Raw genomic sequence first — 69,883 nt, forward strand, 5'->3', positions numbered from 1 at the left:
GGATGTGAAGTGTGGACCACCAGGAGGATTTTATTGCCTAGCAGAAAATGACTCCAGTATGAATTGTGGAGAGAAGGAAGACGGCTCTTAGCACATGGACATCAATCAACCCAAAAAAAGAGCTGAAAAAACACATCCAGTCGCTCTGCCTGCTGCCACTAGAGGGCGCCATGAACTGCGTTTCCCTAGGAAACCTGCAAACCTAAAATACAATCCTGTGTCCCAGGCACATATTTACAACTCAGTTTTTCTCAACTCAATATAATACAGGCTTGTGTTAAAATCCCTTAGTTTCATAATGTAGTGCTGATTAAAACAAATACATCTGTAACCCTAGATCAAAGCATACCTTGCCTTGTTAGTGATTTTTAGTCAATTGCAATGGGTAATTTATTTTCAGTTTCTCTCTCAGACTCAGCTTCTGCACTTCAATGTATAGTTGACCCTATTCAACGGGAACAAAACACGTGTTTGTTCCAGCTACTGCCCTGGAGGTGTCTGTATGTGTTGGGTGTTTTATGTTTCATTCCTCATAGTCGGTGGTGGTAAAAATGAGACCTGTCGGTTGAGTGGGGGATAGGGACAGTGGTGTCACCCACACACCCGGCGCGGAGATGACCTCTGCCCTTGGTGAAGGTGCCCTTTTGGAAGCTAACCTGGCTCCCCCACGGGGTTCGGAACAGACTCCCACGTCTGCTTTCCCCACTCCCGGGACACAGGACATGAAACTCTGCAGTGGCCAGACCCACCAGCTGAGCAGGAGGGCGAGGCCCTGCAGCCAGGGGGTTCACGAGGGAGAGAATCACGGTGAGGGGGAGAGTGGGCGTCTGGTGATGACCCCCACCACCAGATCCAGTGCTGGAGGTGGGGGCAGAGAAGTGGGGAGGGCGCTGTCACAGCAAGCGGGCAGTGTGGGAGCACAACGTGAGGGCGGTCCTGCCTGACGCCGCGGGAGAAGTGGCCCACAAAGCACGTGCCACTCCCATCGGAGTAAGTTCACAGGGCGGGAAGTGCCAGTTCCTTCTGACGAGGCGCCGACTGGTGTGGCTGCAGGGCCGCTTGGGTTCTCAGACTCTCAGGCCTATTTCAGTGTCCCCGGGAGTTTGTGGGGGAGGCATGGGCAAGGGCAGGCGGCGCTGGCTTCCGGGTGCTCTGAGCTCAGGCAGGTGCACACGGTGGACACGGGGACCAGGCACCCCCGTGGCACGAGCACCCGCTTCAGTACTGTGACTTCTGAGCCACGCAGGGTGTCCATGCCTCAGCGGCTCTGTCCTCGCTGTCTGTTGTACATAACAAGGAGCCTGCAGCTGACCCGCAGTTCTGTAGGTGGCATGGGCTCAGCCAAGAGGGGCTCCTCGGGGTGGCTTATCCGGGCCCAGGATGGCTCCTCCTGGCGTGCTCTGGCCAGTGCCTCCTCCTCCTCTAGCGAGAGGCCTGGGCCGGGAGGCGGCCCCAGTAGCTGCCTGCCCGTGGAGGGACACACGGGAATCATGCGGCCTCTCTTCCTGCATGTCCTGTTGGTCAAGCAGAAGCTCCTTCACCGCCCCAGAGGAACCAGCCCTGCCACACCTGGATCTCCAACTTCCAGCCCCAGAATTTCAAGAGAGTAAATTTCTGTGTTTAAGTTGCCCAGCCTGTGGTAAATCCCAATTACGGTGACCTGGGGGCCGTGCTTCCCGCCCCCACTTGGATGTCTGTCCTAGCACACATCCACCTGGCCATCCTCACCCCGGATGACACACCAGGACAGGGGACACATTTTCTGTGGGCACACAGTATGTGACAGCTGCTTACTCAGTTCTGCCAGGGTGCCTCTAGAGGGGCAGCAGGAGGTGAGGCCCAGGGGGCAGGGGCCGCGATGAGCCTGCAGGACCCCGCAGCTCCTGGGCCCTCAACCTGACGTTCTCACCACCCCCAGCACGCTCCTGGGTACTTGGTCTGCCCTCCCGAGCCCCCCAGGAGCACCGCTTCCTGTCTGAGCTCCACTCCCTGGAGCTTTGGGACATTGTCTGGTGTGTGCTCTGCTCACACTTTACTGAAACACGTCCAGATGCCACCGGGCTCATCCTGTTACCTGCGTTGGAGTTCATGGGTTCCCAAAACAGAAATCAAGAGGAAACCCCAGAAAATTTTCCAGACAGATTTTATTAGGCTTCTGCTCAAACACAGGCAGCACAGCGGAAGAGGAGGTCCTTCGAACTGGCTGGGAAGGGGAGAGGGGGAAGCTCTGTGTGGCACCCTTTATAAGCTGGGGACAAGGAGGGCTTGCCCAGAAGTGGGCTTTTTGAAAGTAGCAGGCTTTCTTTACCTGCCACGTTGCCTGGTAACCACGTTTGCGCATGTGCCTTGGGGCAAGATGGCAGACAGATCATTATGGCCCCCCCAGGAAGGTCAGATAGCCCGTCAAACCTTGATCCACTATGCATGCCTGGGGACAGTGGTTTCCACATCTGTGTGGAAGTAACCAGTTAGGAGGGAGGTAATCAGCTATTGCTGCATTTTGGCATAAAGCGTGATGGGGTGGTGGCATTTTTGTGGTCAGCTTCCCGTCCCCCGCATTCCTCCTGGCCATCCAGCATTCCTTCTGCCCATGCTGGGCCCAACTCTCAATCCCTTCTCTCTGCTGTTCCCCCGTGGCTTCCAAAGTGTTCACCTGCTATTTCCAAGGCTCCTTTGGGATTCCTATAACAGGGCACTGATAAATTGCTGTAGACACCAATTCTACCCTTGGCATCTCTTCACTTTCCTTGTACACTTTTTATTTCTTGAGTCTTCCCTGTGGACTCCTGACGGTTCCCTCCACCTGATTTTCCACTTTACTAATCCATCCTATACGTACCATCCACCTGTGATGTCATCGTTTGTAATAAGAAATATGGATATTTGGTCTTCCTCTAGTTTCTGACACAGAACTCCTAAAACCTTTGCAGTTTCCTAAGTGTGAGAGTGACAAAGGTGTCTTTGTGATGTTGACACTGACTTTTGGAAAGCACCTGAGGATGGGACTGGTTGCAGAGGGAACCACCCAGAGGGCTGAACTTTCAGTCCCACCCCCTGACCTTCAGGGGGGGCGAGGGGCTGGACCTTGGGTTCAATCACCAGTGGGCAATGATTTAATCACTGGTGCCCAAGGAATGAAGCGCCATAGAAACCCAAAGGGGCGGAGTAGGGAGAGCTTCCAGGCGGGTGCGCCCTCGGAGATGCAGGAAGCGTGGTGTGCTCACATGAGAGGTCTGGGCCCTTTCCACGTGCCCCTTGCGTCTCTTCCACCTGGCTGTTCCTGAGTTGTATCCTTTATAATAAACCAGTGATCCAGAGAGTTTCCTGAGTCTAACTGGTTAAACCAGTTTAACTGGCTTCCTATGAGCAGAACCCAAGGAGGGGGTCATGGGAACCTCCCATCTACAGGCTACTGGTCAGAAGTATGGCGAGAACCATGGCCTGAGACCCGCATCTGAAACGCCAGGGCAGCAGTGTGCTGGGACTGCACCCTGAGCCCGTGCGGTCTGATGCTCTCTCCAGGGGGTGGGGTTTGAGTTGAGTTGAACTGTACGGCAGGCCTTCTGCTTGCTTTCCTAACTAGTATGTTCTCCTTAGAGCTACTATGCTTTTCATACGCAGTGCTTCCACCTGGTTCTTTTTATGGTTTCTTGTTTTTATTTCACACTGGCATCTGCTTAGCTATACTGGGGGTGCCAAAAAAATGTATACACATGACTTGTATTCATCTTTTGTCATCAGTATTACAATTTTAATTTGAGTATTACAATTTTAATACAGCTTTGTCCTTTCTTAAAATGTCTGTACATTTTTTTTGGCACCCTCTGTATTTAACACGATTATTACTTAGATATATTTAACACGACTATTGTGAACTCTTGGCCAATCCACTTTAACATTAACTCAATTATAATATTGTCCATTTCAAAGTACTGAATAGCCCGTACCTCTGTGTGAATTTTAAAAAGGCAAACCCTTCCTTAAATAGCCTTGCTTATGTTAATATATTATTTATTTCTCAATAACTACCGTAACACATAAAGTCATTTGTATAAAGTATACAAACTCAATGATTAAACATGAAATAATAGATTATTTTAATTTTTAGTCAGAATAATTAGAAACTAACTAGGATATATAATACTCTGTATAAAAATATGTCTTGTTTCATCGAGACAAAAGTCTTTAAATGCATTTCATTACTCACCCGCCTTAATATTTCCTGCAGGAAGAAAAGAGGGCCCAGGCCCGCCATTCTCTAATAGCAGGGTCTGATGATGTATGTTATCGACTGAGGCAGTGAATTCCCCCAGGACCAGGGGGAAACCCAGTTCTCCAGCACTTCCAGGTAGGTTCCACCGGTCACTTCCCATCGCAGGCCCTAGAGTTTCTCTCCTCACACTGTAATAACCTCTGACACGCTCAGTGGACCTTTTCTTGCTGACCTTCCCTGCCAGCGTGCATACGCTCCAGGGGGAGAGTGGGTTTGCCCCTTTGCGGGGGGGGGGGACTGGGGGCACAAGGGCAGATGGTGAGTACGCAGGAAATCAGTGTGGGTCGAACGAGTGAATCCTCAGTCTGACGTGGGATTTCAGAGGCAGGCACTTGAAATCATCCAAAATTTCATTCTTTCCCTTTCTGTTGGCAATAACATCTAGATTCTGTTTTTACTCCATATATCTGTCCTCTCTGAAAGTCACTGCTCAGACAGCTCTCCAAAACGCAACCCAGAATTAAAAGGGAATTAGACAGAAAATATCTCTGTGAATGATTAAAGAAAGACGCCTCAGAGTTCACGTACAAGGTCAGTCGTTTACCCACCTGAGAATGGCTGGGCTGTTCACACAGTGACAGCTCACCAGTATTTAAGGCCCGATTCTAACATTCACTGCAGATTAGAAAAAGGAAGTGAAGGGATAAGAGGAGAGATATTGATTACACAAGCAGCGATAACTGACCGGCTAATATAGAAGAGGAAGAAAGTTAAAATATAAAAGGACATTTCCTGAAACAGTGACATGGCAGCCTGGGGCCACTGGGCGAGGCTCAGTCAGCCAAGGCCTCTTCTTACTCGGGGAGACTCACAGTGTGACGCAGTAAGTGTAGGGAAATCAGCCTGATTAATAACAAAAACTGTTTTCATATGGTTAGCATCTCCTCGGGTCGGCAGAAAGAAGTGCCATGTGTTTCACAGACTCCATCTATAATGGAGAACACGCTTAAAGGTTGACGTGCAGTGACTGACTATCCCCGGAGGTGCTTGCTCCCTGGGAATTCTTCATTTTCCAGAATGCACCATGGTAATCTTCTAAAGGTGGGAGGCGAGAGGTGGGTTCCATCTGGTTTGCTTTGTGAGTTCAGTGAAACCTCAGACGTTGCCCCCGCGTAATGTCATTCTTTGTTTGGTGAGAAGACAATAAACAGTCTCCCCATCCTTTCTGCCCCTGCCCCCCACCTGATGCCAAAAGCTTGGCTCCATGTCCCGAAGGTGGTGCTTAAGTTTCCCTTTGAAGTCTTTCCACTTGGATGCCAGCAGCTGTAGTATCTGATGGCGTTGATAAGGTCACGCTTTCTAAGCTGGAAGCGGCACCCTGTGCTTCTGGCAGGGCGGGTGGAAGGCTGCGGTGTGGCCCTTGTCAGGGCCGTGGACACGGCCCCCCCAGCTCGGCTCCTCTCAGCCAAGGGCCCAGGGCAGCAGCTGGCGAGGAAACCTCTCCCGGCTCGTCTCCCAGGTCCATTCCTGGAAAATAGTGCCGAGAAGTGGATTCGGCCAAAGAGAAGCCAGGGCACCCCGTTTCAGCCCAGAGTGTTGCGAACTCTTACTTCAGGCCTAAAAATAGAGGCAAAATCAAACCAGCCTGGGAAGCAGTTCTTCCCCTCTACCCCACACACACACTGCTCTGCTTCACCTTCACCTTGTCCTGGTGAGAGCACCCTGGTCACGAGAAACAAAGAATTAAAGAAAGGGGTGCTTTAGGTGTATGTTTTGGATTGAATCTTTCTCCCCTACAAAGGTCTGTTGACACCGGAAGCCCCAGGACCTCAGAACATGGGCTTGTTTAGAAATAAGTTTGTTGCAGATGTGACTAGTTTAAATGAGGTCACACAGGAGTAGGGTGGCCCCAAATCCAAGATGACTGGTGTCCTTATTCACAGAGCACAAGAGAGACAGCCCAAAGAGACAGCCACGTGACGAGAGAAGCAGAGTTTGGAGCGGGCGTCTGGAAGCCGAGGACCGCCAAGGCGTGTGGCCCCCTGGAAGCTGGGCGAAGCGGGAAGGACGGTCCCCGGAGCCTCCAGAGGGAGCATACACTTCTGGCCTCCAGGACTGTGAGCGAACAAACTCCTGCTGTTGTAAGCCGCCCAGGCGCTGGTCCTTTGTCACGGCATCACAGCAAAGCCAGTGTGCACCCAGCTGCGGTCTGTGCCTTTCGAGGGAAGAAGTAATGCCTCCAGCACTTAGGCCAAGAGCTCGGAACAGTCCTTTAAAGAAGGAGCCGTGTCATAGGGCAATGCTAGAACTGCAGCTGCAGCCGCCTCCCCCCCTCCACTAAGGCTGCTCCCTCACCACACCTTCCTGTTGTCACTTTCGAGCACAGAAATCCAGAAAACGTGCTAAGCGCGTTCTTATTTGCTTCGGTTTGCAACTGTTCCTGCCGAAGCTCTGAGCTGGGTGGTCACTGAATCCAGCATTTTCCCCTGATGCCTGCTGGTCCCACGTGAAAACATTGCCAGTCTGTCCAGATCTGGCCCCCACCAACACACACCCAGTGACCTCCAAGGCAGTGCATATATTAGCGTCCTGTGGCCACCATAACACAGGACCACAGCCTGGGGGACTTCAAATCCATTTCCTCGCAGTTCTAGCCACCACATGGCCAAGACCAGGTGTTGCAGGGCCGCTCCCAGGTGTTGCAGGGCGGCTCTGAGGGAGGGTCTTTCCTGAGTCTTTCCTGGAGCTTTGGTGGATCCAGCAACCTTGGCGTCCCCTTGGCTTGTAGACCCGTCACCCCAGTCTCTGCCTCCGTCTTCACAGTCTGTCCTGTGAAAACACCAGTCGTATGGATTAGGGCCCACCCTGCCCCAGCATGACATGTCTGCCTCCCTCACCAGTGGAATCCTGGCCTGGGTGCTGCCTCTGTGCCCCCTGTGGTTTTCCAGAGCACCCCGAGTCTTCTGTGTTCGTACCCCAACAAATGCTTCTTCCCACTTCAGGCACATGCGCATGACCTTCTGAGAGATTGCCACCTCCAAAACTACGTTGACAGAAAGAAGCTCAAATATGGGACTGAGCCACTGTGGAGAGCTAGCTGGAGTGACTCAGTGAGGCCAGGTCCTCAAGCAAAAGGATGGATGTCTCAGGCGCAGGGCAGGCTCCCGCAGGGCGGGAAATCCAGGACAAGGCGTAGAGCATGCCTCCAGCAGAAATACAGTATGCTCTCGTGTCAACTTGTAACAGGATTGAAAACATTATTAGGAGATATTTTACACCTTCATACAAAGTCTTCAAAATCTGACGTGTATTTTGTACTCACAGTACATGTCACTTTGGACTAGTCCCAGTTCAAGTGGTCAGTAGTGACATGTGGCCAGTAGTTGTCACATTGGGCCTGCCAAACAAAGACAACCCAGTGTAGCTGCCGAGTGGGTGCGGTGTCCACAAATCGTTCGGTTCTCCTTCCACTTGTCCCGAAATCCTTCAGGGTGCTTGGACGCAGCCTTTTGAAAATGAAAGGGGAGCTTTCTTCCAGGACGCCTGAGAGGTGGGGGCAGGTGGGGTGTGCAGCCAGCCCCGTGCCCATCCTTCATCGGGGTCTCCCTCCTGTGGGGTCAGCCGCAGCCCCTCCTGGTACTCACACCCCTTCCGCCGAGCCTTCCCCTCCTCTGTCTGGCCTGGAACATGCCCCCCCCCCCCAGAGAGCAGCCCCTGGGCAAGACCTGGGGACACACCGCCCTCAGGTGCCCTGTCATCTTTCCTGAAGGCTTCCTTTAAGTCTCCCAAATACTCTCTTCTAACTCCTCCCTTTTTGATACTTATTTATATGGACACATATCCTTGGCAACCCAAAGCACAGCACGACATTTTATAAACAATTGCTTTTTTAAAAACAATTTCAGAACTTCAGAAAAACTGAGCAGAAAGTAGAGTTCGTACGTGCTCTTCCCCTTCCCGAGATCCCGTCGTCGGTGCCGGACATCAGCCACGCTTGAACCAATAGACGCTTTGTTACTAACTGCTGTCCGTGGCTAACACTGGGGTTCTGCCTTGGCAGGGTACCCACCAGTGCAGGACCATCCAGAGGAGTTTCACAGCCCTAAACGTCCTCTGCTCCCCCGTTCACCCGTCCTCCCCCCACAGCCCCTGGCAACCACTGACTGTCTCACTGTCCCCATAGTTCTGCCTTTTCCAGACGACACGTACTTGGAATCACATGTACACCCTTTTCAGACTGGCTTCTCTCACTCAGTGATACGCACACAAGTTTATCCTGTGTCTTTTCATGGCCTCATGTCTATTCAGTGCTGAATAATATCCCGCTGTCTGGATGGACACTGTGTTTATCCATCACCCTCTGGAGGACATATTGGCTGCTCCCAGGTTTGGGCAATGATGACCAAAGCTGCTATAAACCTCTACATGCACGTTTTTGTGTGGATGTAAGTTTTCACCTTCCTTAGGTAAATTCTAAGGAACGTGATTGCTTAGGATCTAAGCAATGATCTAAGGAACGTGATCTAAGGATTGAAAGGTAAGAGCAATACCTAGTTTCCTAGCAAACTGCCAAGCTCTCCTTCAGAGTGGCCGCGCCATTTTTCATTCCCAAGCAATGCGGGAGTTCCTGCTGCTCCATTTAAAAACCAAACAACGGGCCGGCCCGGTGGCTCAGGCGGTTGGAGCTCCGTGCTCCTAGTTCTGAGGGCTGCCGGTTCGATTCCCACATGGGCTATTGGGCTCAACCACAAGGCTGCCGGTTCAACTCCTGCAAGGGATGGTGGGCTGCACCCCCTGCAACTAGAAACGGCAACTGGATCTGGAGCTGAGCTACGCCCTCCACAACTAAGACTGAAAGGACAACAACTTGACTTGGAGAAAAGTCCTGGAAGTACACACTGTTCCCCAATAAAGTCCTGTTCCCCTTCCCCAATAAAATCTTTAAAAAAAAATAAAAATAAAAAAAATAAAAAAAATAAAAACCAAACAACAACCAAGTTCCCAGTTTTTGACGACTGTTCCTTTAGAGGAAGAATCACTTGGCGGGGCTGTGGGCCAAGCAGGGTCTGAAGAGAAAGCCGACGTCCAGAGGGGCCGTGCAGAGGTTTTCACAGGACACGAGGGGCAGCGACAGAGCCTAAGTAGCCAGAACACCTAAGATGGAGCCGCGCGTCAGCGTGTCCCTGGTTTCCTGGAACTAGAGCTTCGTTCTGCAGCAAGGTCAAGCTTTTCTTTCTCTTTCTTCATTATTATCAAATAACTGTTCACTACATAAAAGGACACGAAAACAAAAAACCTGAAATCTTAGTACTTTGGGTGTATTTTAATGTATTTCCATGCAAACATTTTTGTCTATAAAAACATAATTTTAAAAAATGATTTTCCTGCCCTCCTCTGCCTCCTCTTCCAGGCTGGAAATTGTATGTATTTTTCTAGGGAGAGAGAATCATTAAGTTCTCATCTAAAAACGTTAAGAACCATTTGCTGTATTATCATGTAGATGTCACATAAGAAATTGCCTGGTGTCATATAAATGTCATACCAGAGACTGACAAAGAACTACCTCTCCAGGTTGGTGACACTTTAAAGCAGCAGTGGATCCGGGCAGTGCCAACTTCTGCCCGAGCACCTTGTAGAAAAATGAGGATTGGCGGAGCTGTGCGTCTTGTAAGGCAGACCACGTCTATTCACTGTGGCCCGTTATTGTGACTCTGACTTTTAATTTACCTTCTTTAATTATGCAAAACAGTTGTTGCTGTGTGTCATAACTGCTCACGTGTGCTAACATCAATGGTTGGCTTTCATGCCACCTTTCTCAGAATAGCCTCACATGTACCTGCTGCAACCAGGCATCTGTGACAGTTCAGAATGAACCCTTAGAGAACGTGACCCAGAAAAGCCAACACAGCCAACTTCAGGTGCCTGCCCAGCACTAGGAAGATGGATTCCATTCAGGCCATCTCTGCTGAGGACAGGATGAGGGAAGTGGCTAGACCATGGTGTGGGGACAGAGCCCCAGAGAGCAGTTTCCAGGCTCTCGGCCTCACGTGGAAAGGTGCTGGCTTGGGTAGTAAATGGCCATCAACTGTGATTGGATGGCCATCAGCTGTGGCTAGTTGGCCGTCAGCTGTAACCAGTGAGCCATTGGCCACTGATATAACTGCTGTGGGTACACTAGCAGATAATGGGGGCTAGCAAGAAGGTGGTGGGTGGGCTGGCAAGCGCTGATTGCAGTTAGCATGGCGGAGTGTGGGTTGCAGATTGCAGAGAAATGGACAGCAGGTTGCAGACAGTGTGGCTCCTTCTTCCTGTGTCTCCAGCCCAGCTGCCAGCAAGACTATAGTGGTATGATTCCCCTACCTATGGCTCTGTGGGTGTTCCTTTTTGGCCTCACCATGTCCTGCATTCTTGTGTGGGGAGCGGGGGCTGAGATCCCGCCTGCTGCCCTGCATGACACATGGAGTCCTGGAAAGCGGGGTGACCTGTAACAGCAGATTTAGATGACAAGTTGGGAATTCCAGACTGTGCAGCTGGTAAATAGGGAACTTGGCAATCCTTTCCCACAAGCTTATAAAGAAACAAACACAGAAGCTAAAGAACATGCAGACAGGACAATGCACACTGTCCAAACATCATGCCACCTGGGACCCCAAGCCCTTCCTGAGGTTTCTGGAACATTCTGGTGTGTGGTATCCTGTCCCCAGCACCCAGGCCTTTACCGTCTATTTTGTCCTTCTTGTGAAAGCTTACAGAGGGCTGGGCCATCTTCATTTGAGTGGGTCATTGCTCTGTTACTGCTAGCGCTGAACAGGAAGAGGAAAGGAGAGTAAGTCAAGACCCTCAGAAGCTCCTTTCTGTAAGCCAAGGTGTCCCGTACTTTCATGTGTTACGTGCTTAGTTCATACTGTTGTTTATTGTTTTGTTGCGTGGAAAACAGCAGAAAGGCTAAATCTTGCATTGCCCTTACCATGTCAGGCACCACATGTTTTACAAATATTAACTTAGTTAATCCTCAGACACACCTGTAAGAAATAGTATTAACCCTATCTTATAGATGGAGAAACTAAGGCAGAGAGAGATTACGTAGCCCAAGATCACATAAAACAAAAGTGGCACAGTGGGTGTGTGACCCCAGAACCTACATGCTTCACCATAAAACTTCCTGTTCATTTACTTTGAACTGATCCCATGAGGTGATGGGTAGGACTGTGCTGTTCTGAGGGGTAAAAAGTTAAACCAATGTAACGGTATTGTTATCACAGCTGCTGATAAATTCCCATGTTCTCCACGTTTCTGTCTGCCGACTGGTGAGACCGGTCTCTGCGTAGAACAGTGAGAGCAGGCGGCAGGCCCTGGAGGAGGCTCTCCGGGCTTTGGAACGGGCAAGTCTGTGTCCTGCTTGTTCAGCCATCACCTTACCAGGATTTTGATCCTCTCTGACCCTCAGTGTCCTCCTCGGTCAAATGGAAGCTTGGTCCTGCCTTGCTGAATTCAATATAATATTGAATGATTAGTAGATGGTTGCCGTTCTTTAAAAATCATTTGTGCCCAACTAGGAGACTTTCATGGTTGAATGGGGGGAGAAACATAAAAAATGACACTGCAAATGAATCTGTGGTACAATTGAGGTTTGAACGAAGTCAAGAGAGGACCCAGCGGGAGACGTGCCTAACTGGCGCTGGGCATGGGTTTACCCAAGTTGTTAGCAGTGTGGCCCTGATACAAGAATTCAGTCACTGAGCCAATAAGCAAGGTGCCAGCGACTCTTCTTAGTGTTGGGTTTCAGCGGTAAACAAAACAGATGGAATCATCTGCCTGGAGGGGTTTACACTCTAATTAGGGCTAAAAAGTAAATGTCCTATACGACATAACGCACACTAGAGAGGAAAACAGCTGGGATTGGATGGACGTCAGGGCAAGTGGGGTAAGAAGCAGAAGTTTGAAAAAGGATAGAGGTGGCCTCACTACAACGTGGTGCCAGAGGTGCCGGAGGCAGCAGCGCAGGCGTTGGGGCCACTGAACAGGCTGCCAGGCGCGTTTGCAGTGAAACCTCCTCTGCGGTGTCCCCGTCTGGCCTGGGTAGCCACGCGGCAGCACCACAGTTTGGGACATCCGTTCTTCCCTCACTGCTAAAGGTTTCTCTCCAGGTCACCAAGTTAGAGCTCTTCCCTGGTCGCAGAGAGGGTGAATCCAGTCTAAGCTTCAGGACTGCTCTCTCCCAGCCCCTCCCAAGGCCCTGGACCCACTCTTGTCTTGTGAGCACTTCCCAGCCCTTCCAGGGGCCCTCAGGCTGCAGAAGCTCGTCTCCCACTGACCCTGCACCGTCAGTGCACAGACGCTCGGGGCTCACCCAGTGCTCCCACCACGCGGCCCGCTGAGTGGGTTCCTCTCCTGCAGGACATCAGGGCCCCTCCCCCCCAGGCAGACCTCCCCACGAGTGGCCTTTGTGCACCCAGCGCCTGAAGGCCAGTGGGCGCTGGGGGCGCTGGCGGAGGCAGCACAGGCTTCCAGCTGCGGTCCAGGCGGAGCGGTCAGCGAGAAGCTCCAGTGGGGCTCAGCTCGCCCGCCGTGCGCGCCTGGCCTGTGATGGAGCCCGGAGAGCGTCCGCTGGGAGCTTCTCAACCCTCGGAGTCTGGGACGCCACCAAGAGGGCCCAAGCTGGGGCGACACGGGGGCAGTGCGACCCCCTGGACGGGCGATCCGGGGGCAGTGCAACCCGGGAGGGGGCAACCCCTGGACCGACGACCCTGGGGCAGTGCGGCCACCGCACGGGCGCCCTCAGGAGGGTGCGACACTGGACAGTGAGGGCCCTGGGCCTGGGGGACGCTGCCAGCCCCGCGGCCGCCCGCCCTGTCAGTCTTGCGGGGTGGGGCGGGGCTGGGGGAGGGGAGGCGGCGCCGGCCAATCCGGAGCCCCGGCGCCCCCCCGCCCCGCCCCCCCCCCGCCCCCGGGATCGCGCTCCACTGCGCCTCGGGGCGGGTCCCCCCCAGACCGCGTGTCCGCCGTGGACCTGGGACCCCCACCGGGAGCCGGAGCCGGACCCCAGCTGAGAGCCGGCAGGTGAGCGCGTGGACCCCGCAGGCAGGGTCGCCTCGTCCCTGCGAGCCCCGCCGACAGGAGTCCGGGGACGCGGGCCCTGGCGGGCGGGCTGTCCTGTCTGTCGCTGCCGTCACTTTTCTGCTTTTGCACCCTTAGGTCCCGAGGGGGAAGGTTAGGGCCTCCCACGGGCCGCCCAGCCGAACCTGGCGGCTCCTGCCAGCCCTTCTGCTCCCTGCCTCCTACCATCCTTCCCCCACCTGCGCCCTGTCCCCTCCTCTCACCGCGCTCGCTCTGCGGTCCCCTCCCTGCTCAGCCGCACCCCTGTGGCTCCTGTGCTCCAGGCAGGGGCAGGGGCACCCGGTGCTCTGCATTCTGGGTTCCCTCCCCTACCCCACCCTCCATGGAAGTGTGGCCTCAAATGTGGGTTTTCTGAGCTTGTTTCAAGAGGGCTAGACTCTCACAGTTGTTTCAAACAGACCCGGAGGAACCTGCAGGAGGGGCTTCTTCCCTGTTCTAGGAGGTTCCTTGTTTCCTGCACTTTGGGGGCGGCTTGAAGCCTGGAGAGGAGACACCAGGCTGGGGAGGGGCTGGCCACCTGCAGGGTAGCAGTTCCCAGGACTGCATGCCTGCCCATGGGCCACTTTGGGTGGTTTTGGATGGGTGTGCGGGGCAGTGTTTGTGGGAGACGTGGACATAAGTTGATAAATGACATCTTAGCATTTTAATCTAGTTGAGGATATTTCCTTCATTCCTGAGGCCAGCCAAAGATCCCAAAGATCGTGTTTTCCTCCTTTCCGAAAGTAAGGCTGGAACGGAAGGTGAGAAGAATGTAGGGGGGTGCTCAGGAGGGTCCTCGAGTGTTGGCGTGAGAAGGTGTCATTTGTGGTCAGTGCGTGTGTGTGGGCACCTGGCCCTTTCCAGAGCTGCAGTGGGAAGGGTGACGCTAGCTCAGGGAAGGGAGGCCCGGAAACACACCTGTCCCCCTTTTCTGTGGGGCTTCAGCCCCCCGTCCCATTAAGTATTAATAACATGGTGACAGGAGACAAAAAGTAAACTGGGTCCGGCACCCACCCACCAAGTTTGGGGAGGGGAGAGCAGGTCCAGCCAGCTTTTCTAGAACAAGTAGCCAGACGGGGGCCTGAGGACACTGGCCCTGCCCCTGAGGTTGCTCTCCCTCTGTGCGGGCAGGTATGGACTGCCAGCTGCGTGTTTGACAGGACGAGGCTGTAAGTCCCACCTCCCACTCCCACACTGAACAGAGGTGTGTTCATTTCTCTTGGACTTTCCAGGGATTTTCTAGTGACCAGGGTCATGGTGACATGAGGACACAAGAGGCCCCAGCCACTTGCCGAGCTGGGTTTGGTTAAGCGAGGTGCAGGCCTTTTGGGTCCCAGGTGAGCATTTTTGTAGGGCCCATTCTGGACATAGGCTGGAGGCCAGTGGGCAGGTGTGAGGTCCGGTCTGTGACCGGTACCCAAAGGCGGGGCTTTGGGCCGGAAGGTGCTGTGTCTGGGCGCTTAGGGCCTTGTGCAGCTACACAGAGAAAAGCTTTTCCAGAGAAAGCAGCCGTCAGCGTGGCTGAATGTCCAGGATTCTGGTCTCGCACCTGCTCAACCCCTACAGTGAATGAGAGCCGTGAACTTGAACCTCAGGAAATCCTAGGCCCCTCCAGGTCAGAGCAGGGCCTGCTCACCTGTCACCCTCACCCGGCCCAGGTGAGCAATGACTGTCAGGTACCATGTCCTCAGCCATGCCCTCCGCCCCCTGAAAGGGCCCTCCCTGCAGAGGGTCTGTGCTCCGTCTTCTAGAAGCACAGTGAGTTCTGAGGGGCTTTAAGCAGCCAGCCCTGGGTACTTGAGCCATCTTGCTCCTGCAGCAAGTTCAACTCCATGGGTAAGGTCTAGAGAATGTGTGCAGCTTTTCAGCACATTCTCTTGCCTGTTTGTTTAATCCCCACAGAGGTCAGTCCAGAGGTCTTGGTGTTGTTTTCAGGCAAGTGGGTAGGCCCTGACTCGTCGGGCCAGCCGGACTCAGAAGTGCAGATTTGGCCTGCCTGCACAAATGCTCTTTGTTGAAGGTGAGCAGTTATTTATATCTATGAGGTGTCGTGTTTGTTGTGAAGTCTCGGCATTAGATGGTGGTTTCCCACCCGAATGGCTCCGTGGCTTGTCTGAAGTACCCTCCTGAGGAGGCCTGGCCCCTCAGCACTTGACAGGAATGCTGCATCCTGTTTTCAGAGGACTGGAATTTCAAGGGCGGCTCAGGTCTTTGCACTTCAGGGCGGGACCTTGGGCCTGGGACCGGCTCAGATGACATCTGTTGTCCCAGTGTAGTTGTCACTCACAAAAGTGTTCTGGTCACCAGATCTTACCTCTTCTCCTATCCTGTTGACCATGTGACCCTAGGCACCCAGGGTGGGGGGTGAGGAACAGCAAGTGGGCCACACGTCTGCCAGGGCCCATCCCGGTTCCCTGGGTTCAGCTCCTCCCCACCCTGAAGCCCTGGCTGGAGGCTGGTGAGAGCTGGCCAGGCTGGGTCAGCTGCAAATTGTTCTCCCAGGCAGCTGTGGGAGCCGGGGGACAGTGACTGTCAGTTATGAGTCAGGCTCGTGCCAGGACCTGGAGTCAGCACTCTGTAGTTCTCACAGCACCCGCCTGCGGCTTTGTGACCAGCCTCTCAGTGTCCTGCTGATGGCACCTCACAGGCTTCTCCTCTGGGAGCCCTTGGAGGGACACTGGTGATGGTGGCCGCAGCCAACAGCCCCTCATGGAACAGCGCTGAGGTCCGTGAACTCGGGGCACACCAGCTGCGCCCCACACTTCCCAGGAGGCCCGTCAGGTTAGCTTGCAGCCCCTCCCACTTGGGCATCTGCTCCACTCCTGGAGGTCTTGCCAGGTGTCTGTGTGACTAGCTAGTTAACTCGATAAACCAGTCCCTGAGAAGAGGTGCTCCCCATGCCCCCAGGTCCCACGGGGCCCCTTGGGCGTCCCTTAGCTCCCTCCGGCCTCAGGCCCAGGTTGGTCCACGCTGACACCTGCTGCCACAGGCAAGCGTCCCCTCATCCAGATGCACCTTTGAGGTTGAGAGACCTTGCTGTCCCCTCTCCTTTGGTCTCTTCCAGAAAGAGAGGATGTGTATGTCTGCGGGCACCCAGGTGGCCGTCTGTGTCCCACCGTGACCGGCTCTGTGGTCGCTTGAACAATTGACATTTCACGAATGGCATGTGTTGGTTTAAAATTCACCTGCTCCTGTTGGTCTGAAGTTCATTTGTATTTCCAGTGGACTTGACTCTCTACCATTAACATTGTGGAGGTGCTGGGACGCACGGGCTTGCTCAGGGCTCTTCCCTTTGGCCGCTGAGGGTGACCAGGCACTGCATGCAGCAGCTCCAAGCATGGAGCTGCTCGGCCTGCAGCTGCTTCCGGAAAGGTGCTGGCTCTGGGGGCCCTGGCAGGAGAGCCGTCTGTCCTCGCCGAGTGGGGCTCGCACTCTCTCAGCAGAGACCTGTGGGGTGCGGGTTGGGTGCCAGTCTGCATGCCAGGTATCCTGGTTGAGGCCACTTGCTTTGTCCAAGCTCAACAGGAAGGAGGTGGAAATGGGTCCAAGCTGAGGCCAGTCTGACCCCAAGCTCAGCTTTTCCTCCCGACCGTGCTTTCCAAGTTGTGGGTTCCTGACTTTTAGAAGCCCAGCTTAGGTTTTTATTTCTCTGACTCAGTGAGCAGTTAATAAGTCAACTCCCCAATCACAGTGCCCAGTGGAGAGCTGACTTTTCAGCTGTCAACCAAGGGACAGTTGGGCAGGAGACGTCCCCTCTGGGCATCAGCACAGAGGGAGCTGCTGTGGGCGCCTGGTCCTGCTGGGCTGTCAGCGCTTTGTCTTGTGGCGGCGGGAACACCGCATTGTTTTGGCTGCTCTGGCCCAGCACCCGCTTCTATACAGTTCTGAGCCCCGGTTTGTAAACTCATAAGGTTAAGTCCAGAAGAGCCAGTCCCGGTCTCCTTCCACGGGACCCGTCTTTGGTTAGTTCTCTCTGGAACTGCAGGCTCACACCGCCTTCCCCACATGGGGTTGGAGAGTGTCAGCCCTATGCACGCCTCGTGGACGGCTGCACCCAGGACGTCTCTGGCCTACATTTGCGAGGCCCCTGCGAGCTCAGGACCTGCCCTGGCATCTGGGCTGGGACATCCCTGGTCTCATTAGAGATGGGCACTGCAGCTTTGTGGGCAGGGTAGAAGTGTGGGCTCGGTGTTTGGGTTCTGGTCTCATGGGTCAGTTCTGTTCTTGTGCAGTTCTCTTCTCTGTTTTGGACCTTGGTTTCCTCCAACTATAAAATGGAAGTACTATGAGCCTTTTGTCTTACGGGATTGTGCATCTGAAAGCATTTGGAACAGTTTAAAGCCTAAATATATAACATAAAGGTGAAATAGAAAATGTATTTAAATAAAATATAAATACAAATGTAAGGCCTTAACCAGGCTCCCTGGAAGTTAAACCTCAGCTGGCAAGAGGGCAGGAGGATGGAACAGGCATAGACCAGGCTTTGCTGAGCAGGGGGGCGTTTCACGGGCCGTCAACCTGGAGAAGTTACCCAACTCGCCCAAGATCACCTGCTGGTGAGTGGCCGGTGGGGACACAGGTCAGCTGTAAAGTGCAGGCATCTCCCTAGACTCTCCCACACTGAGCACCAAGCCCTGAGGGTCACCATTCAAAACCACAGCATAGCGCCACGCCACACAGCACGATGGCACACGCCTGTGACAAAAGGAGGCTATCCCTTAGAGTCCAGCTGCACCAGGGCACAGCGGCCTCACCCAAGAAGCGGAAGGTCGACATAATTCCGAAGGGCAGCTCTCCGGGGGCTGTTCAGAGAAGGTCCAGCTTAGTGCCGTCCACTCGGAACAAATTCGCAGTTAACAGAGTCTCCAGGAGCTTCCAAACGCTTTGGGCACCTCTCCATCCTACGGTTTCTTGCTGCAAAGACTGAAGAACCTCTCTAGAGTCTTTATAAGAAGACTGTGAGCCTGTCTTGGTTTACGTTTCTAGGATACTGCTATGACCTTGAGTAAGTAAAAACCTTGAGGTTGGTCCAGGAAATCTGAGCCACCCTGTAAAAATTAAACAAATGTATAAACTTGGAAGGATCCTTGTCATGCTGTAGAGTGACATTTCCATATGGGGTTGGCCGTGGCCAAGTGTAATGCCAAACATGTCGGTTCACTACCGTGCCAGTGCTTGTGTGCAGGCTGGGGGAAGGGTGAGGCCCACGTGATAACCCCGAGCTAGAGTTCTGCAGGGGGCAGCCCACGTGATGGTCATGACCTTGAGTTCTGAAGGGTGGGGAGAGGGTGTGTGTTCTAAAGAGGGTAAACCCGTGTGATAGACTTGACCTTGAGTTCTGAGGAGGCAGAGCACGCGTGATGACCATGGCCCTGAGTTCTAACAGCTCCGTGTCACAGGCACCATTTTCCCTGACTGGACGTTGGATGCTCTGTAGGAGTCAGGGCTGCCTCCATCCATCTCTTGTTTGGCCAGGTCTGCCTCGTGGGACAGCTGCTGTGGAGGTCACACTGGTGGTGGGCTCCTCATTGGGCCAGGCGTCCATCCATTCAGTGCGTCTTTACTGAGAACTTACTATGGCAAAGCGCCTGTCAGAGCCGTGGGCACCAGGAGGAACGAGCTGGCTGTGGAGTGTGTAGGAGTGTCACTCAGTGAGCCAGACAGGTAGTGAGCAGCACATCGGGGCCCCATGGAGTCAGAGGAAAGGGAGACGCGAGATGAGCCTGCGTGTGGCTGGAGCGAGAGCTGTGGGCCGCTGGTCACAGAGGTGACAGTGGAGCTGAGACAAGGGTGAAAGGCCGGCCACCCTAAGGTGTGCTAAGAGCAGCCTGGGGTGAGCCGGGAAGTGCTCGGTGACACGGGGCGGGCAGGCCAGTTCCCGTCCCGCAGGGCAGCAGCCTGCCGGGCGGGGGCGGTGGGAGGCCCGGGAACATGGCTCTCAGACCGGCCATTCCAGACAGTTCCTTCTGACAGCACACCTGCTCCAGAGTGAGGGAGATGCGGGGCTGGGCCTGGGCCGCCAGTGCTGGGGCGAGGCTGGCGGGCAGAGACTTGGGGGTGGCTTCTAATTGCCCTTCGCACTGCAGTGAGTAGAGTGGGCTGTGACCCCGCTCAGCTCGTTGGCCCTGTGGGTGCCTGTGGGCTCGCATTGCACGCAGGGCTGGTGCTGGAGGTGTGGTCCCTGGACCAGGACAGCAGCCCGGTGCTCGGAAGTGCCACTTCCCGCCACTTGTGTTGCCATGAGCCCTTCAGGTGACCTAGGCGTGTGGTGGCAGGGCCACTGGAGAGGGGAGGTGTGGCCCTGCTGCTCCCACCAATTGCAGATCCCGGGTGCAGAGAAGTCCCACAGAGGTGGGCGGGGGTGCATGGGGAGCTGGGGTTCGAGTGGAGTCCTCAGAGGACAGAGAAGGATGTGGACAGAGGAGAGAGTGGAGAGGACACTCCAGGTTGGAGAGCGACTGAGCCATTTCTGGGGTGCTCTGAGCAGAGTCTGCGGCACGGGACTCCAGCAGGGCCCTGGGCTTCCAGCCTGGCCCCTGAGGTGGGGGCTCTGCAGCCCCACAGTGCTGAGGGGCCATGCTGAAAGGCATCTGCATGACAATAACCTTTTAGTCACCAAGGGTTGTGTCAGTGACTCAGAAGATTGGGGACATCCCTTGCCTTTTCCCAACAAGTCCTTGAGAAATTAACAGGGCACCTAGAAGTTAACAGTGCACTTTCGTGATGACAGCACTGGCAGTTGGCAGGTCACGTTTGCCTAGGGGAGCCCAAGGCAGAGTAGGACTGGGCCCAGACACACCTGAGACAGGCTGCAGCTCCTTCCCAGGCCTGCGGGAGTTGGCTCAGGCCAGGTAAGGAAGGGCTCCTTGACAACCTGGGATCCAACAAACAGAAGTGAAATTGGTAGAAATGCCAGGTGGCAGCCTGGAGACCCAGATTCCTGGGTCAGCTCTGAGCCTCAGTTTGCAAATCCATAAAATGGACATAACAGCCCACCTAAGAGGATGGCTGAGAATATTCCAGGCACGTAATGGATATTTTTTTAACTCAACACATATTTGTTGAACGCATACAATGGGCCCAGAACAGTTCTCGTCAGTGGGGATACAGCTGTAAGACTTTGTGGCGCTTCCTTCCAGGGGAGAGAGACAGACAGTAGACAAGTCAATGTGTCAACTTATGCTCGGTGCTGAGGAGGACAGTGAGCCTGGGGATCACGGAGGGCTGACTTCTGGAAGCAGTGAGGGGACAAGCCAGGCAGACATGCTGGAAAGAGCTTCCATGCAGAAGAGCAGCAGGTGCAAAGGTCCAGGGGCAGGAAGATTGGGCCAGAGAGCCGACAGCTGTCAGAGGGGCTGGAAGCCCCCCGTCACCTTCAGAACTGCGCTTCTCCTTTGCAGGACGTGAGAGTGTGTGCAGACATTGAGCAGGAGTGAGACCATCTGCCTGGTTTAGCAAGATGGCGGGGGCTGAAGTATTGTGTGAGGGGTGTGAGGGGAGCCTTTGCAATAGTCTAGGTTGAAGACGACAGAGGTGTGGAAGTGGGAACGTGCAGGTAGGTGCTGGCATGTTTTGAAGGTAAAACCATCAGGATTTGCTCCGTCTGGAATTGGGGCAGGAGAGAAAAAGAAACAAGGGGACTCCCAAGGGAGTTAGCTATAGCTGGGATTTGGGGTGCAGCGCTGTCCCCAGCCCCTTGCCCTCTGCTCCGTTCCAGTATCCAGAGGCACAGCCTGTATCCAGAGGCACAGTCACAGCTAGCTGCTTCCTCCGGGCCGGGGCCTATAATGTAATAGTGGTCAACCCAGTTACCATTGGCATAGGCGACTGTCACTCACAGAGGAGGCCTGCAGGGAGAGAATCCTAAGAATCTGCTCTCTGTGCTGAAAGGGGAAATTGGAGCCAGGAGCAGCCACCAAGGGCTGGGGGACCCGGCACTCCCCCAGCTGTAATTAACTGGCTCACTCCTTTCCTTTCCTTCTAACTCCCTCCCCCAGTCCAGGCAGTAAAGAAGCCAATCATCGTGGGGAGCAATGTCAGGGCTGACATGGTTTGATCGCAGGGGTCCTCTGCTGTCCCACTGAAGGGAGCTGGTGACAGTGACGGGAGGGGGCAGTGCGGCAGCAGCCCAGTTCACCTGTGAGCACCTTCGGCCTTCAGGCCCCGCCCAGCTTCTCTGCCTCAGTGTTGGTGTCTCTGCAGTGGGACTGGGGATGTCCTTCCCTGGCTTGTCGTGGGTGACGGGCTATCTGTGGGACTGGGGGCCAGCTTCCCACGGGCCCACACCAACCTCCATCCACCGCTGACACCTCTGTGCTTCTGGGCCATGGAGCACCCCAGCTCTGGGCCCCCCAAGTCTGTGCTCTGGGGTCCACATTTTAAACCTCCGTGTGGGAGGGCGCAGGTATGAGGGGTGGGGTCTTAGGAGGGGCCCGGGAGGTGGGGGTGTTCTTGTACCTCACACTCCTCCCTACCAGGCCTGAGACTCAGGGTGCAGCTCTGAGTGGTGGGAACAGGACCACCTTCCACCCCACCCAGGGCTGCCCTGTCCTCTCTGCCACCAACTAAGCAGCTCGACGTCTATTCAGACTCCTTCTTCCTAAAATGGGTCATTGTGCCCATAAGAATCCACTCCATAAAGAGCCAGGGAAGTGGGTGGGAAATGGTCCATGGCTGTTGCTAGTTGTGCGGGAGAGGACACGGGGACAGACTGTCATGGAGACTATGTGCACACACACACACCTGCTGGGAGGGAATACCACTCTGGCAGTGGTCGCGTTTCGTGCCATCTATTGAATGACTTTTTGTGTTTTTCCACTATTTCATGAGTTGTTATGTACGTGTATTTTAATAGCTTTACTGAGGTGTGATTTACGGGCTGTAAAATACATTCATCTTAAGTCAACGATTGAATGCACTTGGGTAAATTTACGGATTGCGCAGACCCCATCTGGTCAGGGAACGTTCACATGGCCCTGAAAGGGACCCCCATGCCCGCCGCGTGCGGTCATCGCCAGCCCAGTTAGCCACAGCCTACCTGTCTCTGGGCGTTGCCTTTTCTGCTCATTTCTGGACTCACACAGGTGTGTGCATTGGGTTGGCTTCTCCCTGCCGGGGGATGGCTCAGATCCTCGTCCACGGACAGTGCTTTCCCTGCCCAGTGGTTTTTCCTGCATTGTTTTGTGAAACCTGGACTTTATGGATTTAAGTTTCAGAAGCTTTTTCTAGAACATTCTTAGCAAGCCCATCTCGTGGTCAAGACCAAGTATTCAGAAGAATGAGAGGGGCAGAGAAGAAACCTCGGGGTGCAGTGTAAGGAGGCCAGGTCAGGATGGGGTTAGGGGAGACCCCTGTCCTGTCCCCGCGTCTTTCCAGATCTGACGTCACACTTACCACTTGGCAGACTTGAATAAGCCTGTTCAGAAGACAGTCGGTGTTTAGAATGGCATTTATTTGGGGGAGCTGGCCACATTTCTGTGTTTTCCCAAAGGAGGGAAGCTCTTATCTTCTTGAAAAGCCCGAGGACAGAGGTGCTTGACGGGTGGGAAGGTGTGGTGGGTGGAGGTGATCCTGCTGACAAGGAGCCTTTGCAGCCTTTCCAGGAAATGACTGCACTGCCACCGACACCTTGGGACAGTGTGGTCCCTTCTCTGGCCCTGGGACTTCCCCAGATTGGGGAGCCTGTGAGACGCTGAGAAGGAAGGACCCTGGAGCAGGGAGTTCCCTATCTTTATGGGAGTCTCTTCACTGCACTTACCAATAAACACGGGACTTTCCTCCCCTCTTTTTCTCACTAGAGGTGTTTGGAGCTCGTTTGCTAACTGTCACCTAAAGCACAGCCAGCACCTGCACAAGCAAGCAGGGACAGGAGAAGACCGAGGCCAGTTCCTGCCTCTGGGTCACTAACTGCTCTGCCCCTCCTGTGTCCCTGCCCCACCTCGGGCCCTGCCCGCTGTGGCTCCACGGACTGGGTGTGTCTTGGTGTGAGTGTGCCCGGGCACCCTGCCCCCTCACGTGATGGCCATGTGCTCAGACACGCGTGCGAATGAGCATTTGCTGCCGTCCTTGAATAACAGAGCGTTGGTGACCTTTAGTCAGTGGGTCGCAGGCCATCGAGCCAACAGACTGAGCACAGGGAACGCCCGAGCTCAGACGGCACGAGGTCCAGACTCTGTTGGCTGCTTTTTTAAGACTTGCTAACTGGCCGGCTGAAATGACAGACATGTGTCTGCAGAGGAAGAGCTTTGCCTTCACCCTGGAGAGAAGGGGCCCGGCTGCAGCCTCTGATGCCCCTGGAGACAAGCCCCAACTCTGGGCGGAGCTGGGGCAGGCCTTGCAGGGCAGGCAGGCGGAGCCCACGGGGCCAGATGCTAGGGGCAGCGGGAGCCCTGCTGTGTGCAGGCTGGAGCAGGCACACCTGCACCTGCCACGAGGTTTCACTCCTGGACCCCACGGTCATAGAAGAATTGGCGTCAGTTTCTGAAGGGGTCTTTGGGGACTGTGAGGGCAGCTTTCTGGGTTCTGAGGCCCCTGCCACCCGCCGCCCGCTTCTCTGGGAACCTGGCAGTGTCCTCGCTCTCTGCATCCCGCGCTTCCCAGAGCCCTTTCTCTTGGTCCCGGGGACGGAGGAGGAGGCAGTGCCAGGCAGGGAGAGCGGTGCCAGCCTGACATTGTTTATTTGCATTCCACTCAACCCGACACATCCCAGCTATTTACAGCCCTGGACCTTGTCCTGTCACTGCTGGCTGGGACCCGGCCCCACTGCTCGTTTGTCCCTTCCCAGCCAGGAGCTCAGCAAGGAGTCTCCTCCTCTGGAAGCCCATGCAGCTGGGTGAGTGTGGGGGCCATGCACCCCACCTGTGGCTGGACAGTGGGGGCCGCCCTGGTGCTACTTGGCCCATCCCTCCAGGTGGCACGCAGGCTGTGGCTGCTCCGCCCTTCCCTGGCCATGCCACCGACTGGTTGTCTCCTACAGGCGGTGATGGCGGGGGCCCCTTCCTGAGGCTGGACCGGGAACTGCGACATGTCCGTGGAGCTCAGGGACGTCCTGGTGCTGCTGCCCACGCGGGAACAGCTGCGGCTGGTTGTGGGGGTGAGTGTGCAGGAGAGTGGGGGCGGGGCGAGTGTGGGGCAAGCGTGGCCGACTGGGGTACGTGTGGGGTAGGGTGACCGTGGGAGTGACCGTGACGGTGAGTGGGGGCAGAGAGCAGGCAGCAGGACAGCAGGGTTGTGGAGTGAGCATGGGGACATCGGGGCTATGCGCCCTGCTCTTGCCTCTCTGACAGGATCTGTCACTTATGACCCCACTGCCGCCTGACACAGTGTTTCCCTCTCGCTGTCTGGCTCATGGCTGTGGCTGAGCCCACGCGAGTGTCCAGTGTCCCAGGGCTGAGCATTGACCAGTCCCTTCTGTGTCCAGCGTCCTGACCTGAGCGCTGCCCCGTCCCCTCACAGTGTCCAGTGTCCCGGGGCTGAGCATTGACCAGTCCCTTCAGTGTCCAGCGTCCTCCTGGGCTCATTTTGCTCCCAGGACCCATCCCTTTTGGAGCTGCTCCCTGTGTTCTGGGCGGGGGCGGGCCTGCGGGTGGCTGTGTCCCCACTGGGAACAGACGCTAAGGTGGGGCTGGAGAATCAGCCCCTTGGAGGCGACCGTGAGGCCTCCTGCCTGGGGACACAGAGCCACAGCCATGTTCTCCCAAGAATGTGACACCATTGGGAAGGAAGGAGCTGCGTGTGTGTAGCATGTTTTTTCCACAAACACCGAGGCTTTGATGTTCAAGACAAGTGCAGGCTGACATGGCCCTTGGTCCTTCTTCCCTTGCATTCCTCACTGCCCACATGCGGCTCCTGGCGTGGCTGACTCCCCTGCCCCCAGCTCCCACGCCCCCTGCACCTGAGTCTCCAGGGAGGTGACATCCATAGGGGCCCCCAGACACAGCTCCCAGCGCCCACTCGGGGAGAGGAGTCACCAGGCTCTTGCCCTCCGAGGGCAGCCACGAGTGCTGTGCCCAAGATGGCCGGGCAGTGGGCACCTGGACAGTGTCTGGTGAGAGGCCTGTTCGACCACCTGCAGGATCACATCTCTCAGCTTATCCTTTTATGTAACTGATCAGCTGGTTGACTCAGCCAGCACTCACAGGATGACACGTGAGCAACGGTGTAAGGACTGGCGTTCTCTACCAGGTGCGTAGCTCTCCCACAAACCTCCACCAGGGAACCCACTGCTCAGACATCTGTGGTAGATAACTGAGACTCTGCTGCTGGCCCCCACAGACCCACGTGGGAGGGCCAGCGGACGCCCACAGGCGGGGCCTGCCCTCACCCAGCTCACCTCCTCCCGGCCCTCCCCACGCTACCGGTTATCCCGGGGACAGGACGGCTCCCAAGCAGTCATTTTCAGGGGACTGGCTCTCCCCCCCTCCATGGTGAAGCAGTACCCCAAGGACTAAGTATCTAAGTAAGAAGAAAGGGCTTTTCACGGGAATTATGGGCTGGGGGCAGGGTAGGACTTCCAGAGGGAGCAGTTGTTTGGGGCCTGGGGACTGCAGACAGCCCTTAACTGCCCATCACCTGTTGGGGTCACGGGGACTGGTCTGAGAGCAAACACCAGTGGGGACATGCCAGGCCAGGCAGGGCCCACCTAGGCTGTATGCTGCTACCCTGGCGTCCCTCCCTCACATGTCCCCAAAAGAACCAGTCAGTTCCAGCTGGGATTTTTCTTTTTTTCCTTTTTTGATGGGTATGGTGGTCCTTTCTACTTGTTATCAATTTTGAGTGAAAAAGGAAGTGGCTTTAAGTTCCTCTAATCTAGGCCATCTCTTTTCAAATCGCGGTTTCTGTCTTCCGGGAGTTTCTGAGTGAGGACACAGCCTGCATGCCGGTGGCCAGTTCTCTTTACCATCAGCTGCCTGAAGCGGCCGCTTCCTTACACACAGGTGCTGACACCCGCCAGGTGTCACACATAACCTCCCCACGCTCAGCCAGGAGTTCTCATTAGTCCAGTTTTATAAATGGGGAAACTGAGGTCCAGAGGTTGGCAAGTGCTCAGCCGTGTTGCCGAGTGCTGAGTTGGGGCTCGAGCCCGGGACTATCTGGCTCTGAAGCCCCTCTGCATTCACTGCTCTCCACTCGCCCGACGGTGGACCCCACTGGGGAGCCCCGCAGCTGTGTGGCAGGCCCCTGCTGCCGTGCTCTTTCCAGCAGGATTGCGTGGTTCTGCAGTGTCCGGCTCCCATCAGATCTGTGTGGCAGGGAGGGGTCAGCCTGCTCTTGGCCCATGACGGGAAAGCTCCGGGTAGACATTGCTGACCATGAGAAATAGCTTCATGATTCAGCTATCTCCTTCCTGGGGACACCGGGGGAGGGGAGAGAGGGAGCTCAGGGCACAGTTTCTAAGTGGCAATGTCTGTCTTACGTCCAGATGTCGCTGGCTACTCAGGCCACTTGGGTCCTGTCAAAGGAAGATGGAATCGCTTTATCTGCCTGTTTTGTTGGGTTTAGAGGACCAGGAAAACCCAGAAAATTGTCATTTTAAGGATAAGTGTGTGTGGGGACAAAGCCCCAAAAAGCAGTTTCCAGGCTCTCGGCCTCACATAGAAAGGTGCTGGCTCGGGTAGTAAATGGCCATCAACTGTGATCAGATGCCAGCAGCTGTGGCTAGTTGGCTGTCAGCTGTAACCCGTAGGCCATTGGCCACTAATATAACGGCTGTGGCTACGCTAGCAGAGGAATGGGGGCTAGCAAGAAGATGGTGGCTGGCAAGCGCGGACTGCTGTTAGGCAGATTATGTAGATCCTGCTTCCTGTGTCTCCAGCCCAGCCGCCAGGGAGAATATATTGGTTTGACTCCCCTATCTATGGCTCCGTGGGTGTTCCTTTTTGGCCTTACTGTGTCCTGCGTTCTTGGGTGGGGAGTGGGAGCTGAGACCCTGCACGACAAATGGCGCAGCGAGCAGGGTCCCCCGCATGACAGTGTGGTTTATGAAAGCCTTTGGTCGGAGCTGGATGCTCTCTGAAATGCAGCACAGCTCCTGGTAATAATGCCTTATTTGAGTCCCCTGGGACTCTCCTGTCTGCTCAGGCACACATGTCTGTGTTTAGGTCAGTGCTGACATTCACGTTAGCGACAGACTCTCGCCAAGCCTCAGTTTCCCCGTCTGGGGGTGAGATGCTGGAGCTGAGGTGCGTTTTCCAGGAGCTCCCTGCATCCTTAGAGGCACCTAAGGCCATAGGGAGGGCTAGAAGTGGACTTGCTGGGGGATGGGGGGGGAGTGTGGTTGTTTTGGCCCCACCCCGTGTGCAACCAGGACCAAATGTGAGGCCTAAGATGGAACCACAAATCTCAGCCTTGGGGGTGTGCCCACTGAGGCGCCTAGCCTGCAACGTGGCAGGGACAGAGCCAGCTTACTTTCGGGGTATGTGCAAACCATTTGAGCAACGGGAAGGGACCCCGTATCTAACTTCCCACGTCTTCACATCCGGGTACTAGAAAATCACGGGCTGCAGCAGCTACGCGTCACCCTCATGTAGGGCTGAGCCACCAGCCCCACCAAGTTAAATGGGCAACAACAAAGCCAGTCTTAGCTATTCACCACAAAACAGAGTGACATGCGGGGTGGCTTGAGACAGTATGGACACACTCGTAACAAAACAGCTTTCCCCAGGTGGGCCGCTTTCCTGGCAGAAGCCCCAGGGAGCGCGGAGCGGTCCCGTGCCACCCTTCTGTGCCAGGGCGCGTCCTCTCACAGCTGGAGGCTGCGCCAGCTGGGCCTCGAGCACACGGCTACACGGCCCGCCATGCAGGGAATTTAAAGTGTGGCAGACCCTCAGCCGCGAGGTGGGGGTGGAGTGGTGGAGAGGATAGAGGAATGTGCCGGACGCGTGGGGGGGTGGCAGGGGAAGTGCTGTGGAGGGAGGACAGACATGCCACCCAGTCCCGGGAGGGGACCCTTTCTTGAGTCTTGACTCAAATCAACGAAGTGTAGAAGAGTTGACATTTGAGACAACTGGAAATGTGAATTTATTGGATGTTTGATGTAAGAGATTGTTCGATGTTCAGTTGGAATGAGGCGTTGGTAGGATGATGTCTGATAGACTGGACAATAGATGAAAAGTGTCCTTACCTGTGTAGCCTCACGTGAAACACACCTGCTGGGCAATCACGTGGGCAGAACTAGAGATTCACCCAGTACCTTGGGCCAGTGGGAGTGGGTGCAGGGGTGGGGGCGCTCAGTCTAGGCCCAGAGTCCTGCAGAAGGTGCCTGTGGGGGGGATGTCCCCCCGAGGGGCTGCGGTGGGAGTGGGGCGTCAGGATGGGGGCTGCTGAGACCAGGGGTATTACTGGGAGGGGGGCAAGGGCCCTAGAAACACCCTCAACTCCTTCTGGGTCTCCAGCACAGCACTTTTGTCCCTTTTAGGGGTGCCTAGACCCCAGCCTTGCTCTCAGGAGTGGCCTGTGCAGTGTTGGGTTGGGGGACAGAGCCCAGTGGGCACATCCTGGCACGCAGCTCACCGCAACCCCTGTCTTGGGCGCCCCTGACCTCATGCAGGCTCCTGCATTGAGGTCGGGCACGCCCACCCCACACCCCCTGCCCCCCTCCTCCACTCCACTCTACACCCCAGTCTCTCACCAGCTGCCCTGCTGGGTTGGGGACACATGTCATCCTCAGGTGGACAGTCATTGAGAACTCTCAGTGCTGACTCCAGTGGGTAGGGAGCAGCCGGCCCCACCTCAGTGTCCCACCCTCTCCACTGCCTGCCCCTTGCGGGGCTGAGCTGCTGGGCTGCGCCCGGAGCCATGTCTCCTCTTTCTCAGGTGCAGGCCACAGGGCGCGAGCTCTTCCAGCAGGTGTGTGACAAGACTAGCATCAGAGAAGTCCACTTCTTTGGCCTCAGCGTGGTCAGAAGTAAGTAAGCTCCACCCTTGGACCCCAGCCCAGGGGCGTCAGCCTCTTCTGGGGGCGCTGAGTCTGAAGGACTCACTCCCGCTCTCCTGGCACCTGTGAGCCGTGTCTGTTCTGAGCTCCACGTTGTGTCTTCCCAAATCCCGTCTGTTTTATACCCCGTTGTCACCTACCCCTGTTACCTCAGCAGTATTCGGGCAGCAGGCAGCCCTGCGTGCTGCTCGCAGCTGGAACCCGCAGCGCACCCGTCCTGTGGTCTGATTGTACAGCAGCCACTCAGCCACACGCAGGGTTTCATTCGCAGTGACAGGGATGGAAGGACTCTCTGATGGAGGCCCTGCTTCTCTTTTTAGACAACGAGTATATGTTCATGGACTTGGAGCAAAAACTCAGCAAATACTTCTCAAAGGACTGGAGGAGAGAAATGCACCAAGTAAGCTGTACTGCTGGGTGGGAGGGCAGGGTGAGGCCACCGGGGGCCTGGGCCTCCGAGTGTCCAGGTCGGGCGCTGGTGCCAGGACCCGCCATGTTGTGCAGTGGTTCTGGGTCTGCACGGAAGGGCCACCGCCGACAGAGCTGCCCGCTGGTGGCACGCCTGCTCCCCGCGGTGTCCCCGCATGCATGCTTGAGGAAAGCCAACCCGAAGCCATTCTAGGCAAACACTCGTGAATGTTATGGGCATCACTCCACTCCGTTTTTCCTTTAAAAAAGTGACATAAGATCATCAGCTTCCCAGTTGTTAAGCCCTGAGCTTCAGCGTGGAGCTGGGATGGAGTGATGGCAGGGGACTGCCGCAGAGGCCACCACCCAGCTGCCAGCTCGCCAGTGAGGCCATTTGCATGGCCCCTCTTCTTCTCCTGTGCCTTCATCCTACAGGGACCCGGGAGGCGTAGGGCCCCCTTCGTGACCTTCCTCAGAGTGCAGTACTACGTGGAAAACGGGCGGCTCATAAGGTAACTGCTGATGACCAGAAGGAAATTCTTGGGGAGCGCGAAGGTCTAGCGGGGTGAAGCAACTTATATGAAGAGCGTGGTATTGCTGCCGCTGTGGTGGGTGGGAGGCACTATGATTCTTTTCCTCGAGATACATGGAGACTATGCTGGAACATGAGTTTTCCAAATGCAGGTACCCATATTCTCTCGGGGTGGGGGAGGCAGTATTACGTGGTGGGTATGGGTGGGGTTTGAAGGTTTCTGCTGTAGCCTGGGGCCGTCCTTCTGAATGGGGTTCGCTTGCTCTCAGCTGTGTAGCTGCACATGTCCGGCCGCGGGAAAGGGATCCCAGGCAGGTATACCCGGGGCTTCCTTCTCAGTATCGGGAGATCTGCCTTAGAGCTTGCAGGTTAACACCAAGCGCCCCGGGTGGTTCAGGAACCCTAGTTATTCCCCAGCCCAGGCAGGTCAGTGGGGCCTATGTCCCCAGGATTTCCTGATGGTCCCAACAAGTCTTCTGAGATGGAGGGGTAGAGAGTGAGGGTGTCGGGTTGTGTGGAAGGTTCTGGAGAGTGAGGGTGTGGGGTTGTGTGGAAGGTTCTAGAGAATGAGTGTGTGGGGTTGTGTGGAAGGTTCTAGAGAATGAGTGTGTGGGGTTGTGTGGAAGGTGCTAGAGAATGAGGGTGTGCGGTTGTGTGGAAGGTTCTGGAGAGTGAGGGTGTGGGGTTGTGTGGAAGGTTCTGGAGAATGAGTGTGTGGGGTTGTGTGGAAGGTTCTGGAGAATGAGTGTGTGGGGTTGTGTGGAAGGTGCTAGAGAATGAGGGTGTGGGGTTGTGTGGAAGGTGCTAGAGAATGAGGGTGTGGGGTTGTGTGGAAGGTTCTGGAGAGTGAGGGTGTGGGGTTGTGTGGAAGGTGCTAGAGAATGAGGGTGTGGGGTTGTGTGGAAGGTGCTAGAGAATGAGGGTGTGGGGTTGTGTGGAAGGTGCTAGAGAATGAGGGTGTGGGGTTGTGTGGAAGGTGCTAGAGAATGAGGGTGTGGGGTTGTGTGGAAGGTTCTAGAGAATGAGGGTGTCGGGTTGTGTGGAAGGTGCTAGAGAATGAGGGTGTGCGGTTGTGTGGAAGGTTCTGGAGAGTGAGTGTGTGGGATTGTGTGGAAGGTTCTGGAGAATGAGTGTGTGGGGTTGTGTGGAAGGTGCTAGAGAATGAGGGTGTGGGGTTGTGTGGAAGGTGCTAGAGAATGAGGGTGTGGGGTTGTGTGGAAGGTGCTAGAGAATGAGGGTGTGGGGTTGTGTGGAAGGTGCTAGAGAATGAGGGTGTGGGGTTGTGTGGAAGGTGCTGGAGAGTGAGGGTGTGGGGTTGTGTGGAAGGTTCTGGAGAGTGAGGGTGTCGGGTTGTGTGGAAAGTGCTGGAGAGTGAGGGTGTCGGGTTGTGTGGAAGGTTCTGGAGAGTGAGGGTGTGGGGTTGTGTGGAAGGTGCTAGAGAATGAGGGTGTGGGGTTGTGTGGAAGGTGCTAGAGAATGAGGGTGTGGGGTTGTGTGGAAGGTGCTAGAGAATGAGGGTGTGGGGTTGTGTGGAAGGTGCTAGAGAATGAGGGTGTGGGGTTGTGTGGAAGGTGCTAGAGAATGAGGGTGTGGGGTTGTGTGGAAGGTGCTAGAGAATGAGGGTGTGGGGTTGTGTGGAAGGTGCTAGAGAATGAGGGTGTGGGGTTGTGTGGAAGGTTCTAGAGAGTGAGGGTGTGGGGTTGTGTGGAAGGTGCTAGTGAATGAGGGTGTGGGGTTGTGTGGAAAGCTGCCCACTACAGCAGTGGCTATGGGTTGGTGGAGGCTGCCCCTGGTTAGGGAAGGAGCCTGACCTGGGTATGTTCACAGCTGAGGCTTCCTGGCTTCTCAAAGCAGGAGTGACAGTCAGTCAACAAGTTCATCCGTGCCACGCCTGGAAAGTGGCCAGGTGTGACAAGACAAGGATGTGAATTCCTGGAGGGAGGGAGGGCCTGGGGCTGTGGAGGGACCATTCACCCCCGCGCCAAGACCGCCTGCTGCCTTCCAGCGACAGGACAGCCAGGCACCTGTACTACTGCCACCTGAAGGAGCAGGTGCTGAGGTCCCAGTGCGTCCACCGCGAGGAGGCCTACTTCCTGCTGGCCGCCTATGGGCTGCAAGCTGACCTGGGCAACCACCGCGAGCGGGCCCACGTGGGCCGGTACTTCGAGCCACAAGCCTACTTCCCGCTGTGGGTAAGGCCATGGGGCAGGGCTGCGGGCGGGGCGGGGGCAGGCTGGGTCTGACGGGCCTGTGGCTGGTCCTCAGGTGATCACCAAGAGGGGCAGCGCCTACATCCTCAGACACGCCCCCGCCGTGCACCGCGAGCAGCGGGGCCTGAGCCCCAAGGAGGCCGTGCTGCGCTTCATCAGGGAGGCGTGCCAGCTGGAGGACGTGCCTGTCCACTTCTTCAGGCTGTACAAGGTCACGCCCGGCAGGCCTCGGAGCTGTCTGTGCCGAGGGCCCCAGATTGTGGGCACGGGGTGGCCAGGGCCCTGACCACAGGACAGGGGGGACATGCGGATGCGGTGTGCGGGTTGCCGTCCGAGTGGTAGTTCTGTCCTGGTGGCGTTGCTGTGGCCCCAGTGTGTGCACGGCACACCTATAGCAGTGTCCCAGCCCGCTTCCTGTGGTGAAGGCTGCCCAGCCAACCTTCGGGGTAAAGGGACTGTGTAAAGGCCGGGCCTCTGCTTTCTCCTATCCGTGTCCAGGGTGACCTGGCGTTTGTTCTCTGGAGAAGTTGGGGTGAGGATCTGTCATCCATCAAGTGGGGCTTAAGGCACTCATGTACCTGGGGAGTGAAAGTCTGAGAAGGGACGGGGGTGACAGCCCTCCAGCACCAGAGGGGAGATAGGAGGGCCTGGGGGACCCGGCTTGTCCCTGGGGAGCCCACCCGGGGCCCAGGGCTCTGCTCTCTGACATCTGTGTCCTTTTAGGATAAGAAGGAGGACAGAGCTACCGTTGTCCTGGGACTGACACTCAAAGGAATGCACATCTATCAGGTGACGGAGGGAGCCCCAGAGCCCCTGCCCCGCCGTCTCCCTCCCCCTGCCGGCTGACACGCCGGCCCCGGGGCTGACCCTGGTGGACACCGGGCGCTGCTGTTTTACAGGAGGTGAACCACACCCCGCAGCTGCTGTACGACTTCCCCTGGTCCCAGATTGGGAAGCTGGCATTCCTGGTGCGTGCCTGGGGGTCCAGGTGGGAACGGGTCTCAACCCCCGGGAACCCAGGAGAGCCCGGCAAATGCTCGTCCTTCCGGGCACTTACTGGGCACTCCGTCCTCTACCAGACCCTGTGCCTGGGTGTCCCAGGCCTGGCTCTTTGCATGGGGCTCTGTCCCCAGGAAGTACTGACCTGCTGGCCCCACACGGCTTTCTGGCTCCTATGTGGAGGACATAAAGCGAAATGAGGAGGTCCCAGGAGCACACGGCTGGCCGCCAGCTTCCAGACACCCCTGTCCCTGTAGTCCCGGCCCCACACCGTCACCCTGGGCCAGGCCTGGCCCCCGGGGGCAGAAGGGCAGGGACAGCGAGGGCCACAGGATACAAGCTTGCCATAGGCCCTGTTGGCCCTTTCTCAGGACAGTGAAACTGAGGCTCGGGGTCCAGTCCTGCGTCCTGTGCACCCTCACCCCAAGGCTGAGGGGGGTGTCTAACCTTCTCATAACTGAGTGCAGAGTGGTGTGTGCCCCACTTTACTGAGTGCAGAGTGGTGTGTACCCTGAAAGCCCACCTGCATGCAGAGATTAGATTTGCAATCAGAAATGATGTCTGCTGCCCAGTCTGCGGTTGTGGCTGATGGCTCAAACACGGCTCTCCTGTCAGCCTGGTTTCCTTCTAAAATTGCATGTTGTCTATTCCTCGTGCAGGGCAAGAAGTTCGAGATCCGGCCGGACGGGCTGCCCTCGGCCCGGAAGCTGGTGTACTACACGGGCTGTGCCTCGAGCTCCCGCCACCTGCTGCAGCTTCTCCGCACCAGCCACCAGCTGCACCTCAGCCTGCAGCCCACACTGCGGGGGCTGCGGCAGCTCGAGGAGGAGCAAGGTGGGCACAGCCTGTCCCCCACCGCAGCCTGGGCCCCCAGGGGAGAGGATCGAGCCCCCAGTCGGGGCTCCCGGAGGACCACCCACGCCTGCAGTCTGCAGTCTGGGCTGTAGCCCAGTTGCACCTTTTTGTTTTCATTCGTGGGGTTTGGTCTCTTGGCTCCTGTGTCCCCCCCAGATGATCTGGTTGAAGGGCATGGTGGTGACCCCATTCTTCCAGCTCTCCTGGAGCCCAGTTCTAAAGATGGGGGCCTAGGGCATTGTATTCTAGGGAAGAATTCTCCAGGAGCCCACAGGAGGGCTGAAGGGTGGGCAAGGCGACCTGGGCAGCTCCTGGAAGCCGGGTTGTGCCCTCATGAGTGTGTCTGTGTGAGTGTGAGAGCATGTGTGCGCCTGTGTGCATGTCTGCTTGTGTGTGTGAGCTGCTTAGGGGCCCCTCAAATTGAGAATGACGTGAGAGCCCTAGGGGAGCCGTTTCCTGGCCGCAGGTGACAGAGCCCACCTAGGTGTCCTGGGCTGTCACGCTGTGCACACGAGCACACATTCATCTCCCGGGGCCTCTGCAGCAGCTCAGGCAAGGTGTGTGGGCAGGACCCCAGGGGCCGCGTAGGCCACCTGCAGCTCCAGGACACTCTCACGTTGCTGTCCCGCCTCTCTCCCTGCACAGAGAAGAAGTGCTACCGGGAGTCGTACATCAGCGACGCACTGGAGCTGGACCTGCGCCCAGCCAGCAGAGGGGACAGCGGGGCCAGTGGGGCCAGTGGCTGGCGTCCTTCCCCCTGCCTCTCGCTCCTGTCGGCCGACAGCCAGGGCAGCTCCTTGGGCATGGAGCCCGGGGAGATGTCGGTGGACGGGTCCTTGGGGACCGAGGCACTCCATGGGGAGGTGCTGTCCTGCAGCTCCAGCACCAGCCCGAGCAGCAGGGACCCGGACGGTGGCAGCAGAGGCTGGCGGGAGAGGAATGCACTGGAGCCAGATCCAGGGAAGGGTGAGTGTGCGGCGACCAGCCAGGGTGCAGCCATTGCTGTGGGCGCCCCCGAGAGTGGGGAGCATGTGACCATGATTCCTGGCTCGTGACTGGGGCGGCGTTGGGGCCAGGGCCAGACAGGAAGACAGGGGCACCCTGCAGGGTGTGGGGGGTGCTCCTGCAGCTGACTAGGGCGGCCCCACGCCCCTCGTTCACGGTGTGGCCTCCATAAAGCATTTCACCAATTCCTATGGTTTTCCCAGGTCGGTCCAGCACAAGCCACGTGACAAGGGCCACCACCATGGTGAGCCACTTGCAGGGGCCCTCGGGCCAGGTGTCCGTTCAGCTCAGTGTGAGCTCTTTAGGCTCAGGGGTGCTTCTGTGGTTGGTCAGGGGCTGTGCGGCCCTGAAGTGGCTTCCTCGTCACCTGTTCCCTGAGCATGTGCAGCACCCCTGACAGTGGACATGATGGGAAATGGTAGGGACCAGCCTCAGGTCCGGGCCACCCAGGGCCACCAGGGTCAGAAGGTTTTCGTCACTTCCCTGCGGTGTCTACCTTTACATTCTGAGTGTCTGGTCCACTGATAAAGGACGGCTTGGCCTCCATCTCTGAGTGTCTGTCCAAGCGTGGGGTCTGCCATCCAGTATGAACAATACTGGTAACACGGCATTGCCTAGTGGGAGACATCAGAGCGCTGGCAACCGAAGCAGCCACAGTGCAGGAGCACAGGGACGTGTGAGCCGAGGGCCGGGGGAGGGCTGCGGCCCTGCTTGGGCTCCTGCACATGGCAGCTGGGCAGCCTGTGCACAGGGCTGTGGCCGGTGCGTCCTGGGCTTGGGCCCTTGCTTCCAAGCGCAGAACCCAGGTCACCCAAAGCGTGCCCCATAAAACCCACTGCTCGTTAAAGGGGATTCGGGCACCTCATGTGGACAACACGCACGATTATGTCTGTAATGGCAAACGACCCACCACCACCCTGCTAATGGGAGGCTGAGGTCACTGCCAAGGTCATGAGCCTCCCCGCCCTATGCAGGTCTGATAGTCCCAAGAGGAGGGGTATGATGGCCTCATGCGCTCCAGTCCCCTCTCAGAGTTAGGGTCCCAACATGGGGTGGGCAGCTGTCCGTGGGGTGCTGGGAGTTGTGCCCCTCTGCTCACGCCCCCTCCGTCCTTTCAGCCTCTGATTCCCGGGAGCCCATGGCAGTATTGCAGGTCACACTGGTCAGGATGAAGGGCCGCAGTGCCGAGGCCCTGCACCAGGTACGTCCTCCGCTGTGGATGGGGCAGCCCCAGGCTCAGCTCCTGCACCCTGCACCTCAGCTCGTGTCTCCCAGTCTGCCCTATTGGGGCCCAGGGCCCTCCTAGGCACAGAAGAGGGTCCCTGGGCAGAGAGCCCCGGAACGGCAGTTAGGCAGTGGGGCAGGCCTCGGAGGCTGTCTGGAAACAGGGTGCGTGGGGGCTGGTTCTCCTTGGCCTCAGCGCCTGATGGGCACACAGCGTGGGTGGCTTTCCTGGCTGTGTGCTCACGGTGTGGCCATGCCACCTCCACCATCCACCAACCCCTGGCGGTGGGCACCCAGGCAAGCACAGGTGGGCTGGGAGCTCTCAGCGTGCCTAGGAGCTGAGCTGGGGGTGATGCCCTGTGAGAAGACAAAGTAGCGGGCGATTTGAGTGAGCGAGGGACATGGCAAGGGAGAGAGACCCCAGCAGAGCCCTGCGCGGGGTCAGCCCGTGTGGCTGGAGGCTCCTGGCCCAGAGTATCTGCACTGAGACATCTCTGTACTGGGCACGGGCCCTCTGCCGTGGTCCCTGACCTGGGGCTACATAGGTGAGAATAGTTCAGTTGCCCGGGGGCACTCAGCTGGACCCTAACCTGGCTGGGACCCTTACGGCCAGCTCGGAGCCAAGGCCCAGACACATTTCCTCACACATGAAAGGGGCCGGGCCTGTCCTTGTCTGCGGAGACGCTTCGAGCTTATTCCTAAAACCTATCAAATAACTCTAATAATAATCCAGGTCTGATGAGTTCAAGAAGAAAACAGCCCAGGGCCCCAGGGCCTCTGATCAAGGGGGGGCTCTGGGGGTGCAGGGGCTCAGGTTCCTCGCCCAGACAGCAGTTCCCTCGGGTGTGAGTCGCCTCCGTGATGGGGCAGGAGCTGGAGGTGTACATGGGGGCCTGCCCTGGGCCTGCCGCCTGCCCGGGGAATGCAGGGCATGGACAGTTGAGGGTTGGCCCGACTGTGTCACTGCGGGATTGCGGCAGGGTGGGCCTGTGCCAGGAGGTCTGAGCACCTCCTAGAGGAGCGGACAGTGAGGGCAGCCTGCAGGAGAAGGAGGCGGCCGCGTGGGCATCCCCAGCTGGGGGACAGCAAGTTCAGGGGCCCCAGGCCAGGGCCGCAGGGGGCTGCCGGGAGGTCAGCATTAAGCGTGCTGGGGGCACGAATTTGAGGAGTCCGCCTTGGACACCTGGGCGGGGCTTTGTGGCTGAAGCCCCCGCAGGAAAGGGAGGGGCTGCAGGACAACCTCTGGCCTCTCCCTTTAGGTCCCCGAGGCGACCACCAGCCACGTGGACCAGCACAGCCGCAGCCTGGAGGACGTGCGCCCGCGCCCCGCCCCGCGCCCCAAGCCCTTCCCGCGCAGCTGCCCCCGCGGCTTTGAGCTGGACCCCAGACCCGTGGTCTTCCACGAGAGGAGGTCCACGAACTGCCTCTCCCTGGACCTGCTCGGGGAGGACCAGCTTCCGGAGGAATTCGTGGTGTAGGCCCTCGTGGCGCAGCTGTGTCCATGCTGCACGAGTCGGTCCAGGCTGTGGGGCTCCGTCCAGAGGGGCTCCGTCCACAATGCACGGCTGCCCACGTGGGACTCCATTCACTCTGCAGGCTCCGCCCACGTGGGACTCCATTCACGCTGCAGGCTCCGCGCACGTGGGATTCCATCCACCCGTGCAGGCTCCGCCCACGTGGGACTCCATTCACGCTGCAGGCTCCGCCCACGTGGGACTCCATTCACGCTGCAGGCTCCGCGCACGTGGGATTCCATCCACCCGTGCAGGCTCCGCCCACGTGGGACTCCATTCACGCTGCAGGCTCCGCCCACGTGGGACTCCATTCACGCTGCAGGCTCCGCCCACGTGGGACTCCATTCACGCTGCAGGCTCCGCCCACGTGGGACTCCATTCACGCTGCAGGCTCCGCGCACGTGGGATTCCACCCGCACAGCAGACTCAGCCCACGCAGGGCTCAGTGGACTCTTCAGACTCCGCCCACGTGGGACTCCATTCACGCTGCAGGCTCCGCGCACGTGGGATTCCATCCACCGGTGCAGGCTCCGCCCACGCGGGGATCCAGCCACGTGCAGGCTCCGCCCACGACGCAGGACTCAGTCCGCGCAGCAGGGTTCCATCCCTCGGTCCACGCGGGTGAAGCTCCGGTGGCGCCTTGCCAGCCTCCCGGCTCAGGCCGGTCTCCGACCCTCTTTGCGCCCCGGAGGCGCCCACCAGAACCGGGTGCCTGTCGACCCAGGCTTCAGGCGCCACCCCACCTACCCGAGACAGTTCCCCGTGTCTTCGCCTGTCAGAGGCGTGGACCGGCTCTGACGGTGGGGAGGAGGTCCTGTGTCTCCCGGGGACCACAGCAGTCCTGAGCTCCCCGGACGGCTGGCCAGGACCAGTGGTGGCGTGGACGACCTCTAACCTGCGCCGGACGGCTGGGGTTCTGTGTGCCATTGACTCTCCCTGGACGGCTAGCCAAGGGCACGGGCTTTCCGGGAGTCCTTGAGCTTCCGGGAGTCCTTGAGCTCAAGGTCACAGTCATGCCCCGCCCCAGGCTCCGGGGAGACCACTCTGCAGTTCTTGCTGCTCACAGCCCTGGGCGGGCAGACAGAGGCCCCTCTGTGAGGTGTGGGCCCAGCTGTGTCACCCTGGACCTGCAGGCGGACACCCCACTGTCTGCCATCAACAGAAGTGTGCACGCCACACAGCCGTGTGGACACCTGCTTCCCACAGGGCTCATCAGGTCCGCAGCAGGAAGGCCCAGCGGCCCCGCGGCCGTGTCCTGTATATGCCCCGCTCTCTGTGAGACACAAGAGAAGCCTGCACAGAGCCAGCGTCTCTACCTCCTTCCAAGCACAAGTGGAGTTTGAAAACGAGGGGTGACACGTGTTCCTTCTCCCTCCCCCCAGATATGTCCCCAGTCCCCAGGGCTGTGAGCTGTCGGCAGCAGGGGCTTCTGGGCTGCCAGCCCGGGTCAGTGCTAGTCACCCTTTAAGGGTCATTGCCACTGGCCACCCCCACCCTTCACCAGAATATTGGAGGGGGTTGGGGCAAAGATGGGGCTGTACCTGCCCCCTCCCTGTGGGGGAGCAGAGACGCTGCCCCCAGGCCAGCCTCCAGTGGTGGTGGCACAGGGCCTGCAGCCAGGCGCCGTTTTGCAGGCCATGCTGCTGAGACTCCTGGAAGGTGTCTGGGAGGGGCTGTTGGGGGTAGGGGGGGCCTTCAGGGCCCTCCCGCAGTGCGTGAGAGCCTGGCGAGCAGAACAGTGTGACAGCAGGCGCGTGGCTCCAGGCTCAGTGCCCACCTGGGTGGACAGTGGGCCCGCACGGTCAGGAGTGGTGTCCGCAGACCAGAAGGCCTGGCCGTAGTGAACGGCTGTTTCCTGTCAGCCAGGCGGCCAGCCAGGGCCGAGGTGAGCTGCCCTCCTGCCTCCAGGGTCCTGCTTGCTGGTGGCCTTCCGCCGCCTCAAAGCCAGTGCGGAGCTGCTGTGCTGAGTGCAACTGGTGGAGGGGCCAGCTCGGTCGATGGGCAGTGTGTGTCCCCAGGTGGAAAGGCGGCTGGTGCCACATCTCCCCGGCCTCCTGACCCCAGGTAGGCCCCCGCCTTCCTTCTAGAAGCTCTGGATGGGCGGCTGTGGAACAGGTGGGGCTTGGTGGGTGAAACCTCCCAGCCTACGGCTCGTCAGGGCCCAGGGTGTAGTGTGGCTTGCTTTCCCTGTGGCCGCTCGGCCCTCTCCCTTGCCCAGGTCCCACACACACACACCTGTGTCTTCTCTCGCAGGAACTGACCTGTATTTTGCTGCTGCAGAGTCCCGAGTATTCAGTGGGTCACTGAGCCCGTTCACACGCAGCCTTGGGCCTGTGACGTCAGCATGTTCTGCCCGTGCTGTGAAGTCTGATGGCCCTGTCCACCCTCACTCGTGCTGGAGGTGGAGGGCAGAGCTTGAGCCCGCGGTGGGGGTGACTTGGGGGTGGTGTGGCGGGGTTGATGCCCCTAGGGACAGGCCCCTTTTCTGTGACAGGAAACCCTGTGTGCGGCCTGGAAATGTGTGACAAAGACCGAGCTGGGCGGGCGGGGGCTGGGCGGCATTGCCACGCACCGAGGCTTTGCCCTGTGAGCCACCATGGTGTCCTAGTGCTGTGCGGATGGAGGGACGCGGGGGGCCAGCCCGTGCCCTGTGGGGCGCATGTCCATCTGATTCGTGGCCAGAAGCCCATCTCTGTAGTCGAGTTGCCAGAGTAGAGCCACCATGGGGGGGCCAAGCAGGGACGGCCAGGGCTCGAGGCGGCCTCCTGTGCCCAGTCTTTCCCTCATTAAACAGATGTCACCAAGGCAGGTCATGAGCTGGCTCTGAGCAGGTGCCAGATGGCACAGAGCCGCGTGAGGGCCAGTCTATGGTGCGGCGTGGGCTTCCTGGGCCGTCTGGCAGTTCCCAGTGCAGGAGGTGCGCACGTGCCTGGCCCCAGGCCCAGGGCTACCGAGGCCACCACGTCTGCAGCCATGGAGGAAGAGGGTGAGGGTTCGGCAGCCTGATCAGAGCCCTGTGGGATGGGCAGGGTGTGCACAGCTGTGTGGGGCCCGGACTCCCGCTTTCCCAGGATTTTTCAAAGCCATACTAAGACTGGTCCCCATAGTGAAAAAAACATGGGTCCTGATCTAAGGTCTGTGACTCTCTTTCCTTTAAGAAGCTTTTGGACACAAGAGCCCCACCCTTCGGGCCATTTGCTGTGGCGCAAGAAGGTAGCACTGGGCAGGGTGGGGCAGACATGAGCTGGCAGTGCTAGGGCCTGCACACCCGCACGTGTGCACACGCGGACGTGAGCGGGCATGGTGAGTCCACACGGCACGGTGGAAGGAGCTGGCACCCGATGCCACTTGGAGTCCCTGGCAGGGGCTCTGGGCAGCCCCAGTGTCCCAGCTGCCTGCACAAGCCCTGCCCTGGCTGCGCCCGTCCCTCACTGCCACAAGAGGGCACTGGTGGCACGCTGTGGCTCCTCTGGGTGGCGCCCGCCACCCGCCCTAAACCTGCCGCTGCCCAAGGCTGTGTGGTGTGTGATGGCCTCACCTGCAGGCTGCCCTTGACTGGAGGGCTGAGGGGTTGGGCCCCGAGAAACCCCTGGGGGCTCTGCTTCTGTCCTTCCTCTGAGCACACGTGGAAGATTGTGCCCAGTGTCTGCTAACCCCTGTGTGACCTCTGGTTCTTAGGTAAGTGGACGGACAGTTAGAGGCAAGGAGGACGTTGTCTGCTCTCTAACCCCCTCCCTCCCCATCGCCACCACCCAGAGGAAGTGACAGTGCACAGCATGGGGGGAGACTGCTTAGTGGGAGAGGGAGGCAGGGGGCTCCTTGGGAAAGTCACAAAAACTGCCTTTTGTGTAGAGTAAGACCAAAAGGCTCCTAGGCAAAACCGGTATTTCCAGGAAAATGGGTCTGAGCTAGTAGAAAACGGATGGTTTGTGAGAAGGGAGGTCGGGGCTGCTCCAGGCTGCTGAGTGGACTGACTCCCGATACCCTGCGGTGTGTGTGGCTGGCAGTGGGGGGGGGTGGCCCCCGGAGCTGTGGGGCCACGAAGCAAAGCCCCACACGGCTCCCTCCAGGTGTCTCTGGGCGGGTGGCTCAGGAAAACGTAGGCTGAAAGTGGCCACCAGCCCCACCCCAGCCTGTCCTGGGCCAGGTTTGGACAGAAGTCAGAGGTCAAGCTACTGGGTCTAGATTCACAAGAACCCCCGAGGGCTTCTTGAGTGTGGAGTCCTGGGCCAACCACCAGGTCTTGCGCCTCAAGGACAGGCTGGGGTGTGGGTCTTAAGGGAACCTGGTGGCAGTTTTGCTTGGGGTGGCTGCCGGGACAGCCTGTGTGTAGGGGCCGTCAGCTCCCAGGATACTCCCAGCGTCATAGGGCCCAGGGGTCCAGAGTAAACATCTGACCCGTCCCCTCATTTTGTGAATTCATCTCCCTTGCCCTGTGGGCTCTGGGTCGCCCAGCCCAACCTTCCTCTGAGGAGACACAGCCTGGGGACAGGGCTCCCTTTCTCCCCAACAGCTGCCTTGCTCTGTGTGGGCCACCCCACAATGTTGCGTGGGCTTGGAGTGCGGGCAGATGGAGACCCAAGGGGCAGCCCTTCAGGACCCCAGGGGCACGTCTCACCTGGGGGGTCGTAACAGTGCAGACCACTCCCCAGGTGAACCGGCCAGGGGTCTCCGCGGTGGCCTGGGCACTCTGAGGACACTTCTGTACACCCACCAGGCAGGGGCAGAGTGACCTGAGACCCAGCAGGATTAAGCTTTGGGCCTCAGCGGTGTGCTCCGGGCTACAGGGTTTTGTAAAATTCGCAAAACGAAGCCGTTCTGAACCACACGTGATTGAGACACTGAATCTCAATGCTCCTTCGCTCCTTCCCCTCCTGGTTGTGGATGGAGCGGGAGCCTGTGGGGAGAGGGGCATGGGGAGGGGGTCATGCGCGGAGGTGGGAGGGCGTCTGGAGGACCGGTTTGGTGGGAGGTGTCTACGAGGTCAGACAATGGCCAGCAGTGGCTTCCAGGAGGACCCCTGCAGCTCTTCCTGTCCTGTTGGGAAGGATGCCCGTGGTGCGTGGACAGAAAAGGCTGGAACACGGACTGCGGGACTGAGCACGGAGGCCTCGTCCTGCAGCCGCAGCCTTCACGTCCCACGGAAGTGAAGTGCCTTTCAAGGACCAATATGAGAAAAAATCCAATGAGCAGCTGGGAGAGAGCGGATTGTGTCACCAGTTCCTGTGCGGACACCACCAGGGGTCACAGAGGTGAGACAGAGACAACTTATAAAGTGACCTCGTGGGATTTTGTGATTATCCGTGCTATTGGCCAGATTTTTAAAAGCCGTAATTTTTATACTTTTCTCTGAGTATTTATCTTCCTACTTTGGAATTCACAGCGTCTACACTTTGTTTCCTGCAAGAGGGTCCCCATCACCAACTAATGGCGCAGTTTCAGACCTCAGTGTCCTGGCCCTGCCCTGCCCAGGCCCACACGGGACTCTGCTCCAGGACCTGTCACATTGCGGTCGCTTTTCAGGGAATGAGTCCTAGCACCCCCTGCTCGCTGCTCACATGGGGAGCCATGTGGCTGGGTCCCCCCGTCACTGGCTTAAGGCTCTTCTGTTCACTCTGCCTTTGCCACCACCCCTGCCCATGGCCCCCAGCACCGTCCACTCAGCTCTCCGCAGTGTTGGCCTTGGTCCCGAGTCTCACGGGGCCCGTCTGGGCCTCGAGTTGTGTCCCCTTATCACCAACAAGCAGATAAAGGTGTGGCAGCCAAGGGCCAAGGGTTCAACCACAACAGAAACTGACGATTTTCCCTGTGACGACAGCACCTGTGGTGCTCAGCTGGACCTGCAGTTGGGAGGCCTCCAGAGAAGAGGGCCTCACTGTCCTTGTGAGTCCCAAGAACGCGGTGACAGGAGTCCCGTGGGGGGCGCCCCCCCCGCCCCCCGCACAGACGAAGGACATGCAGTGGATGTCCGCCCCCCTAAGGCCACAGCCTCCCAGAGTCTGCTTCTGCCCCCGGGGACGTCAGGCTTCTCTGCTGAAGAAAGGGCGTCCAGCAGTGGAAGCGTGGACGTGAGGGCACGAGGACAGCAGTCGTCCCGGGTGAGCAGCTCCACCTGGAGGAAGGGGCAAGCCTGAAGGGCAGAGTCCCCAAAGTGGTGACAGGCACCTGGAGGACCCTCCCCTGGGCCCTCCTTGTGTCAGACTTGCCCCAGGGATGGCAGGGCCTGGGTCCACTCACCGGCCTCTGTGCCCTCTACCCTGTACCCCACCATTGTTGTTTATATGGGGGGCAGGTATGGGGCAGACGTGGGCACGTCGATCCCCGTCCTGGTTCTGGGGTCTGCGACGCTGGGAGCTTTGCCCCAGGATGCGTGCGGCAGCAGAGGCTCCGATCGACCCCCACCGAGGACTGCCCTCTGTCTCCACACACTGCCGTCCCTCAGGATGACAGGTGACGTGCCGAGAGCCACACAGACAGTCCCCCGTGGTGGACGGCCCCTCTGCAGCCTGGGGGAGCCGGCGGGCATTTCTCAGAATGGTTAAGACCAAAGAAAATACGACATTTGGCTAAAACTAACTGGTGAAGTAGGCACGTCTTCTCTAACACTCAGCCACAGGCCCCGGTCATGGGTGGACAGCTGCCACTCTGGAGGACGATGGGACATAGGCTGAGCCTGCACTGGCCATCGATTCCAGTCAGTAACAACTGCTCGCAGAGTCTGGGACGTAAAGGCACACCGTGCTCCCTATCCAGGTTCCCTGATAGGTTCCTCAGGTTCCCTGAGCCACGTTCTGTCCGTCTGCAGACCCCAAGGCTGGAGCCAGGGTCCCAGCATGCGTCATACATCCTACCCAGCTCTGGGATGGCAGCTTGGACAGCGGGCAACACAGACGAGTGACATGAGAAGGATAATTTCAGACGTCTGCTGTCGGGGGCGTCTGCCTGTCCTGGCATCTCCCAGTGGCCTTGCTGCACAGACAACATGGGCTGAAGGGCTACGGAATGTGTTGGGACCCAGGGCCACCCCCAGGGCCCGAGTCTGGTTCCAGAACCTGCTCAGCTCGGGCCCTTCCCTCTGCCCCGGGGGTACCGTGAGGACCCCCGCCCAGCTGAGGGAGGCTGCCCGATAGCCTCTTCTTCCCGGGGTCCCTGCTTATGCTCTGGCTTCTGTCATTGCTTATGGCCATTCCCTTGGAAACCATGAGGTTTACCAAGTCCAAGTCAGTTTATTTCAAGGGCACAAATATTACATGTAGATTAATGGCAGGAAACACATTAAGGGAGGAAAGCTGCCTCTCCTTCACTGGGGTTTCCGGGGGACTGGGCGGCCCCACTCTGCCTGCTGGGCACACGCCCCGAACCCCAGGCTCTGCAGCGTCTCAGCCACATGCTCCTGGCAGGGGACACACACAGAATCACCAGCAACTTTGCATCACCTCCTTCAAAAAAAGAAGTAACAGTACGCAGTTGGAAGAATTCCAAGGAAGAACAGGTGTCTCTGGAATATGATGGGGCCCAAGTGGTGCCAGAGCTGCACGGCCCAGGGCCCAGGTGCCCTCCCGCACCAGCCTGGGGGTTGGGAGATGTCCTGAGGGGCACCTGCTCAGGCCAGGCTTCCCCTGTGCACGTGCTGCCTCCTGCGGGTCCCGGGGGAGGAGCACCCAGGGCTTCTCCCCCACGGGATCGGCCTCTTCCTTCGCTTTAAGGACCAACAGGGAGGGAAGGAAGGAGAAAGGCCTGAGAGGAGGGCACAGGCCCCAGGTCCCTCCCTCCACCCCCCTGCAGCCCTGCTCCCGGAACCGTCTACCCTGCAGTAGCCTGGATGAGCTGAGGCGCAGCACAGGCTGCCCTGTACCCCGTGTTTCTGTCCCCTCCCATGTGCTTGTCTGTGGAGGGAGCTAGTTGTGCACACACTGATAGGGGTGTTGAGGACAGACAACTGAGCCGAGGGCCGGGAGGTCCCCACAGGAGGTGTGCCCGGGAGGAGCTTGCTCCCCACAGGAGCAGGGTACAGCGGTCAGCTCTTCCAGGGGTCACTACTTACCGAGCGCGTCCTGCAGCATGTGGGTGAGCTTGCTCTTCCTGTAGGGGATGTGGCCTCGGGGCTCTGGAAGGGCCCCCAGGACGTCGGCAAGGGCGGCCAGGCTCCGGTTATAAAGGAAGTTTCGTGAAGGGCTGACCCTGTCACTGCAGACACACCTGGGACAGTCAGAGACCAGCCACACACAGTGAGGATTTGACCAAACTCTCGGGAGGCATCACGACGTGACTCAGAAAAGCAAAAGGGAGACTTCTCAGGAACAGTGGCTTTGAACCACTCAGGAGGCACCAGCCGGGGAGACCCCTCATCACGTTACCATCCTCTCTGACAAGCTGCACGGCCACCAACCGGAGGCGCTCTTACTGGGCACCCACCACCTTCGTTTTTGGACTGGCTGTACAATTGCGGTGGTAAAACGGCAATCCATGAAGACATAACAGGTTTAAAATCCTGTGCAGAGAGGGACCCCGTGCTTAGGACCCGTGGTGGCCTGCCCGCAATCTGGCTCTGTCAGGACACCACACCACAGGCCGGCGGTCTCTGACTCCCCAACACACTCGCCGCCCGCCAGGTCCACCAGCTGCAGCTTGGCGCACACCTGCGCAGCGTGCCCGGCGGTGCGTGCAGGCGGGGCCCCCGGGACACACTCAGGGCTCTGTGGTGAGCGCTCTGCCACTCCCGTGGCAGGCTGCTGGGGCGCGGGGCAGTCGGGCTCCGTGAGCAGTGATGGACCTGACCCTCAGTCTGCTGCAAAGAGAGTGACGACAGTTATTCCAGAGGCTTCCCTTAGCTTCCCTCCCTGCTGAAGCCTTCTGAATGTCGGGCCAAAGGGCCACACCACACAGGGACCAGCTGCATGACTTCCTCACACACATGGACAGGGAAGGGGCCGTGTCACAGTAACTGGATACTCTGGGTAAAATATGAACCACCAGGAAGAAGAAAGTGCATCCACCGTGGAAAGCTGAACTAACTGGTACCAAGGAAATGGAATACGTTTTCTTAGAAAGATTTGGTAATGACATTCATTAAAATCCCAGTCAGAAAAATCTATTCAGCTTTATAGAAATAAATCCTACAACTACAATTTCGGTTGGGTAACCCTCCACAAAAATCCTGATCAAGATTTTTGATGTACATGTGAGTTTTGTGGTGCGCTGTTTCTAAATAGACTGCTTAAAGATTATTTTTAAACCTAAATAGTGTATACTTACTGTGGAAGACACAGAAAATACACATACGTAATTTTTTTAAAAGAACATAAAAACCACGCTGGTCCCCCGTGCCCATAAGTGGGGCATGGCAGGTCAGGGCTCCAGGCAGCATGTGCCCACACTCCGCCCAGCCCTCCCTGCGGCCCTCCCTCATGGTTTACCCTGGGCCCTGGGACTGAGGAGGGCGAGTTCTGGGCTGGGGGCCATTAGTAATGTGTGTGTCGCCTTCACCTCTCCCCACTTGCAGGGCCACTTTGGAGCCCTGGTGACAAATGGGTCAGGAGCATCCACCCCTCACTGGCCCGGACCCGAGAGAGACGCCCGTGGTGGGCTTGTTGGTACACAGGAAGTTGGGCCCAGACCCTCCCACCTCCGAGTGTGGGCTCTGGCAGGTGACCTGGCACCTGCAGACCCTCAGCCCTCGGTCCTGCCCAGCACTGGACGGATGGCGGGGCTGGTGTCCTGCAGCCCATGTTCCTGCAGGCCCTGCGGGTGACCCTGTGTCACTGCCCTGGCTTTCCTGACCACCCTCCCCACGTGTGCACTGCTGCTCTGTTAAACTGGCTTCATTGTACATAGTGGTGTGTAACCTCTTTCTAAACTGAAATTACGTTTGTACTTTCATTCATGATGAATACACCACATTCCTAGGTACGAAGGTGCCCTAGTTTTCTTCCTGTTGTATCTTATGTCACAAAGTGTAGTCCTCCCTCCCACCCCCAGTATCCCTGTCTTCTCAGCCTTGGAGCCCAGTGGCCTCCTGGGTTTGGGCTCCAGACCCTCCACAGATGTGGCTGCCGTTCCCACCCTCGGGTGCTGCATGAAGCCCCAGGTCCTATGGGGTGCTGAGTCCTCTTCTTACGTGATTTCTATTATGTGCAACTGACTGGGCACGAACGGCCACTTACCAGAGTTGTCACAGGAGTGCGCTGTGGTGAGAGTCACCATGATTATCAGGTGAGATGGAGAAGAATGAGTGTGCTCTGCCCTGGCCCACGTAGCCCCGAGCTGCAGACTTGCACCGACAAGCGTCCTGCATTCCTGGGCGCTGCAGACAGACCTGCAGATGGCACTGGTGTCAGCAGGAGCGGCCCCCGCCTCCCAGCCGCTTGCAACACTCGGCTAACAGCAACCTCTTCTGTGAACGAAGTGTTCCTGTTTCAAGACAGTAGAGAATCTTACACAAAACATAAAAAAGCACACTTTCCACTTTTATTGGCACACTGTCTTTCTAACTGCTTTTCCCTGAACTAATCAACTGGGAACCAAGCCAGAGGTTCCCCACCTTTTCAGCATCAAGCGTTCTTCTATTTATTATACATGCAAGGACCCCAAGATTTCAAAGTATTTTGTCCAACAAATCAAATATATGAAATAAAGTTTATTTTCTCATTTGAATTAATGAGATATGACAGCCGGTCAGAACGTTCAATCTGCAGGAGGTTTTTTGATCAAAAGCTGGAAGTCTGGTAATTTGCCACACATGTCCTGGTAAATGTATGAGCTCCTTCAGGCCTTTTCAGATGTTAAACACAGCTGGCCGACCCTCTCCTTAACTCGGAGACCCCAAGACTGGCCGCCCTGCCTGCACCCTCGTGGGTGAGGATGATGTCACAGTACCCGCCCCCATGCTGCCAGACCCGGTGAGTCCCTCTGGGGGCAAACCTGACACCCAAGTGGACCTGGGGACATGGCTTCAGGAGCACGTTTCTTTAACACGAGGAGCCTTGCTGCTTCACAAGATGACACACGATTGCACCCTGTACCACTGGGGTCACGGTAGCTGTCAGGGACAGCAGCACCTGAGTGGCCTTGGGCAACTCCCTGAACTTCTCCGAGCCCATTGGTCATCTGTAGTGTGGAGATGATACCTCACCTCTTAATGAAGATACTTTAAAGGATGAATCAATTTGTTTAAACTGTGATTTTAAAAGACAATCCTAAAGTAAACTGAAGGTTGTGCAGCACAGCTGAGCGCCACAATACACAGTGAACCACTTCCTTGAGAAAAGGGCAGATCCCGCCTACGGGTCCTCGGGAAAGTCGTGGGTGCCTGAGGCTGACCCCCGCAGGCAGTGGGGCCGTGGAGCACTCACGCGCAGGTCAGCGGCCACGTCTCCTTCCTGCCCTCCTTGGTTGTCAACACCTCGCACTTGAGCCCAGGCAGAAGGTCAACAACGCCGTTGTCATAAACTTCCACATGGAGACCTCAAGCTTTGCCCTCCTTGACGGGTTTTCTGAAATAAGCCTGGGGGCAGGGGACACAAGAGACTAAACTGTCAGAGGAACTTAGAAAACCCCGTGAACAAGTGGTGGCAGCATGACTTCCGACACGTACTGATCACTGAGCAAACGTGTGACCCGTGAGCACGGGCCGTGACTTCCTGCCATCAGGGCCACACAGGTGTGAGGGGCACCCCCTTGAATCTGCTGGGTAAACAACGGTCTTGGGAACAAAGTCGTGACACCTGAGGTATATCTACATCAACTCGGTGAGCCATCAGCGCCCTCAGAACCCCAAGCAGTGAAGACACCAGGTCGTAGCACGTTGCCAGGGACTCGTTTCTTCTTCACTTTAAAACTTACCCGTTTCAGGGAAGCTCGCGTCTGAGCCCTTTACTCTGCCACCCGTCCGGTACCTCCGCTGAGCGCTGCCCACGACCTCCCTGACACCCACCCGGGCTCCTGGAAACAACCACGTCTCTTATTTTGGCTCGTCTTTTGAAGTGCTATGTGCTAACTTTACAGAAGTTTAAAAATAAAGATACTGTGTACTTAGAGAAAAACCTCACAGCCCCAGGCCAAGGGGGGGCTGACCACAAGCTGAGCCTCTCCCGCCTCCCTCCTCCCTCCAGCCCTCCGTGTCCCTGCTTTGTCCCTGCTTCTGTCCCTTTCACTCCCTCCCCCACCAAGCAACGTGGCTGATGTGATTCTGACCAGTGTGCTTTTCTTGTCCATAAAGATGCCCAAGAACCAGGCTGGAACCCAGCGTGGTGGACGCTATTTGTATTTGAGAAAAGTGCGGCCTGGATGTGTCCACTGGTGAAATAAGGTTTCATCAGGGGCCACGGAGACCTATGAACAAAGTAACGACTTCTAACAACAATTAAGAAAATTAAAAAGACTGAAATGGCAGGAAAAATAAATGAAATTCTCTGGTAAAAATAATGGTTGGCAATGAGTTCAGATTTGTCTGATTCTTAGCGCTGGGGTTTGCTGGGAGCACCCCAAGGACAGTGACGAAAAGTGAAAAAGCCAGCGAGCCATTTAGAGAGCACCCCCCTCGACCCCCGCGCCAGGAAAGGACACAGGCAAAGGGACCTCAGCACCTGTGACAGCCTGTGTCTTTGTGTCACAGGCCTGAACTAGAAATTTCCTATCTACACAACAATAAGGAGGTAATTTGAAAGATTTTCTTGCATTAAATTAAGAATGTGTTTGTAATAGTAACAAGTGTTGGAGAGGCTGTGGAGAAAAAGGAACCCTCATGCACTGTTGGTGGGAATGCAGACTGGTGCAGCCGCTATGGAAGGCAGTGTGGAGGTTCCTCAAGAAATTACGGATAGAATTACCATGTGACCCAGCAATCCCTCTCCTGGGTATCTACCCAAAAAATCTGAAAGCATTTCTCTATAGAGACACATGTACTCCAATGTTCATTGCAGCTTTGTTTACGGTGGCCAAGACATGGAAACAACCAAAATGTCCTTCGATAGATGAATGGATAAAGAAGTTGTGGTACATATACACAATGGAATACTATTCGGCGTTAAGGAAAGATGATATAGGAACATTTGTGACAACATGGATGGATCTCGAGAGAATAATGCTAAGTGAAACAAGTCAGACAGAAAAAGCAGAGAACCCTATGATTTCACTGATATGTGGTATATAAACCAAAAAGAACAAGACAAACAAATGAGAAAGAAAAACTCATAGACACAGACAATAATTTAGTGGTTACCAGAGGGTAATGGGGTGGGGAGTGGGTGATGAGGGTAAAGGGGATCAAATATATGGTGATGGAAGGAGAACTGACTCTGGGTGACAATGGGATTTATAGACGATGTAATACAGAATTGTACACCTGAAATCTATGTAAATTTACTAATAATTGTCACCCCAATAAATTTAATAAAAAAAAAAGAAAAAAAAAAAAAAGAACGTGTTTGTTTCATGCGATGGCTTATTTCTCCCCCACGCCTTGACTCACTTATTGTCTAGATTCTGCCAACCATGCTGAAAACTCGTCTTCAGCCCTCATCCTGAAGAAGCAAAGTGTTCGAGACACAAGACACACGGTGACAATGCAGGGTGACACTGCGCCCCGCTCCCCGTCCCTGCACAGCTGTCATGTTTCTTTGCTCATCGCCACCCGTTACTGCCACCGAGGTACCTGAAGAGTTCCTCAGTCGCTCTGGGGACAAGTCCCAAGTCGCTGTGACACTCCAGGGGCAGGACAGGCCCCTCTTCCGAGTGCGGGCCCAGCATGGTGTCACTCTTGCCACTCCCTGTCTGTCCTTCGGCCGTGATGCAAATGTGTACCTAGGATTCCAGGCACAAGTTAGTGCAGCCAAACATGCCCGTCTGGCCATACCTGAGACTGAGCAAGATGTCCCTTGCATGAAAAGCTTCCATGCATTTCACTGTGTCCCTCTGTGACATGTTCCTTCTAAACCAGGTTTTTGTGTGACTATGGCCATTTTTTGCTAACCCAGCCTGTTGCTGCTAGGTTACACATGGTGGATTAAATCATATTCACAGCTACACACGCACAGCTGCGTCTCATGAACACGATTTCTCCTCGGTGTCTCAGCATTCCCCAGTGGCCACCGCTCACAGCCCACATGCCAGCCAGACCCTCCTCGGCACCACTCCTTCCAAGCTCAATGCAGCGGTGGCTGCCAGGCTTCCCATAATGCCTACAAGAGGATCCGAAAGTCTGCCTATTTTCTACTGATGTCCTGAAAATGCTTTCCCCACTGCTGATATAACTGCTAGCATTGCTCATAACAGTTACACTAAGGTCACATCGTATCTTGCACTTTGTCATCCCAAGGGACCTGGGTTTTCGTGTTGTCATCAGCCAGAATGGGCAACGTCTCTATGACAGGCTGGCCTGGTCCCTGCAGCCCTACACTCTGGGGTTACCTCACAGCAGCTATTTCGCGAAACACAAGGACTATGGACAGACCCCTACATTTTCTTCCAGTTGTGTTATTAGCCCAAATTGTCCACTGGAAGACTGAAACATTTGAAGGAATATTTGAAATAAGTTTACGATACAAATGTATATTCCTGGTCGTGGACGGGCAGGGAAGCCTGGCCCACCATGCTGAAACGCTAAGTCCTGTTCCCCATCAGTGTCACCAGGGCAGATGAAAAGACCCCAGGCACGCACGTCTGCTGCATCTGCCCTGAGGAGGTGGACGCGAGTTTCAGTTTCTGAGTAGGGGGTAGCCCTCTGACCATGGCAAGTGCATCGGCTCCTAAAACGACCTTTCAGACCCTGTAGGGATGTGGAGAAAACAGAAGCAGCTCGGGACTTAAAATGATGGCATCTGTTTCATATTTGTAACGGAAAGGGAACTCTGGCAAAAATCATTTTAACCACCACGCCTTTTTTTACTTCTGGAATCTGCTTACTTAAAAGACGCCAACTTTAAAAACAAAAACTGAAAAAACAGCCTCTTCTGCCTTTTTCAGTGTAGAACTTTTTTGGATGGACACAAAAAACTGAAGGAAGAGTCGAAACAGAAACCTCATGGCATGGGCGGTGGGTGGTATGCCTCAGAGACACGCAGTCGGTTGGTCCCCGCTGCTGTGACCTGCCACCGACTGCCTTTGGGCACCCGTGCTGCCCTTCAGATGCCAGAGAGCTCTGGCTAGAAAACAAGGCTGTGATTGCCCTTTTCGTCTTGTTGAAGTTGGCAGTGCAGGAGCCTTTCTGGGCAGGCCCAGCTCTGTTCCCTCCAGCACTTCCGCGTGGGCCCTTCCTCCAAACCGGAGTCTCCAAAACACCCTGTTGTCGGAAGTCTGGGTGTGGCATGTCACTGGGAAAGAAGCCCCTCTGTCCCTGTCTTTGACACTAGCTGCAGTGTTTTCCACGGGTGGAAGGCTCACTCCCAAAGGGACCCGCCCCTTAATCTAACGGTAACACTCTTAACAGACTCTTAGAAAATTCCGGGATGTGAAAAATCCTGGAGAGAAGAAAAGCAGCCGTCAGCGCAGGATGAAGCCTGCATGGACGTAACACTGTTTGGACCCCGAGGTCCAGTAATTCCTGTCGAGTCCACCCTTCCCCCTCTCCTGGACACAGGGAGCCAACACTGGCCACGGGTTTGCACGGCAGGCACATCACGCTCTGAGACTCCAATGTTACAGGCTCATTCCCAGCAAGAACAAGACCCAATCACTGTGCCTGGAACTGGGGTAATGGACCGGAAACAGTTTAACTCACCTGTCTAAGAGAGATGTCAGCAGGGCGTGCACGTCTCCAAACACCTCTCTCTGGGGTTCAGCTGGCCCGTAAACCCTGAGAGGCACAGTGAAAAGATGCATTAGTAAAAGGAAAACAGATCTATGTACCCAAACCCCAAAACCCGAGGAAACAGCATCCCTCCTGAACTTCCCATACAAGCCCCCAACTCAGTCAACGTTCACAGTTTTCATCAATGAAAGATGAATTTTATTACTTTTCAGCGTAACAGAGCTTCAGGAAGAGTGAGATTCATTTCCTGCTATAAAAATGTAAGAAGCAGAGATGAAGATAAACACTTGCAAAGCAGAAAGAAAAAACAAGCAAACAAGAAAAAAAAGAAAGGGTACCACATAATTCCCACGTAATTAAACTAGCCCAAGTAGGTCCAACAATAACGCAAAAATTATAGCCCAGGCAATATGCAATATTTAATTTCATGTTCAGGCTCCTGAAAACACTGCTTTCCTCGGCCCCGGTCAGTGGAGCAGAACAGTAATGGCATGGTGGGGCTGGTGTGCCCGCTGTGCAAAGGGGGGTCATGTGGCTCCATGTCTACAAGCAGGAACCAGTAAAGCTAAGCAGGAAGTCAACTCCGAGAGGTGGAACCTATCGCACAACCTGGAACACGAGTGGGTGCAGTGAAGGGCAGTCGGTTCCAAACGACCAAATGTGTCACACACACACCAGTGGTCACTCGTGTCACCATTATGTGCACTTTAATATTGAGCTTACTTCCCGGAAGCACAGGTTTTTATTGAGCTGGAACCAAATTTCTCTCTTCTTTCATTTTCAAAATGTGTGGCAGTGTCTGACTGACCCATGTCATCTCTAGAAGCAGGACCAGTTTTTTTTTGTTTTTTTTATTAAATTTATTGGGGTGACAATTGTTAGTAAATTTACATAGATTTCAGGTGTACAATTCTGTATTACATCGTCTATAAATCCCATTGTGTGTTCACCACCCAGAGTCAGTTCTCCTTCCATCACCATATATTTGATCCCCTTTACCCTCATCACCCACCCCCCACCCCCTTACCCTCTGGTAACCACTAAATTATTGTCTGTGTCTATGAGTTTTTGTTTCTCATTTGTTTGTCTTGTTCTTTTTGGTTTATATACCACATATCAGTGAAATCATAGGGTTCTCTGCTTTATCTGTCTGACTTATTTCGCTTAGCATTATACTCTCAAGATCCATCCATGTTGTCACAAATGGTCCTATATCATCTTTCCTTAACGCGGAATAGTATTCCATTGTGTATATGTACCACAACTTCTTTATCCATTCATCTATCGAAGGACATTTTGGTTGTTTCCATGTCTTGGCCACCGTAAACAAAGCTGCAATGAACATTGGCGTACATGTGTCTCTATAGAGAGATGCTTTTATATTTTTTGGGTAGATACCCAGGAGAGCGATTGCTGGGTCATATGGTAACTCTATTCGTAATTTCTAGAGAAACCTCCACACTGCCTTCCATAGCGGCACCAACAGTGGATGAGGGTTCCTTTTTCTCCACAGCCTCTCCAACACTTGTTACTATTTGTCTTATTGATGAAAGCCATTCTGACTGGGGTGAGGTGATATCTCATTGTGGTTTTTATTTGCATTTCTCTGATGATTAGCGATGTTGAGCATTTTTTCATATGTCTATTTGCCATTTGTATATCCTCTTTGGAGAAATGTCTCTTCAGGTCCTCTGCCCATTTTTCAATTGGGTTGTTTGTTTTTTTGTTGTTGAGTTTCATGAGTTCCTTGTATATTTTGGATATTAGCCCCTTATCAGAGGCACTGTTTGCAAAAATCTTCTCCCATTCAGTTGGTTGCCTCATTATTTTGTCAATAGTTTCTTTTGCTGTGCAGAAGCTTTTCAGTTTCATATAACCCCATTCGTTTATTTTAGTTTTTACTTCCATTGCCTTTGGAGTCAAATTCATAAAATGCTCTTTGAACCCAAGGTCCATAAGTTTAGTACCTATGTTTTCTTCAATGCAGTTTATTGTGTCAGGGAAGCAGGACCAGTTTTTAATGTCATGGTATGTTGCTCATTGTGCGTGGCTATGAGGCCACGTAGAGCACGTGACATGGTGCTAAGCTCTTAAAAATGGTTCTTAACTTTTCATTCCCTACCCCCCCAAATCTCCAAACTACAAAAGCAGACAACAGGGAGTGAGCCGTGGGTGCAGTGCATCCCACCGGGACCCTGGCCCAGCTCCACCGGAAGCTAGCCCTCGCCACCCACAGCCTTTCGAGGAGACCTCATCTCCACGTCATCTGGGAACATTTCCGTATGTGTCTCCAGAGGGCAACGACTCTTTTAAAAACGGGAGCAGCATCAACAGTAGCCTTTGCTCCTTTGCAGTTAGTCGAAATGACGGGACAAACTGTACCCTTTATTAATCAAATCCTAAAGCAACTTTGACATCTGTGTAACTTTGCTTTACATGTCATCTTAAAACACACTTACCTTTCAAAAGTAAATGTCTTATTGATGGAAGGGTGACTAGGCCGACTGAATTTCACCGGGACGGTTTCCTGGCAGAAAAGAGTAAACATAGTGCGAGGTGGCTGCGTCCACAGCAGGGCACAGAGCCTGGCAGAGCACAGCCCCGTCCTGTGAACCGCCCCGGAACACAGCTACGCGTGGACGTCCATGGCTTCGTTTTCTTGCCCACACAGTGAGTAGCTGACACAGGGGCCATGTGGCCTCAGACTTGGGGCAACTGCCTCTGGCCGTGGGGAGGAGCTTGCAAGCCCGTGACACAGTGACGCATGGAGTCCATTGAGAGCAGTCGGCCCAGGCCACCGAGTAAGGTCACGTGAGGTGTGAGACCTTCCAAAGACTAAAGAAGTCACAGCTCACTGTATGACTTAACGGTACCTGCTGGTATTAAAAGGTTTCTTTTCTAAACACATCGTTAAACTATTTTCCTCGGTGGCAGCTTGTGTGGAGAGAAGCAATTTTCAGCAAGAAATGCAGCATTAGCTTAAGCAAAGAAAAAATAAGTCTTTTGACTTTTTTCCAACTGTAAAACAAAATGCAAATTCATGAAAAAACAGGGTTACAGGAAGAATTAGTAAAAAAACCAAGCCCAACAATTTCAGTGGTGAACAGCACACAGACATTTGTTTTTTCCATAGAGTTAGAGGGTGGTACGAGATGCTGGCTCATCTTCTCACACAGACACATTCATCTGTGGACATGAACACGTGTCTAACAAGTGGCCTGTTCAGGTACGGGAGCCACGAGCTTTTGTTCTAGAAGAGGTTGTTGTCCGTTACTTACTTACCACGAAAAGCCCGGGCCTGGGCTCCACGCTAAGGTCCCTGGTGTGAAATGCTGACGTCACTGGAGAGGGGCACCCGTGCTGCCCTCGTAATCAGAGGTGAAACGCTGTGCGTTTGGGTGGGCTGTGCTCTGCCGGCCTCTGAGCCATGCTGTGGGTGCAGGTCCTTAAAGCCGCTTCTGTGGGCCTGGGCTGAGCCCCGACTGCCCCCGAAGCGTCTGCCCCCCCCCACTGTGCCTGCACTGCTGCTGTGGAGGGAAATGGCCCTTCCTCTCGGCTGTTTACATCTTTACATCGATGCCTTAGAAATGTTTCCAAAATGCAAATTAGACAAGAAGGGAGAGGGTGACGTCACTGAAACCAAAGAGAGCCAGTTAAGAAGCAGTGAGTGAGTGATGGCGAGTGTCCATGTTGCCGAGAAGTCACTGAGTCCTCAATTTAAGCTGCTGACCGGGTTTGGTAGAGACTAAGAGGGCCTCTGCTTCCATGATGAAAAGTTGCACTGGGACGGGTGGGGGTAGAGACCAGGCCACGGTGACTTTGGCAGTGAAGCAGAGGCCAGGTCAGTGAGAGGGTCCGCTGAGTCTGTCACTCCTGTCACTGCCAAGCCACCCTCATCTCATCACCACGAAGGAGGACCTGTGTGTGCCTGGGCCTCCACACGGCTTCCAAGGGAGAAGTCGTATTCTCAGGGAGACATTAATCGAGACTTCACTCTCTGCTAGAACACCTGAGCACCTCCTGTTTCAGGGACATACATTCTGATATAGTGACAGTAACGTCACGTATAATAATAGGAATGTCCTCTGTGGCAGAAGAGGCTCTAAATCCTTTCCACTCCCAAACTCTGAAATAAGATGCAGGCACAAAAGCTCAGACACTCGCCAGCACGCAGGCCACTGGCCTCGTCAAGGGCAGAACCCCAGGCTCCTGGCTCCCAGCCCTGGACGGAGTCTGACCACGCCATGGTCCCCTGCTCCCTCCCTGCGGCCTATTTTCATTTTCCTGTTGCTGGTTATGGTCGTAGTCCTTTCATATGGCGCCAACATGTAATCCTAGCGCCCTGGGTGAATTGCACAGGAACACACACCCCCTCCAAAGTGTTTTACTGATGTCTTCAAATGCCTAAGTTTTAACCATAAAGAGAAACAAATGAAAAATACTAAGTTTACAAGGTCTCACCCAAAAGCTCCAGGGACACCATGGAAGGAACATGAAAAGGCATAAAAACAAGCCAGAATCCAGAAGCTCCCCAGGGTACTTAGAATGTCATCCCACAGTATGATCGCTGCATTTTAAAGAACATCGGAAATGACACCAAGGGCAAACTTGAACTTTTGCAAACACAGCTGGAATGTTCTTTCCTGCCCATCGTCTCCCTCTTCTTGTCCACACACAGCCCTGCTTCTCACAGGTGAGCCTTGTTCTCCTTGGGCTTTCAGAATCATTTCCTCTTCTCCAAGACTTCAGGCTCTGGATTCCTTCCAGGACAGGAACGGCCCAGGTCAGAGCCGTTTCCTTGGACAGACAGCTGGACTCTGGGTTCTGCAGGGTGGGTGTCAGCACACGGGCCTCATGGAATTACAAGGCCAAACGAGGGAACATGCGAGAGGTAGCTGGATCCGGGCCAACAACCAGTGACGTTATTTTCCTCACATTGAGCTGCTTTATCATCTAGTTTCTTTGTATCCGACCACCTAGGATGGCTTTCCAGACACTTAGGGCATAAAATTCCTGGCCACCAACTCAGTCATCAAATTATAGAGGCAAGAGTAAATTTCACAAAAAGTAAAGAGGACATACAGATGGCCCATAGACATCTGAGAAGATGTTCAACGTCACTGATCATCAGAGAAATGCAAATTAAAACCACAATAAGCTATAACCTCACTCCTGTCAGAATGGCTATCATCAATAAATCAACAAACAACAAGTGCTGGCGCGGATGTGGAGAAAAGGGAAGCCTCGTGCACTGTTGGTGGGATTGCAGACTGGTGCAGCCACTACGGAAATCAGTATGGAACTATCTCAAAAAATTAAAAATAGAACCACCTTATGACCCAGAAATTCCAATTCTGAGTATTTATCCAAAGAAATCCAAAACAGTAATTTGAAAAGATATATATTTCCCTATTTACTGCAGTGCTATTCACAATAGCTAAGATATGGAAGCAGCCTAAATGTCCATTGATAGACTGGATAAAGAAGAGGTGGCACATTTATACAATGGAGTATTACTTGGCCATAAAAAAGAAGGAAATTTTACCATTTGCGACAACATGGATGGACCTAGAGGGTACTGTGCTAAGTGAAATAAGTCAGACTGAGAAAAGACAAATACCACATGATCTCACTTATATGTAGAATCTAAAGAACAGAATGAACAAACAAAGCAGAAACAGACCCGTGGAAGTGAAGGACAAGCTGAGGGCCGCCAGGGGGAGGGCGGGGCCTGGTGAAGGGGTGCGGACGAGGCTGGCCGAGTGGGGCCCTGCAGGGGCGGTCACAGCCTCCTGCTCCCGCCAACACTAGAGGGGGCGCTCAGCACGCGAATCAGGTCAACACCACACCTCCTGCTCCTTGGTCCTTATCTATACAACTGCTTAAAAATAAACAAACAAAAACAAAAAATAAAAGTGGCCAAGAGTAAAGTGCATTGTTTAGGGTGGCACTCTTGAGCAATAAACTATAAAGAAATGAAACAGGTGATTCCCACAAGGAGGGGACAGTTGCACCCTGTGCCAGGGATGGGGAAAGGGTGGCCTGGTGTGAGGCCACACATGGCCTCCTAGCAGGAACGGGAGGCTCGGACCATCTCCCCCGGTAGGCACTCAGGAAGCACCTGCCTGCATGCAGGTGTGACAACAGGCCAGTGCCGGACAGCCAGCGTCCCAGTCCCTGAAGCCTAGTGACCAGCAGCAGAGGCAGGGACCTCTGTGTGGGTATGCGTGGGAACACGGTCACAGCAGTGACATGTGAGCCAGGACCTGCAACCAGGCAGAGGAGGGCAGGACGACAAGCACGGGACAGGCAGGCCCAGCTGGCCGCGGTGGCCCACCTGCTCACAGCCCCTGCCATTTTCTCAGTCTCTGGTGGGGAGGGTTCCACGCACATGCTGAAGTGTAGCCTCCTGAGAAACCCCGTGTCAGTCAGGCTCTGTGGCCGAGTACCTCTCCTGTGCAGTCTGAGCTCCGGGTGACCCTGAACCTGCAGCACGGTGGCCCCCACCTCTCTTCCCCTAGCAAGTTCAAAGCCCTCCTTTCGTTTCCGAACCCATCCGTAATGGGACAGCCCTCCCTTGTGCCCCGGTCCTTATCCCTGGAAAAACACTGTCCTTCTCCCACCCTTCTCCTTCCTGTCCCCCATGCTGGCACCCCCTTCCTTCTGGCTGGTTCTGCACCTCCCACCCCCACGCTCCTCCTCTGCTCCTCACCTGCCAACAGGCCTCTGCTCGCTGTCGTCTAGTGTGGGCTGTGAGAAGAGCACACGCACAGCCCCGACACCAGAGCCAGACGATGGGTAACACGCTCTTTGCGGTAACTGAGGACAAACACGTGGTGTGGCTCCATAGTGACCGGGACACCCAGCCCCGAGTGCCGCACATGCTGTCCTCCTATGCAGGAATGATGAGCTTTGGTCAGAATTATCTTAACCCACTCAGCAGTGTCAGGTTGAGCCGTTTCACTGCTGGGGACAGAGGACCCTGTTCATGTGTCTTAAAAGCTGTTTCTTAAAAGCAGCTGGAAGAATGTACTTAGCATTGTTTTGGTTACTGTTAGATATTACTACGTAGCCTTGCACGTCCAGCCATCTCCCTTCCCCAGGTCATCAACATGGTCGGACAGAGGACACCTGTGTGCCTGTATCCTGGGACGTGGCCCTCAGAGGTAGAAGCTGGCAGACGACAGGGCGGCCGAGAGGCGCCGAGACACCAGCGGACGCTGCTCACAGCTTCGGTGCCAACTGCAGCGTCCAGTTCTGTCCCCAGCCGTCGCCTCATGCTGCCCACGGCCGCCCCTAAGCCTCCGGGACCACACATGTCGGTGGGCTCCGCGGTTCTCCAATTTTTTTAGAACCAGCACGAAAGCTACCTGCGAATTCTGAGTCCCGCACCAGCTACCGGGACCTTGGGCGAGTCTCATTTCTGCCGTCTGTAAAAGGCGCTGGTGGCAGTCTACTCTCAAAGGTATTTAATGATTACACAATCTGCTGAGTCCACGGGTCTGAAATGTGGATGAATTACTCACAAAACAAGTGCATATTTTATTGCAGAAAAGAACACACACCCCAGAGGCAGAAGAGGGTCGTTTTCCAAAGCAAATGCATATGAAGCAGCCCACCCCACGTGTGTGCCGAGAATAGCACAGGACACGTGCCCAGAAGGGACAGAGAGGTCCTGTCCTGGAACAGACGTGATGAGGGACAAACTCCCTCTGTCAACTGATTTAAATACATGAAAACGCCAAGTGGCAGGAGAAGAAGAGCATAAAATATACAGAATCAGTCTGAAGTTCACTGTCAGGAACTGAAACACTATTTTTTCCTTAAATCCTGTAACTTCTTCAAAAAAATCCAAAAGTCTTCCTCGCGCCACGAGCCTGTAAAAGTCACTCTTGGTGTCACAGTCATTCTTAATCCTTAAAAATGGGTTCATAGTTGAGAAACTAAATCTTGTTTCTAGAAAAGCCCCTTTTAGACCCAGAATTTCACATCAGGAAAGAGCGAATGTGCCACAGTCCCCGAGGAGCTGAGTGACGTGACCAAGGTGACACACTGAGCCTGTGCCTCGGGTCTCCTGACCCTGTTGCGTTCTGTGCCGTGTGATGAAGAGACATGGTGTGTGCGTCATCTGTTGACTCACTCACGTGACAAACGTGACGAGTATGGAGCGACGACGTGGGTCTCATGGAGCACGAAGCGGATGTCAGCCGCAGCCTGGTGGTGCAGACAGACGTAACACACAGGCTGATGGAGGAATGGACTAACCACCATCACGTGCCTTGAAGGAAAGTGTAGGTGTGGTGAGACCGCACAAGACAGTGGTCTAATGTAGGGGCATCAAGGATGGTCTTTCTGAGGCCATGACGTCTGCGCTGAGAACTGGGGATGAGCAGGGTGAGCAGATGGACAGAGGGGACAACATGTGCATGTTCAGGGCCGATGTAGCCGGGGGACCAGCAGGACAGGAGAAGTAGCTCTCAGACACACCGGCTTTCGGTGTTTTCCTAACTTCTTCTGGATCCATTAAGAGTTTTAAGCTGGGAAGCAACCTGACCACACTGTTTTCAGGGCTGGCTCCCGGGGGCAGAGTGGATGGGACGCAGGCAGGTTTGGGAGGAAGGTCACTCAGGGGCCACGAGTTATCCGGGGGGTGCACGTGACCTGGACTGCAGTGTGATGGACGGGGGTAAATGGGACTCGGGGAAGAGTTCCACCGCAGAACAGACAGCACCTGATGATCGGCTAAGTCGAGCTGTCGACTGACTCCCAGCTCCCGGCACCAGCAACGAGGCAGATTTATCACTTGTTGAGCTGGGGGAACCAGGAGAGTGCACCCCAAGGGGAAACCAGGAATTCTGTTTTGGGTGTTTAAGTCTAAGATCCGCACGAGCCATCCCAGATGCCCCTAGACAGCTGAACGTATGGCTCTGAAGAGTGGGCGTGAGGCAGCTGCACCCCCACACACACGGCCGGGACCCCTGTGGGGCAGGCCTGAGGCACATGGGTGCGGCTGCAGGCCTGTGCCTTCTGTACAGCCACGTGCTCGCGCTGGATGCCAGCAGTCCCAGCCAAGCTCAGAGCCGGCTGAGCCTGAGAGAAAGAACAAAGGCCACACAAAACTTGGATCTTGAACATTTTGTGTCAGGTTTGCCAAATCCATCAATCTTCGTCAAGCACCTCCCGAAAAGTAGCTCTGACCTCCACTATCTTTGCATGAGAACCACTTGATGCATTGCTTGCTCAGCTACATTCGGAAACTCCAGTCGGCAACTGTCAGACTGAACAATGGCAAGAAGGATGAAAACAGAGAGAACCACCGACCGCCAGACAGCTCGGCACAGAGACCAGTTCTTCCACATCTGATTACCAAACAAGCAGCCGTAGATTAAATGAAAAACACAAATAAATAACTCTTAAGACAGCAAGAATGAGGGCAGCCTCCAGCCTCTCCCCGCGAGGTTGATTTTATTTATAGGTTGAGCCCAGAACTATTAAATGTTGACTTAGACGGCAAATGGAAAGGAAGCGCTGTGTTAGGTATCCAGTACAAACTGACACTCCCTGTAGACTTTGGAAACGAAAACAGAACGTGGAAGCCAAGAGTTACAATGTCAGAGTATTGACACTTGCTGAAAAAGCAGATTTACTGATATGAAGTCCTTTAACAAACAGTTCTATTAAATTAGGAAATAACTTGGATTCTGCTGATTTTTAAAAACATAATCCAAAATGTTGCAACCAAAAACAATTTTTATCTTATCTTGATGAGTAAAATATGTTTTAAAAACTCTCAAACTTCTGAATTTGAAGAGTGAGTAGAATTCAAGGAGGACCAGATGAATATAGCAACAACAATAATAATAACGAGCCTCCAGCTGGCGGGGACCAGGCCTCGGGCTCAGGACACCTTCCCACTGACAGCCCCTGAGTGGGACAAGAGTGCCCACATACTCGGGAAGGGGAGGAAAGGCAGTTCCATAACCACACATCCTCAACGGTCTTCACCAATGAAAGGACGGGTCAATAAGACGCCTGCAGGGCACCTTTTAACTCAGATTCCTAATAATGAAGGCTTAATTGGTCGCCTTCCGCTTGACTCAGTAATACTGGTGCTTAACACAACATACACTGCACTAAATGACACAACAAAAACACTCCAAAACAAGGAATTTTAAAATGCTCATTTCCAGAGACTTTGTCGAGGAATTTTTAAAATACAGCTATAACAATTTCCTTGGCTTCTTTGTAAAAAATACAGCCATCACTCCATCAACTGGAACCACTTAAAAGAGGGTTGCTAAAGTTTATGATATGGAACCGTAACAACGCAGAGTCAAACAACAGGCGTGTGGGAAAGAGAAACAGACTTAGAAGGGATCAGTACAAGATAAAAAACCATCTTCGTAACAATCCTTGTAATCGAGACGGCCTGGGACTTCCATGTAAAATTCAGAATGATCCATGTTACCTAAAAGTTAGCATTCCAGATGCTCTCCAACCCCATTCTGTGGCAGTCATACTAAGCCAGAGTGAAACCGAAGCCAGCATATAATGAACTGTTACTTACGGAGACTTTCAAACATGCACAAAAGTAGAGGAACTAGTCTAAGGAGCCCTCCCGCGGCTTCTTTGACACCCGGCTGACCTTGTTTTACAAATACTCCTGCTCAGCCCACCGCCCATGTCTCTGGCATAGTTTAACTTGAGTATAGACAGCACACCAATGATTTCAGTCTGTACGCAACTGTCAAGGAGCTTCCGTTAACATCACGACCGTGCCAACAGGAAGCTCACGTTATGAGGTTAGCATCACCCAAAACCTGGCCGTCCCCAGCATGTGTTTCCAATGGCTTATTCACGTCAGGTCCTGCACAAAGCTCATGGCTGTGGTCCTGAGCCTGCCATGTCTCTCGCTCCACGGTTCTCTCGCTCCCTTTGGCTAACACCGTTGGCTTTTGAAGAAATCAGGTCATCTGTCCTGTGAAACGTCCCTCTTTCTGATTTGGCTGACTGCTTCCTCACCTTTAAAATGATGGACCCTGAGACTTGGTTAGATGCCCCGTGTTGGCCCAGACTCCCTGGTGTGGGCTGTGTGTCCATCACCAGTTCCCGAGGTCCACACTTCTGCTTCCGGCGAATCTGCAAGTGCCTGGGGCCTACAGAGGGTCCCTGAACCTCCCATTGCCATCAGGACTCCAAATGGTGATTTCCGAATCCCATCATTTACTGGAACTTATTAGATAGATTTTCCTACAAACAAAAACTTTCCCTCATCTAATATTCATTTACCCTGAAATGTACTTCATCGGGAAGGGCATCATAAGTGTTCCTTTCTCTTTGTCGCCATTTAGAACAATGGACTGACACTCTAGCACTCTCCACAGGTGATCAGTGGGATTTAAACCTACTGACAATAGCTATGAGCTGAATGAAGGTTGTTACAGAAGTACACATTTCAGCCTGGCTCAGTCATTCCGTCAGCTCCGTTTAGTGGGTGTCCCATTTAGTGGACTCTGCATTTTGTGGACACGACCGCACTGCCTGATACTTCCCTTGCTGTGGGGCCCATCCTGCATATGCAACCCGCAATTACACATGGAGCCCCATTTCCTGGTATTTAGGGGGCCCAGCCCGGGTGCTGGCGTTTTCACTGCTACCTCTCGGCTTCTTTTTGTCGATAAAGCTAAGAAATACGTGCGTTTAAAGAGAAAACCAATTGGAATTCATGGTGTTGTTAAATGAATTAAACAAGAGGCCAGGAGACCGAGGCTGTGTGGTCTGCTGGCCTAGGTGGCCGACCCCAAACCTAAGCCTGTTGGTTCCTCAAGGTCAGGACATGGACACGCTGAGGACAGCTCCTCAGGCAGCCACTTGGCTGGAAGCTGCCGCCACTCAGTCACTTCCTGCTTTGCTTCTGCACCTTCTCTGCTTAAGTGTGTCCACTGGCTTCTGCCCTCCTAACCACTTCTGGTTTGGCACTGATTTAAATTGATTTTTGCTCAAATAAACTCTTAAAAAATTGAATACGCCTGTTCAAGTCTTAACAGTAGATGTGTCTGTTTCAAACTTGATGCTACAATTTCATTCTTAACTTCACTGGTGCTATATTGGTATTTCTTACGCTCCAAATGTTAGGTCCCAATCGCACGTGCACCGCCTGATTTGGGGCCTGGAGAGTTAGTGAAAGTGAAGTGACTCGCCTGACACAGATCTACCGTCAGGAGCCCTGCGGTCCCACAGAAGGAAAACGTGTCCAACGCCTCATTCACCTCTTGTCCCGTAGAAGTCAAGGGACGAACGCACTTCCATTAACTAGGACAGTGTGCAACAAGGTGGGAAATCACATTCATTCAGACTCGGGAGGACGCTCCGCGGGGGAAGCGTCTGGGGGCGCTTTGCACCACCACACGGAGAACTCACCCACAGTTTGTTAGGGAGCTTCACTCACGTCATCCACCGCACGGGCCACTTCTCCAGGTGCGCGGCTGGGGGAAAACGGCATGTGATACACATCTCACCACCCCAGGCGGGGAAGTCAGATTGAGTAGGGCGTTCCAGCAAACATCAGGTAAATGCATTGCAGGTAATTCTGTGTAATTCATTAAAAGCTGCGTCACCCCCGCAGGGTCTCAGGAGTAATAAAGCAGCGCGCCCCCCTCAGAGGAAGCAACGCGTGGGCGCGGGTGGGAGGGGGACCAGTGCGAGGCCGGCCTGCCCGTGAGGGAAGGAGCCTGACCGGCGGCAGCAGCCCACCGTGCTTGCTCCTCTGGCCGCGCAGACGTCTGGGCCCGATGTAAGCCACCTGCCGGAGAGTCAGCTGAGCGCTTCTGATTAGCAAGGCCGCTCCCTCCATAAAGGGAACCTCACCCCCAGCACAGACACACCCCGCTCTGGGATCGGGCTGGGGAAGGAGGGACACGGCAACTGGCTGCCATTTCTGTATTTTTCCTTAACACGTGCACACACACGGAAACATGCGCACACACATGCACACATGTGCACACACATGTGCATGCACAAAAGCAAATTACCTGGCGTGTGAACCTGGATCATCAGACTCGTCCTCCAAAGGCAGCAGAGGACGGATGCGACAGTGGGCTCTGATGTTCCCCGTCAGCTCCTGTGACAACAGAGCACGTCCCCATGGGCGCAGGAGCGAGGCGACCCGCGTTGCAGGGCTGTTTCCCCAGAGAACACACACCGCCACCCCCAGACACGAGCCTCCGTTTCCTGCCCACATCTCGACTTCTGAAAACATCCCTACGGAGCAGTGAGCCCTGTCGTTTTTAGCTTTTGAAAAATTCATGTTTAACTCGTTCACTTGGCAAATGAGTATCACTCGATAGTAAGTATTAAGAAAGCACCTTTCGATGGCCTCCTGGGCTGACTCTTCCAGGCATGTTAGGAGAACCTTCTGAAATGTGGTCCTTGTGCTCATTATGCAGCAACCCAAAGGGTCCATCTAAATAGTGGCATGACGTGATATGTGGGAACGAAACCAAAGCCCAGGAACCAGCTGGACCAGCAGACCGTGCGACGCTGACCCCACTCCCTTCCCACGGAGAAGCAGGGGAACCGCCGGGCTAAGATCTGTGTTGTGGGGAATCCACGTCCAAACAGTCAGGGTTTGGTTTGGCCACATGAGTCCGGGTGAGGCCGCCACGGGAGGACCCCCGCACCCACCAGCACCTTTGCTAAATCTCTGCCTCCATCCTACCCCTGTGGGCCCGGCTTTTCGTCCCCAGGTCAGGTCCAGCCTGTGGCTCCAGCCGGTTGGAACAGTTTGACGCGACCTGCTAGCAAACCCTCTCAAATGTGAACGCTCAATACAATAAACGTGCCTTTTTGTGTCCAGCAAACCACTCATAGGTGTTAGGGTCCGAGCAGTCGGGGCCCAGAGGACACCCCGAGCCTCCTGCGCCCCGCGAAGCGGTTCCTGGAGGGAGGGGAGCGTGGGTCCCTCGTCTCTTCTGCCTGAACGCGAGCCGTGCTGTGAGCGGGCGCCGGGCCGGCACTCTCACGGGTGCACGTGTAGCCCTTTCTCAAATGCCTGGCTGATGGCCAGATGGTCTCACCTACCATCTCTCTTTCACAATTTTATTCTTCTAAGCACTTGCTGGTTTCCAGGGAGTGCATTTTCCCTCCACATACCCAGAAAACAGCCTTTTAGGGACCCGTTCTAACACCACGCCTGGGCTGTGTGGCCACTTTATTCAGCCCCGGGTGAGCTGCAGCCCCTCGGACTCTGATGGGAATCAATGACACACCCATGTGTTTACAGGCTCTTAGGGCTTTTGGGTCCGGGATCCCACAGCGTGAGACCCTGGGTGCTGTTCCCAGGGCTGCAGCCAGGACCCAGGCTCCTCCACGGTCCAGTGCCGCACACGGAGCTGTGGCCCCTCGGGTGGTTCATGGCCCCTGCCAGACGCCACGCAAAGAGCTTCTGGAGTGGCGGCACCTGGCTTCGTCTACAGCAGCTCAGAGGGGCGGCACCTCGGGGCAGAAGCTCCGGACAGCGCCTGCCCTGCAGCAGCACTCAACAAACGAGCTCCAACGTCAGTGTTTGCGGTGCTGTTGCAGGCAGGAGCGCGTAAAATGGATTTACTGTCAGACACATCAGTACACACAGTGGTCGGCGCGGGTAGGAGGGGCTCTCAGGACGCTCGCTGTGCTGGCTTCAGGCAGATGACAGTCGCAGAGACTGGCCAAGGACACCCATAAATATCAAATATCATGGAAACACGTACATCAAAAATCAAAGCCGTCAAATAAGTCACCCACCCGGGCACCCTCTGTTGGTAAATGGAAACCTGAGTCTTGGACCGTGAGTGAGAGGCACGCTCAGGGCCCCCTGAGGGACAGGAAGGGAGGGCGGGCACCATGGCCCACACCACTCGGGGGTCCTGGTGTGCCCCACCCCTGCGTCTCCCCACACTCCCCCCCACGCTCCCCCCACACACCCCACGCTCCCCCCTCACACCTCACGCTCCCCCCCCACGCTCACCCCCACGCTCCCCCTCACGCTCCCCCCACACACCCCACGCTCCCCCCACACACCCCACGCTCCCCCCCACGCTCCCCCTCACGCTCCCCCCACACACCCCACGCTCCCCCCTCACACCTCACGCTCCCCCCCACGCTCCCCCCCACGCTCCCCCCTCAAACCTCAAGCCCGCAGCTCACCAGGTCCTGCCAGGAGGTCCCACAGGGACTGGTCCAACCCGTGCCTCCCTGCACTGCCACCAGCCTGGCACAGGCCACGTCCCCTCTGGTCAGACTGCACCTCCCGACTGCAGTCAGGTTGGGTCACTGCGTCTCGCACCCCAGGGGCCTGCCCTGTCCCTCTCTGCCCACGGGCCGTCCCTCCCACCCCATGTCCCTGCTCAGGTCCCCCTCAAGGTCCCCCTTCAGCACCTTCCTCTGAGCCACCAGGTCAGGGGACACGGTACGCGGGTGCCCTGCTCACCAGCAGGCTGTTGTGAAGCTGCGTCCTCCTCTGCCTTTCAAGGTGATGTTGCGCCTTCAGTTCCTGTGAGGACCTCTCCAGGTGAAGTGCCTTGGCCTGCCACGCTGAGGACGATTGCACCCCAAGTTAGAAGGAGGGGCGTGGGCCCACCCAGTTGCTTCCAATCACCTCGGCGGACAGGACTGTGAGGAGGGCCCTTGACCAAGTACTGAGCTCAGCCTGGCCCATGTGGTGCATTCGGTGCGCACGGGCAGGTCACACGGCAGCCATCATGCCCACTACCTGAAGCACCGGGAGGGAGGTACCAAGCGCCCTGGGGCTGGAGGGAGAGCCCTGCACCTCGGGGCAGGGACTACCTTGGGTCACCACATCCTTAGCTGGCACGTAAGGACAATGGCTTCTCAACTGCAGTGACAATACAGGATCGATGGGCGCTGGACACAAACGTGCGAGGACCTCCAGGTGTGTCCGGCCAGGCCCAAGGTCTGACACCTGCGTGCCAGGTTCGCTCTGGTGGCAGCAGGACTGCATGTGTCAGTCTGCGAATCCCTGTGCCTGCCGGACCCCAGAGCGAGGCAGCCCCTAGGGTTGGGGTCACGTCTTACACGGCACAGCCTCGAGCTGCAGCTGTGCTCGCTGCATGGCTTTCACGATTTCAGAAAGACAGCCCCGGTGTTGGTCC

The 69,883-nt window shown here is 55.5% G+C and overlaps 1 protein-coding gene across 4 annotated transcripts; it reads left to right on the forward strand.

Annotated features, from left to right (window-relative positions):
- Positions 1–13,212: 13,212 nt before the first annotated feature.
- On the forward strand, positions 13,213–51,372 carry FRMD1 (FERM domain containing 1). 4 transcript variants are annotated; one of them, XR_013992374.1, is made up of 14 exons: positions 24,025–24,140; positions 24,285–24,401; positions 29,123–29,213; positions 29,564–29,643; positions 30,087–30,163; positions 32,189–32,375; positions 32,449–32,604; positions 33,117–33,182; positions 33,293–33,361; positions 34,052–34,226; positions 34,893–35,213; positions 36,371–36,453; positions 37,736–40,054; positions 40,244–51,372. XR_013992374.1 is itself a non-coding variant. In XM_081035336.1 (13 exons), exons 2-13 carry the CDS (start codon positions 24,333–24,335, stop codon positions 37,952–37,954), a joined length of 1,593 nt encoding a protein of 530 aa, XP_080891462.1. In that variant the 5' UTR covers positions 13,213–13,273; positions 24,285–24,332; the 3' UTR covers positions 37,955–51,372. The 4 variants fall into 4 exon arrangements, 3 of the variants coding, with proteins under 3 accessions (XP_080891462.1, XP_080891461.1, XP_080891463.1); XM_081035336.1 differs by lacking the exon at positions 24,025–24,140 and adding an exon at positions 13,213–13,273 and having other exon boundaries at positions 37,736–51,372; XM_081035335.1 differs by having other exon boundaries at positions 37,736–51,372.
- Positions 51,373–69,883: the final 18,511 nt, after the last annotated feature.

The sequence above is a fragment of the Rhinolophus hipposideros genome (genome assembly GCF_964194185.1).
Source record: "Rhinolophus hipposideros genome assembly, chromosome: 3".
In the NCBI taxonomy this organism is placed as follows: Eukaryota; Metazoa; Chordata; class Mammalia; order Chiroptera; family Rhinolophidae; genus Rhinolophus; species Rhinolophus hipposideros.

Excerpts from the sequence above, each read along its gene's own strand:
- FRMD1 (XM_081035336.1), top strand. The coding sequence starts at position 24,333 with ATGTCCGTGGAGCTCAGGGACGTCCTGGTGCTGCTGCCCACGCGGGAA. Across the intron at positions 29,644-30,086 it reads GGAGGAGAGAAATGCACCAA|GGACCCGGGAGGCGTAGGGC; the intron begins GTAAGCTGTACT and ends TTCATCCTACAG. Across the intron at positions 33,183-33,292 it reads AAGGAATGCACATCTATCAG|GAGGTGAACCACACCCCGCA; the intron begins GTGACGGAGGGA and ends GCTGTTTTACAG.